Below are 69982 nucleotides of genomic sequence, written 5' to 3' on the forward strand. Positions count from 1 at the left end.
TCTAATAGCAAAATGGTTCAACTGATGGTTCTTAAACTTTCATTTTCAGACTGCTCAGAAACAACATCTTATCCTCTGATTAGATATACGTTTTAATAAATACATTCATAGGACACTTCTATATGAAGAACCATGTACATGTGGGTGGTGGTGACCCCAACCATTATACATCCTTTTGGAGGCCACTGCAGGTTTCCCTCCAAAAGGTTTAAAGGCTTCATCCAATCAACAAACCTTCAGTCTGTTTCTGGGATTGGATCAGAGACACAACATAAAACTGACTTTGTAAATTCAGCCAGACATTTCAAGGCCAGCCTTAGATGGGTGGAGAATGCCTGTCATCAGGTCCATGGAGCCTCTGCTGCTCTGAAGTCTATAGGGCTGGTTCCAGCAGCCGATCATGACAGCTTCTATTTCAAGGGTCTCTGAGCTGGTCCCACTGGGAGAAGAACCATCCAGTAGAAGCAGAACTCACAGATCATGGAACCAGTCAGCTTCAAGCTGGGTCAGACTGTATGGATCAATGTGACGTTAATGTGGACGTCTTCAGTAGAGAGTAGACAACTTGTGGCTCTGGTTTTGCTTGTCGTTCTGCAAAGAAATGGTTTATAACTGTTTAGATCATTATTTAACTGATCATATTGTGTTAGCCAAGTAGAAGAAAGTCTGAATGAGCGAGGGAGGGTCTAACCAGAACATTAGCCTTAGCAGGCAGTAGCAGATGGGTACTGATCCGCATGACAACTTCTGAGGTGGAAACACCTCGGATTTGTAATTTAAGGTGGAAATGTTCATATGAAGGAAAACAGGTGGTTGGATGACCTGTAAACCTCCTCTGTCTGTGCTCTGACTGGACTTTCATAGAATATGTTCTGGATCTGGTTCAATGAATAGCCTATGTATTTACATACACCCTCTCTAATATCAGGTATATGTCTAAAAGCAGGTGGCAGAGATGTCTGGCGTCAGCCGTCCCCAACCAGTATAGGTAGATATCCCTAAGAGTTCTCAGACATTGGACCTTTGTAGACCTCTGTCTAACATTAAACCAGTTTGGATGTGTGTCATGTGGGAACAATATCCATCTGATCCAGATGTTTAATATCAACACTGGCACCGTTCCAAACAACAGCCTAGAAGTTACTGTCAGATTTATTCTGTTTGAGAATCTTATGGTCAGATGACAAAGACTGAGCAGTTTGGTCACAATGTGAAGAAGTATGTATGGATCATTCAAAGTGAGGCTTTCAAAACCAGAAAACTCTGAGCCTACTATGAGGCAGGGTGATGGTAGCATCACTTTCTTCAAATTTTTCAACCATTCCACTAATCGGTTGAAACCAGGAATCAACCAGATGCTCGAACAGATCAGTGATTTCTAATATTGAACTTGGTGTTAATAGTGGATGATATCAGGGACCTGAGGTCAGTTAGAACAACACTGGGGCTTTACCTGTCCTGTTTATCCTGATGGCAACGGTTCCATATATGACATCATCTTGTTTCCTCACTGATGAATAAACGGGACCTGGAGATGTTCCTGCAACAGAAAGACAATCAGTTTGCTAGTTAACCTGAGCTGTTTTTGGTTGCCAAAGGACCGTGGTGGTGTAAAGGCTGGTTTATGCTCAGAAACCAGGTGGTCTGCGTGTCTGTCTCAGTGATGCCAAATATGCCCCCGCCCCTTCCACAGACACTCTGCTGCACCTCTCAGTACCGCAGGCAGGAGGCCTCTGATTGGTCAGATCTACATCCGCTCTCCTCTGTGCGTATTTGGAACCTAAATTGTTTAGTTTTGTATGACCGCCATCGTGGAAAACCACTCGTGAAGAGAAGTTGGACCAGCTAGAAGAGCGAGGTGCGCGAGAACGCTGGGACCCTTTTTCCAACTGGATCCCCGCTCTTTTTTGGCCCTCATGTCCCTCCGTTGTCGCACAAACTTGCCCCCACTTCCTCACCGCCTCGGCCGTATCTAGTCCCACAGATAGTTCGTGATTGTCCCTCTTGTGTTGTGGTGTGGAATAACATAGCGCAGACCACGCTTCAAAATTGGGCATAAATCAAAAATACCTGTGACAAGCTCACTGCGACACACTTCTGCTGGGGGATAACCAGCCATTAACCCCCCTACCTGCCCCCATTGTACAAATAAATTGACTTCAAAAGTTCCCAGCTTGCGATGTACGTCCGGCAACTTTATACGAATCAACACTCGGATCCGATCTGACTACTCTGACTGTATGTCCTCAAAGACAAGTTGGGTCCTGACATACAATGCAATACATTCAGTTATCTAGTAATAGAAGAAGAAGAGAAAGAAGTTTTGCACAGGTTCAATGTGAAAACCTCAGAGGAAGGAGTTCTCAGTCTGGTCGTGTCACGGCTTCAACATGCAATTCACTGACAAGCCATGAACAAAATATCAAACAGGTTGGATTTTCTCCAACCTACAATTTCTGATCAGGAAGTCGTTGTAAGGTGCCAATCACCTCTCTCAACCCCCTTGTTTAAATGTATAACGCCTGATACAGGATTTAGCCAAGAGTCTGCCTAACCCCAAATCTTGTTCCATGACTGGAAAATCAACTTAAAAACGACCAAAAGACGCTAAGCATATACTAGGCTTCAAGCTGCTGGTAGAGCAACCAAAGCCGAGGTTTCTACACATGAGCCAACACAACTTAACTTGTCTCATTATCCATTGACTTCCATCAATTTCTAAAGCCTTAGCCTAACCCTAAACATTACGGGTTCATACCTAACCCCAACCCCCACCTAAACTAAATTCACATCTTTGTCCTTTATGAGAACCCCTAACCCAAAAACAAGAATTACCCACATGGGGTCCAGGCATTGGGCCCCACAACATGCCCTTTTTCCTGAAAATGGGCCCCACTATGTACACATGTGTTTTCCAACTGTCAGTGAATGCATCCCCTGTCCACGGTTAGAGTTTGCTCTACTTATACTCTGTGTAATTGTTTAATTTGCTAGTTTATTCTTGGAGTGAAATGAAGAAGGTCTCTGTCTTTATTGCCTGGCTTTATTCTTGAGTGACTGACTCATCAGAGGCTTTAATGGGTAGAGAAGGATAGAGTACTTCAAAAGTTTACCCAAGCAAGACTAGCACTACATCAAGATATTTTACTCAAGTAAAAGTAGAAAGTAGCCATCCATTGTGGTTCATAATGGATTTAATGTTTAAAATGCTGACAGTAATATGCATATTCTGGTATTTTAAAATACAAAGTGAAATTTTAAAAAAAAGAAATAAACTTGCAGCATAAACTTATAAAAACAATCTTTACATTCATCAATGGATGAATGAAAGGACAGAGAACCTGCAGCTGCAATATTTTCCCCTGATCCTAGAAAAACTCAAATTACTAGCGGTGGGCAAAGTAACCGGATATTTCACTCCTCTAAGAAAAATTATATTCTCACAAGAAAATTGAAAATATGATAGATTACAATAGTTCTAAAAAGTACCTATTTTTTTCTTGAAGTTAAATAGATAAGTTTAAATCACAAAATGTAGTTAGAAACTATCCACCTCTAGTTCAAAGTGACATAGTCGCAGATACAAATACTTTGTTACCCTAATGAAGTAGAAATTCTGGCTATCTATACTTTACTGGAGTAATTATTTTTAGACAATTTTTTTACTTCTTGTCCTCATAATTATCTTTACTTTCTACTAAAATTATACATCTGTTACTATTGTTTCATTTAAGCTAATTTTCTTATTGCCTGTTGGTATAAAAAAAAAAAAAAATAGTTTCATCCAGACTATTAACTCATTTGTGGTTGGCTGCCCCAACTTGATGTTCACCACATACCAAAATAAATTGTTTTCCAAAATTATTAAATGTGATTCTGTTACCATTAGTTGTAAACATAAGAAATGAAGTCTAAGGAAGTTATCGTCCAGAAATGTAGAAAATGTTCCTTTAATAGGGTAGAGCAGTAAAGCTTCTGGCCTTAACAGTTTATCCTGCATTACTTTTACTTTTATACTTTAAATAGTTTTAAAAATGGTACTTTCACACTTTTACTGAAGTAAAAAGATATACACACACACACACACACACATATATATATATATATATATATATATATATATATATTTTTTTTTTTTTTTTTTTTTTTTTTTTTTTTTTGAGCCTCTTCAGAAAGAATATATTTTTTTACTATTTTTCAAGGCTGCACTTTCAAAAACAAACCAAATTTCTTTTCTTTGTTTTACACTGGTGTAAACAAAATGACAAATAAAATCTGTCTAAGTCTAAGCTGATCCTCTAACTTCTACAAACGTGTTTTTAGACAGTTAGATTTATACTTCTACTGGAGTAATAAACTTGAATACCTTTCAGACCTCTGCTTAGTCGCATAACTCCCTGTTATAAAAAACATTAAAAACCTTCTCCTTTTATTCTCAACAGAAATTGATTTCATCCCCTAACACATAGCAGTGGCACATCAGTCCCATCATTCTAATATATAAATACCCTTTGAAGCAAAAAGGAGAAAGATCTTGTTGTAACATTAAATCATATCAGCATGTTTTGTAGTCAGCCATTGCTTTTCATCTCAGTTTGCCACCTACAGATTGAATGGCCCCATGAAAGGTTTGTGGAGGTGTCGCTTCAGCTGTTGCTGATCACACAAATCAACGTTTTTAGAAACGAGGTGTGGATAAGCGACAACAGAGGTGCTAGTTGCTGTTAAACCTCAGAGGGATCTTAGAGGTTGCATACAAACACCTCAGACAGCCCTTCCTCTGAAGGCGGACTCCATCCTAACAGCCCTCCGCTCTATGTGTCACATAGACCACAGACTGCAACCTGTAGGCCTGTTTGGTTCATTTTAGGACTCCATGTGCTTTGTCTCCTTATAGGGCAAGAACTGCTGTGAATCTCTGCTGAACAGGTTATTTATAACCATAATACAGTGGCCTATAAAAGTAGCTCATCTCAGCAAACCCAGCGTAATCAGTACATCCTGGCTTCTTCCAGGCCAGGCTTAACCCAGCGTGATCAGTACATCCTGGCTTCTTCCAGGCCAGGCTTAACCCAGCGTGATCAGTACATCCTGGCTTCTTCCAGGCCAGGCTTAACCCAGCGTGATCAGTACATCCTGGCTTCTTCCAGGCCAGGCTTAACCCAGCGTGATCAGTACATCCTGGCTTCTTCCAGGCCAGGCTTAACCCAGCGTAATCAGTATACCCTGTTTTCTTCCAGCTCTTTCTTGTTATTACACTGTCACAAGTACAGAGCAAAGAAATGAATTCTCTGCATTTGAGCCATCCCCTTGGGGAGTGGTGGGCTGCCATTATGATGCGCTCGGGGAGCAGTGTGTCGCATTTTTTTCATGTTCATTTTTTGTAATGTTTTAACTTATAATTAAATTTTTATATGCTTTGCATATGTCTTAATCAAGGTCATTGGGTGAGCGGGGCGGTGCCCTCATACTTTCTATTGGCCAGCCGCCACTTTTTCGAATGACTGAAAATATGCAGCTTATCGTTGCTAATAGCTGCTTTGGCCACATCCTAAACCTTACCTACTTTATACTTTTCACAGACTGATCTACTCTCATTCTTTTTATCTGCTTTAATTCCAGTGAATTCCACAGGTTTCCGTCAGACAGATATAATGTAGCCTTTAAAAACAACAGAATATGAGATTTTTTAGGAGGGGTTCTTCAATATGAGCAAAATACCAACTAACTTACAATAGACAAAGAACTACTGAAATTCTGTTCAGATTACACTTAGATAGATTAATTAATTCTGCAGATAGAAAAGGAATGACCTTTAGGTCAGGATTAGGATTCACTCGGTGATAACCTACTGAACAATCTGAAGCAATTCTTCGGGACTGATAAGCATTTATTGGGATGAAAACATCAGAAGGAGCTGGTTTTCAGGGATCTAGGGAGGAAAAGGTTTGGAAGTGGTAACCTAGTTCTCATAGTACATGTATTTATCTAACAAGCCTAACCAGAACTCACCAAGAAAATCGTTTCTGTTTATAATCAAATACACACCTCTGATGAAATAGTGTTTTTGGCAAAACAGGAACAAAACATTAGAAGAAGCCAAAAACAGATCAAAAGATAAAATCCTGACTTAATCCCTTATCTGGGTGTAGTAAAATAGCCCACCCCTAACCTAAAACACAGACAAGGGTCTCTCAGCCAATGAGGTTAGAGGTGAAGCTGTAACGGTTTCGTTCTTTCTACCAGTAAACAGGAAACCATCGAGCAGCAGAGACACAGTTCGCACATTGACCACAGGCCGAGTGCATGAGGACAAACTTCTGGTGATGGGTTCAAACTACATAGAGACCACCAGTCTGAAGCTTAAGAACAAAACCGTTCAGAGCTCCTGACGTCGCCTAAAACCTCCTGTCAGGTGTAGCTGCACAGTAATTCAGCTGCTGAGAGGACGAGGACGGTTGCTAGGGGTAATGCTGTCTTCTAAGAGCTATGATTGTGAAGTAAAAGCAAATGTTCCCATATCAATGGAGAAAAATAAACCCATCGGACTTTATCTCAGAGCCAACAGATATGATTATATTTTCCCCAAAGCTTTTATATTTTTATCAGAGAGAGCATTTTAATGCCTGCCAATATAACTTCCATTATTTTTTTTAAGTTTGTTAGATTTTCTGCCTTTTATTAAAGTTTTTTTTTAAATATTTCTCTTACTATTTATTTGTATTTGAAAAATCTGTCACCAGAGGTGAACCTTCAACCTGTTCGTCCGCTGAACTCGATTATCACTCTATGCAGATGATAGTTGATCTTATCTTTAGGGCTGCAACTAACGAATATTTTGCAAATCAATTAATCTTTCGATTATTTTTTCGATTTATAATCAGATAGCCAAAGGTTCCTTAAAGAATATTTCTTACGAAATGAAACTAAACTTTTTTACTTGAGGAGGTCTAGACCATATTGACAGACTTGATATAATTAATGCTTTAAGTGTGCACCACTATGTCAATTAAAGCCATGTTTTAGAGTCTCTATACTCCAGTTAACAATTAATGGATTACTAATTAGTTGATGATTAATCACAATTAATCCAGTTAACTGTTTCAGCCCTTCTTATCTCCATATTTATAGTTGTATGATTGCCAATGAAGTTTAGGAGCTCTTTCAGGGTGGATCAGCCAGTCATCTCTCCATCTTTTTTTCTTCAGACCCACTAAGGCTCATCTAAAGTCCTCCTCGCTACTCTTGACATTTGCACTTTACTTGTTTCCTAAAAATGTGTGTAAAATCTGAGGATCTAAAGATGCTTTCTGTTGTTACCTTCAGGTGTCCTGCAGAGGTGCCATCCCACCAGAAGGACGAGTGGGAGCAGAAAAACTAAAACACCAACACATGCAAGAGGAAGGATGGTGTGGAGAGGAGATGTGGGGTCAGGAGGAGGTGGAGGAGTTGTGGAGGGTTTCTCTGACATAAACAAAACAGACATATTCAGTTTTTGCCTCATAATAAAGGTTGAAGCAGAGAGAGAAGCTGCTGACCTTCAACAGAGATCCAGCTGTGTGGAGACTCTCCATGACCACTGATGTTACACCTGTAGCGGCCTTCATCAGAGCTGGTCACATGGTGGAGGGTCATGTGACCTTTGGGCTCAGTCCTGATGAGGGAGCCATCTTTATAGAAAGCAGCTGGGAGGTTGGAGGGAGTGGTCTTTGTTAGACAGCTCAGAGTGACGTCATCTCCCTCCATCACAGGGAGGACAGGACTCTGCAGGATCACTGATCCACCTCAACACAGAGACAAACTACAGCATTTCATCCATTTCCACACAGCTTCATCAACACTAACTCCACAGTCTGATCTTACCAGTGACAGTGAGCTGGATGATGATGCTGGCTGCTCCCTCTCTGGACGACCAACACCAGTAAACTCCACTGTCGGATGGGACGATGTAGCTGAGGGTGCAGGTAGATCCAGCTGGTTCCCCCCATTCGTCACATCCAGCCCTGACTCCTCTGGTTGTGTTCCTCCATACAGTCCATCCAGCAGAGCTGCTGTCCTCCTCACAGCTCAGAGACACAGAGTCTCCTTCAAAGAACTGAGATCTGCTGGGACTCACAGTCAGAGCACCTGAGCACAAATGAACTTTTACAGACAATATGGAAAGCTCTGTGTTTCCACCTTGAAGCTTTCAGTCTGGTTTATTTTCCTGAAAAGAGGTGAACTCAGACAAACTCTTTAAATAACACTTCTTAAGGCATTAAATATTAAGTATTAAATAAGCATGAGACATAAAAACAGATTCAGATAGAAATCTTACTCAGATCAGAGAAGTTGCTTAGAGTTACTGAAGGCAGCTGCTTACCAATCAGGCTCACATCTCGTTGAAGTGGCCCACGATTCACAGTTAAAGACGCATCATAGGCTACGTTCACACTGCACGCCTTGATGCTCAATTCTGATTTTTTTTTTTGTGAAATCAGATTTTTTTGCATTTCCAAATATATGTGACTTGTATGTGATCTCCTGTGGGAACTGCATTCATACAGCTTAAGTGTCCTACATGCACAGTAGAGGACGCCATGACATCACAAGGGACCGTGCTCTGTGTTTACGGAAGTAAACATGGATGGTAGCGCTGGACCTTATCTAATGACCTCTCTCAACATTAAAAACTCAATCATGGTTGTTGTTTTTTCTTTTTGGTTCTGCGTAGCAAGACCCAGAATGGCGCCTTTTGTCGGCTACTAATGGTGTTGAGGTCGGATGAATGCGATCTGGCTCTTCAGACACAGGTCGCATTTGAAAAGATCAGATATGCATCGGATTCAGGACCACAGAGCCAAGTGTCATGATCTTGGCACCATAGGGTGGGTTTGACTCCTCCTCCTCTCATCTGGTTGGCTCCACCCCAGCCTAATTATCTCTTATATGATCCACCTGTTTCTTCTGCTATTTATTCCACCGGTTCCAGCCCATTGTGCCAGACTAATCAAGCTTTCATCGAGTTTAATTCTAGCGTTTAGTTCTGCCTGATCCTGACCTGTTTCTGCCCCCGAGGTTTTGCCCGCCCCTGTTCTGCTCTGTTTTGTCTGTCCTGTGTTTCCGGGCTGTTACCTGGATTTCATCTGTTGCTGACCTCAGACCCATCTTGTGACAACGGCTTTGATAATCCCTTCTGGATCCCTTGTTGCTTCTGCATGCTCTAGCTGTTGCTGATTGCTGCTCTTTTTCTCTCCTGAATCACTGGGACCGTCTCAGTTTCAAGCTTTTCCAGGTTGGTGCATCCCAGCAGATGAGCAGCTGCATGCAGCCTTTTCAATAAACATTGTCTCGTCTGAATTCTGGGTCCTACGTTCTGAGTTTCTGACACCAAGTGTCCTGGGTTGCATTGGAAAAAAAATCAGATCCGTGTTGTTCAGCATGTCATGAAAAGATCCAGGTCGCATGTGGGCAAAAAAACTCTGATTTGGGTCACTTCAGGCTGCTGTGTGAGCGTAGCCTATACAGCTCCATAATGCCATGACATCCATGGCTCCAAGCTTATCAAAATATGACACTGTTTTTAGATCAAGCACACAGCTCTCATTCTATTCCCAAATCTTTGCCACGTGCAGAAGATGAATTTTATCCTAATTAGATAAACCATTTGGGAAAACATTAGTTCTGACTCGCAGCAGGCAGGTATTATGAGGGATTAACAGACAGCATCAATAAGAATAAGTCTAACAATTATTAATTGTTTTATTTCCTGCATCTGCAGGTTTCTCAGGGTGTTTTTCTCTCTAGCTGTGGCTTAGGTCAGGAAGTCTAATACTCAAATAGTACATCCTGTCTTTCTAAAGTACGTTTCAATTTTTGCATTCAAACATACTGACCTTGTTCAGTTGTGACCCGTAGTAGTGAGGTCCAAACTGTAAGAATATTAGAAGTGGAGTCATTAGTTATGCTAGATTAGCTGCATTTCTGCACAACTTTTAACACATGTTTCAGGTGGTTTTATTGACCTAATTAAATGGAGAAACATATTTGCTTTAAATAAAAAAAACAAGCTGATTGCTTAAATTATAGTCAGCATTGATCAGAAAACAAAAGGTATGTTTTATGCTTATTAGTATGCAGTTATTGCAGTCTCTGCAACATTATCCATCACCCTTCTCATCCATCTGCAGTTTAACAGATGTTTCCTTAAAAATAACTGGAAAAAAGCATTTATTTTTTGCCAAATATTTTCAATTAACTGTTACAAAAAGTTTGTTTCATGAAAAGCTGTCAAAACTCTGCAAAAAAAAAAAAAAAAACCTGATCTAAAAGTCGGTAAGAAATTCTTAAAATGCATGTATTTGTGGTTAATCTGAGCAGCTAAACAAGTTGCTGAGTATTTTTGCCCTTAAGATTAGATAGCTGGATGTTATTCACTTGAAAAAGTAGTTGTTTTCTTTTTTTTTATGCACATCATTTTACATTTTGCCAAAATCAAGGTAAATACGCTATATTTGCATTGAAAATAATAGAAGTCTTGTTTCTATTTTGTCGGTCTGATTTTAATCAAATAAATGGATATTAAAGGTGGTACTCACAGAGCAGCCACAGAGACCATGTAGGTCTCATCGTTCCACAAAGTCCTCTGAGGTGGAAATGTTTAGTTCTGTTGCCTCGCAGCAGATAAAACCTCTTCCTTCCTGCCGTGAGACTATATTGACTCTCAGGTCGAAGGGGTTCTGGCTGAATTATGTCATGTTTGGGATTTATCTTCAGGGTTACTATGGCGACTGGTAGCAGATTGGGTCTGTCAAACAGGTCACATTAATCCATCTTTCCTTTCATCTGAACCAGAACAATTCTGTTCCACCATAGACCAATGCCAGGGTTCCCACATGAGGTCCAGACCCCCCTGGGTGCACCGAAGTGATACTTATAGGTTTAACATAGACTTTTAAAAAAAGTATCAGTGAGCTTTTCAATCAAAAATTCACCCACTCACTGGTTTAGAGGTGTTGTTCCTATGTAGGAGTTCAGCGCTCTGTTTTCCACAGACTCCATGTAGTGATTGGCAGCAATGACTGACACTGGGGATCCCCATTATTCACAGCAATGCACTTTTTTCACACTTGACTTTCACTATAGCTGTACCTCAAACGGCACTAAATGAATCCCTTTCTGCACACAAAACCCCATGATGACAATATGAAAAGTATATAAGTATTAGAAGCCTTTGCTTAATTCAATGTTAATCCTCAAGTCTTTTAAAATCAGACAACGCCAACACACTGTATCGATTTTTATAGCACTTTGAAAAAAATGGTTAATCAAAGTGCTGCACTACCATCAAGGCAAGGCAAGGCAAATTTATTTGTATAGCACAATTCAGTACAAAGACAATGCAAAGTGCTTTACATGATTAAAATACAGGAAGATAAAACAGAATCAAAGTAAGTAGGAAAAAAAAAAAAACATGAGTTACACATCCTACAGTACTACGGTATGTTCGCACATTATAAATGTGAGGTACACTGGAAATTTCCTACACATGTCTAAACAGAACATTAACTGACCTTAAATCAACCATAATTAACGTCAATTGGACCCTGCTACTCTGACCTGGTTCTCCTCTCTTCTGAACCGCACCATCGTCTCTGCTTATACCTTCATGTCTGAAAGACAAGATGGCCTCCAATGGACTCTCCCATAAACAGATTTGAGTAATCAGTTTACTCTTTAACTTGCTTATGTTACATTCAATAACCTTAGGCAACATCTTCAAAACCATCACCATGACCAAACCGCATCCCTGTGACCTTAGCTCTACACAGGAGGTCATAATGGCAGGAAACACAGGTAAGGTAAGTTCAACAAAATAAAATAGGTAAAAAGTTAGATAATCAAATAAAAACCAAGAAAAATAATCTGCAGAAATGCAAAACCTAAACAAACCCAGGACAGTATATGCAAAGTACAGAAGTGATGGTTAAATCAAGCAAACAAGAAAAATAACAGAAATGTATTAACTGAGACAAGTGTTGTTCTCACCCAATTTTTTAGAGAAAGACATAGTGTGTTATAAGATAAAGAGTAAATATGCTTTAAAACGATATTTAAAGACATAAAATGAAAGAGTTTGGCTTATAGGCAGAAGCAAATTGGTCCAGAGGTTCTAGGAACCACTGGCAGCATCTGGTCTGTGGACCTATAGGATGAGAACATTGGCTCTATGCATGACTCCACTACTTCCTGAACTTAAGGCCGCTCTTTTGTTTCCTGTCATTTTCTATTGGATTATCTGATTAATCCAGGTGTGCTTGACCTCAATACCCATTGGCCATACACACCTGGATTAATCAGTTAATCAATTAATCAATCAGTTAAACAATCGTCAACCATTGCAAGTAGGCCAATACCAGAGTGATGTGTTTTTGTAGCTGTTGGAAATCACGCTCCTGCAATGTTATACAGGCTGAACCTGTGACAAAGTGCTCCGGCAAATTCCTGTTAAAAGACTTAGAATAGGCGGGCAGGGAGTTTATAAACCCATTGGATTTCTTATGCCACATCATTCTAGAGCAGAGGGGACCTAATCTCTAAGATAAGTCTAAAGAATCATGATTTTATCACATATTTAAGGTATTTAACTTTAGGGCACGGTGCATTTTAATCTTTGAAATGGTGAAAAAGGCTTCAAATGCAGAATCATGGTCAGCAATATGTTTATTACAATTCAAGAAATACAATTCAATGGAAAAATAGTTCCAAACGGTAGAGAGAGCAGGAGAAAAGAAGGAGCCCGAGAATAAAGCCTTGTGGTACACCCACAATAGGCGGTAAAAAATGAGATAGAGGGACTACTCCAAACACAAAATTTATTTTAGAGAGATATGACATGGTTGTATAATAGCGCAATCTACCACGAGTAGTAGGACTTGGTGTAAAGACAGTTCTCGTACCTGTACTAGTCGCCTTCCTCCTTATCCAGGACCGAGTTGCGGGGCAGCCGTCTCAGCAGAGACTCCCAGACTTCCCTCTCTGAAAACTCCACCTCCAACTGTGCTTGGGGAAGCCTGGTGCTCCCAGGCCACCATAGAGATGTAGTCCTTCCAGAGTCCTGGGTCTTGCCCCAGGCCTCCCACTGGCGGGATCTGCCTGGAACACCTGATAGGGAGGGCATCAGAAAAAGAAGTCTGAGCCAAATCAGACTCCTCTCGATGTGGAGGAGAAGCCTCTCCTGAATGACCAAGCTCCTCTCCCTTTCTCTAAGGGAGAACCCAGCCACCCTCCAGAGAAAGCCAATTTAAGCTGCTTGTATGTGGGAGCATGTTCAATTTAGCTTCTACCTCAGAGGCGTGGAGTTTATTCAGAGCTAAAGTAGAGAATTTCTCCTCTGCTTCTATGGTAACTTATTGATAATCCCCTAAAAGTATCGGTTAACTACCCATCAGTTCCTTATAAGGTTATCTTTGTTTTCCATGATAACTACTCATTGGTTCCTGATAAGTTATTCTGTATTTTCCAGATAACTAAACAGTAATCCCCAAACCAGGCTGGGCTGAGTAATTCCCAGTTAGTGCTGGATAACTAACCTTTAGTTCATGCCTTGTTCCTTGTGTGTTCTTTATTCACATTCTTTATACCTTAATGTAAAGTGTCACAAAGATAATGTGTCAAAACATCAGAAAATATTAAGAAACTGCAGTCATGGTTATGGAAACTCAGATGTTTGGAATTTCTTCATTGCTCCTTTCTGCCGGGGTTATATTTGTTATGAACCTCATTGTCCAAAAAGTCTGAACCAAGACAACGAGTTTAAGATAATGTAATTAAACACCTGCTCTTTCCCTGCTCTCACCAAATGAACACATGTTGTCCATAGCATTCCTTTACCTAGCATCTTTCAGTATCTGTAGTCATATTCTGGAGGAGTCAAACTAAGCTTAACCAGAAACAATCCACCATATTCTGTGTCTGAAGAAACAAGGTTAGGTTTGACGTTTTCATAGCCTAGTTAATTTTTAGGACATGACTAGCTTTAGCTAAGTTTGTGGCTATAGCGCTGTTTCGTTTGGGTTATAGTTTCTATGTTTTTGTGGTTCACCGTTATAACTCATTTTTATATTTAATAGCCGGATTTTTTTATATAGGTGATATTTAGAAAAGGTAGATGAGCACCAGTAACTCTTGTCTTCTTTTTTTCTATGCACTTGTTAATTATTTAATAAATAAACAAACAAGGGGGTCACAAGGGGTGACCCCAGCTAGAATAAGCGTGATGGAAAATGGATGGATCTATCCATCTTCTCCCACGTATGCGTCATACCCATAGTCAATACGCATGCGCAAGACATCAGATTTGCATTTCCCTTTAGTTTTGTACAAAAAAAAATTGACTAAACTATCTCGAGGGGCGTGTATCCACTTAGTGATGTACAAAAAAAAAAAAATTAAGTTCAGATCACCATACGCTTCAAAAAACACCAAAGCGTAAGTGATTAAATAGTTTTTTTGTACATGACTAAAGGGATACAATTGTGTTGATGTAGTTTAAGGTCTATTTTTCATACAAAACTAAAGGGATAAACAGTTATTGACTACATGTTTGATGGTCTGACAGGGTATGCTCATCTGACACAACACTGGAGCACCCAGAGAGAACCCACGCCTGCACAGGGAGAACATGCAAACTCCATGCAAGACCCCAAGCCAGGAATCGAACCCAGAACCTTATTGCTGCATGGCAACAGTGCTACCCGCTGCTATATGTCATGCAACACTTGATAAATGCAATGAAACAAAAACATGTTTTGTTTCTACACTGCAGGTTAAAAGTCACCAGAATCTGGTCACATTATGATTCTTGTCACGTCTTTCTACATAACTGAACCATTTGCTTCATGCCTACCTTTGTTGCAGCTGGTGATGTTTTTCTAGCCACCAGTCAGCTGATTTTTATGGTATTACACCAATTGCTCCATCTTAACCAAAACATACCACCACTGTATGTACCTGCCTCAAAGTTAGAACCATTAAAGGTGAGGTCTGGTTCAGTTACATGGGCCAGTTTAATAGGGGAAGCAGTAAAAATATTGAACTCACCTGCATTAAACCACTAAATGGAAAGTAGCTCTAAATGTACCAGCAGTGGTCTCCACAGTCATTTGCTTAAAAAGCAACCAAAAGAGCAGCTTCTGTGCTTAGGGGTAAATTAACACCAAACTGAGACAATTCCAAGATTTAATGGTATTCTGAGAAGTCTTTTGGTTGGGAAAGAATAACCTTTTCCTGGATGTAGATAAGTTAATAAAATTAAAAGTAAGACATTTGTTCTCATCAGCTAAAGCAACTAGTCAAAAAGGGTCCAACAACTCATTCCACTGGGATGCACACTTGCTGAATGTTTTCAGAAAGATGTTCTACTACAGAGGATGGGGCCAGAAGACTGAAATACCACCATTATTTTAGTGTTTATTAAGGAATCACCAGGTTATATCTTTGGAAAACTGCTGCCTGGGTGCAGGGTATGACCCATCAGAGGCACTAGATGGCGCCATTATACAATTTTGATCAAGACAAAAAAAAAATCTACAACCTAAATGTTAATCAGAGTCAGTTAAACATTGGAGTCTATAGTTCAGGGGTGTGTGCGGATAAAACAGGCTATAAATAATGAGTTATTTCAGGTTTAAAGTTCTGATTTAACAGCATGGAGGTAACCAGCAGTAGATGGCTCCTCCTTCCTTAGAACCAGGAAGAGGCTGCAGGTTGAAACTGGAGAAATGCAACTGGAAATCAGGACAACTGTTGCTAAATGACTGGGTTAGTTTACAGGGTCATGGTCAAGATCATACTACAAAAGAAGCACTGCAGCCGTGTTGGGAAAGGGAGAGGAGACAAACAGGAAGGTTTGGATGGTTAGTAGGGAAAAAACTAAGGGAACTTAAATTAGATCAAATTAATTGTAGTCCAACTGTACCGTTAGCAGTAATCCCTCCCTGGATCATACCTGAAACTACAGTGGATTTGACATGGTTAGAAAGGAAAAAGGAAGGCAATATTTAACATAAACTGATACATGAATATGTTAATAGTTATTATGGTTATATTCAAATATATACAGATACATCTCAAGTGTGAGTAATAGGCCTGGTATTGCATTTTATGTTCCAGAGTTCAATATCAAAGTAAATAGGAGAATAAATAATGAATTATGAGTTTAAACAGAATAATTATTAGCAACATAATTAGCATTACAATGGATGGAGGAAGTAAGATCACTAATATGTTCAGATTCGAGTTCAGCTTTAATCAGTATACAAAATCATAAACTCAGATGATGGGTATTAGTGTTATGTTTATTTGGGTTTATTTGGGTTTCAGCACATATAGGGATTAAAGGAAAGGAAATTGACGATAACATTGCTAAGTAAGCATCACAAAATAAAGCCATTGATATGATGATTAACTTAAGTGAGACAGAAATGAAAATTATCATTAAACAAAGGATGAAGGAAAGGTGGCAAAAACAAAGGAAAGAAGAAAGGAGAGGAAGATTGTTTTATAGGATTAAATGGAAAGTCTGAGAAATGAGGAGAGCAGAAGGAAGCAGAACAGAGGAAACAGTTGTTTCAAGACTTAGCTTTGGGCATAAAGGATTAAATAATACATTATTCAAAATAGGGAAACATATATCAGGTAGATGGGAATTTTGTGGATGAGACGAGACAGTAGAACATGTAGTGATGCATTGTAAGAAGTATGAAGAAGAAAGAAAGAATTTTTTTAGAGACCTAAATAAGGAGAAAGTTACATTGAATTTGATAGATATTCTGCAGAAAATGTAAAAAAAAAAAACTGTTATCAATATTTATTTAAATATTTGATATTAACAGAAATAATTAGGAGGATTTAGTATATTTATAGCAGTAATATAGATAGAGCTATATAGGTAAATAAATATAAGTAGCTTTATGAATAGGGCCATTCTGATCCACCCTCCTCACCAGTAGGTGGCGGTAAAAGTTTTTGCCAACCGCCATTAAACCCAACAAGACAAACAGGAAGAGGCGGAGAAAGAAGTTTTCCGTCAACCGGCTGCTCGGTGGTCGCTTCTAACCGGACTTTAACTGGATTAAATCTGATCTACTTGGATTTTTCTTCCACTGTTCGCCTGCAGCTCTGGAAACGGAACCAGTTATTGTTTAGAGCCTAAAAAGACCAAAGATGAAGACTTGGACCGAGTGAGTGATCAGCACGTGGTTTTTAAACGCTGGAGACTTTAGTTCTTTTCTCTCAGCTTTGCTGTCTAACTCAGTTTTTTTATTTATTGTGTTTATTCAGTGTTAATCCAGCAGGATGGGACTCATCTTTGATGTTCTGCTCTTTTTTTTAAACATTTCAATAGTCGGAACAGGTGGAAATTATTGGAGTTTTTTTTTGTTGATTTTGTTATGAAAAGATTCAATCTCAGGGTGGCTGAGAGGATCTAAAGAATTCTGATTTAAAAAATCATTTATGACAGTTTTTAGAAATGAATTAACTGTGCTGTGTGGGGTCAGAAAAAAAAGGAAGAGCTGTATTTTTGCACCCGGCACTAGTGTTTTTCTTTTGCGCGGCGCTGCTGCAGTGCCGTGTGCAAAACGTAAACAGTAGTCGTCCTGTCCTTCAAAAACAGCTGCTTTAGGACCGAAACTTACCGTAGATATGGAATTACAGGCCTATTTCTTCACTCTTTTTATATAAGTTACATATTACTTATTGATTTGGACGCATTTTGGGCTCCTGGCAGCTGCCGGAAGTATGACTTTGGTTTTTGTTTTATTGATCCTGCAGCTGGTTGAGGTGAACTCTGCACTCAGAGGTAAGAATGATGCATTTAGAGGCAGATAAACATGTTTAAAATGTTAATGTTCGGTTTCGGTTTTAGAGCAGAAACTGTTAAATCTATGATCTTTATTTCTAGACCAACGTGCATCATAACAAAGTTGGTTTCCTGCTGTGGTCGATAATTTACCATAATAGGTGCGTTTCTGGGGGGTTGCAGTTTAAATATATTTATTTTTATTAATGCTTCCTGACGCGCCCATCTTTATAAACAAATGTCACGTGACACAGCTGTTTTTTATTTTCTGTTCGGAAACTTTCATTATGACGTTGCTTAAAGCAGTTTGCTCAGCTTTAGGTTTCACTTTCTGACAGAACAGAACCAGAACCTGAACCAGAACCTGTGGATCAGTGCCTGCATGACTTCTGGATAACAGCAGATCCCAGGAGACCAGAAACATGCTGATTAAAACATGAAAATATAGTTGTTTTATTCTGGTGGATCATATATGATTGCATTTTAGATGTGAATTATATTTAATGTTTTAGTGTTAAAAGTTACACAGAAAGTTTCAGGTGTGCAAAGAAATCTTCACACCTTGAAAAAGTAATTTGAGGTTGTTTCTAAACTTTCCACCTGAATTAACAGTAAATTCATTAAATATCTGGATTTTGTATAAAGGTCCAACAAACAGAAGTTCTGTAAGCCGCCTTTAACAGCTTTCTCCTATGGAACAACATGAAGTTCAAAACTAAATAAATGAGTCATTGTGAAATAAATACCTGCTGGAATAAATGATACACGGATGTATGCAATAAAATTTCTGAAAATCCTGAGCTCATTTTAGGAAATATGTTGGATAATAATAAAAAGAATGATTGACTGTTTATCCCAATAATATAAATTACTGTCGAGGCATTTTTAAATATGTAACTTATAAAAACTCAGCTTTTATTTAATGATGTTTTCCTCCATTGCTTTTTATTTCATAGAGACACTTCTCCACTTCTCAATCAGCTTCAGCGGGTTGGATATATACATGTAGTAGGGCTGAAATAATTACTCAGATTTATTGGGATTAATCAATTATTGAAATAATCAACTGGTTTATTAATCAAGTATTCATTAAATGGAGTATAGAGACTCTGAAACAGGCCTTTAGCTGGCAGATTGACCATTTTTCCATTAAATTAAAAATATTTTTTTCTTGTCGAAAGCGGTTGTATTTGGACACACTGTCTATACTGTATATATGCCATGCACATTTTTCTTCTTCTCCTTTAAGTATTTGAGCTGATGTAACTAGGACATTTCTCCACTGTGAGATTAATAAAATCAATAAATCTGCTCTATCCAGAACTCCTAAAGTGGAAAAGTTTTAGTTTCAGCTGGTTTCATTTAATTAAAATCTTTAAGGAACCTTTGCCTATCTGATCATTAAGCGATTAATTGAAAATGGGTTAGGGTTAGGGTTAAATCAGTCGATTTGCAAAATAATCATTAGTTGCAGCCAGAACCCGTAGCCATAGGAACACATTTTCAGCAGGGACTGCTTCCGTTACAGATATGCATCAGTTAGATCAGCTGTATCCAACCGAACCAGAGGAAATAACGAAAAACATGAATAAAAGCATTAATTACAAAAGCAACATGGACTATTTCACCACTTTCTGAGGAAGGACTGCGCACAGCATGTATGGAGGAGAGCAGAATCAGCTGACCTTTACTGAACCCCGGCATACGTGACCGTTAGCGGCACTTGAACGAGGGTTAAGCCATGTGGCAAACATTTCAAAGTTAGGTCTTATTGTTGAGCTTTTAGCCCTTTCTGGGTTTTTTCCTGGCGTTTCAGGTAAGCAGCTTATAGTTTTGGGTTTTTTTTTTTTTGGTCCAGGCACGCTTGTAATTCTGTTGTACTCCCAGCAGGGGGAGCTGCATTCCCCCAGCTCCAGAGGTACTACCTGTGGCTAATAGCGTCTAGTCTTCCTTCTGCCGCCTGCTAGTTAAGCTAGCGACAGCTATCTTCATGGGATTCCTGAGCAGAAGGCTGTCATTGGCTGAGTCTCTGTCAGAAGAGGCTTTTTAATTATGGCGTTTTAGAAACGAGTCTTTATTGTCTTTGGGGCTCATTAAAAAAACATCAAACACACAACAGGCTTCAACCAGAGTAATTTAAATTGCATAAAGTGCAGCGTTTCCTGTATCTCTGTTAAAGCAACAGAGTGATGTCATCTGCAAACATTTGATTCCAGACATTTAGTCACAGATAAAAAAACAGGATTATAGTTCATATCCAGGAAGGTTCTGACTCCTACCTGTTTCCTCTTCTCTGGATCTTTCAGATCGGCAGGAAGTGAGAGGAAAACTGGGACAGAACGTGTCCCTGGGCTGCATTGGACCCAGAGACGCAGAAATCAAACTCTTCACCTGGACCAAAAATGGCAGCCAACAGGACTACGTGTTCTTCTACCGTAAAAACCGTCCGTACCCGTCCTACCAGGACGACTCTGTCAGAGGACGGGTCTATCTGAGGGAGGCCTCGGGCGTGAGGGACGGAGACTTCTCCGTGGTTCTGCTGAACCTCAGCATGACGGATGCAGGAACCTACGTGTGTCGGATCGTTACCCAGAACCCAGGAGGAGCTGATGGAGAGTTTCAGAGCTTCGTCCACCTCAGAGTCTCAGGTGAGGGTCGCAGTCGGACCGATGGGTCCACTGCCTCCTGATTTACTGTGATAAACGTCTGAGATGAATATCAGATCGGTTCACCTGGATGGAAACTAAAGTCTGATGCTATGGTTGTTCTGATGCAGATTTCTCTTGTTTCTGTTCTGCAGGAACCGAAGAGGAAGAAGAACCCAAGAACACAGAAGACGATGGAACAACGGATGCGGCTAAAACATTAATGTTCGCTCTAGTTGGGATCAGTGTGCCGCTACTTTTTCTGATTATCGTCTGTTTTGTTCTTATCAAAAACAGCGCTTTGTCAAAGTGTAGATTAAGTTCCCTCCAAACGGAACAGGAACTAAAGAACGGAACAGGACTGATTTGATCCGAATCATACTGAATGTGGGAACATTTGTTATTTTTCTGAAATATTCTATGTTATCAGAAATATATGAGACTAATAAGCTGCTTTGCACCTTTTGCACTTTTCCTGCTATGTGGCATCCTGTCCTTCAGCAGCATCAGGCACCTTGGTTGGTCTCAGGCAAAAAGTCAGTGTCATGGGAAAAATTTTTTATTAAAAAAGTATAAATGAAAAATTATTTTATGAAATTATTTTATAATTTAGCACCTTATATAATGAGCTATTTGTAATGACATGAAATGTTAAAGTTCTTTCCAGCCTAATAAAGCATTCATTCAATCTGTTATAACAGCTTTTGTCTTCATGAAGCCCCAGATCAGAGAAAGCTGCTGGTTTCAACCCCGTTTATAACAGCTGATGTCACTTCCTGTGGAGATAGGAGGAAGCGCTCCGTCGCCGCAGCCTGTTAGCAGCAACCTGTTTCAGAGAGAAATCTTCCCTAGTTTCAGAGCAGCTCATACACTTATACCTAAAAGTATTCACTCCCCGATCCAATGAACTAGACCAAGGAGTTCAATCACTTTTATGGCTGCAGGTGTATAAAATTACCTGGGCCTGCAGACTTATTACTGACTTTAGTGAAAGGATGGGTCGCTGCAGGAGCTCAGTGGATTCCAGGGTTGGACTGTGATGTATCATTAAAAAATGGAAATGTTTGGGAACGACAGCAGCTCGTCCAGGCAGTGGTCGCCTCAGCTGACGGAGCGAGGCCAGCGATGCTGATGATCATAGTGAGAAAAGGTGGATCACAAAACATCAGATCTGCTCCTGATCAGCTGCATCCAAACCATTCGTCACCAACAGCAACGCCTCAGAATCAGGGGGTTATGGTGTGTTTTTTTTTTTTTTTTTTTTCTAGCTGCTGGGCTGGCCCCTTTTTCCAGTAACAGGAACTGAATGATAAACACTGTTTACCTGGACTAAAATCATGGCAACACATTCCTCCATGAAAGCAGCCTGCTTGGTTGCAGGGCTGTTTCTGTTTTCCTCAACTCTTTCAAATAGTCTGCATATTCAGGCATTAGTGGGTCTGATGGGTCTGTGAAATGTTGTCAGGCTTCAGTTTCCATGGTTACCTGTGAGTCCAGCCAGTGACATGCCCCATTACCAGTCCACATGCATGTTAAAATGCCCTGTACAAGCAAGTCTCCTGGGCGACTATAGCAGGAAACCCAATAAAAACCTTTAAGACGCAAAATCAAACCCTGATCCTTTTATGCTTCGCTGAAGAGACATGAAATCCACAGACTATTGCTGTGGATGAATTCAGCAAAGCATCTGAGAAAACATGAGGCTGCAGCTCCTTAAAGTTCCTGCAATTTCACTGATGTAACCCAGAGACATTCAGGGGCTCTGGCTGAAGCTGATGAAAAACACAGGAAATCATCAACGTGGGCTCACTGATCTGTTAATTCACTGATTGCTTGTTGGTAGTACGGGGTTGAAGTGAAGCCACCGGCCGCCATATTGGTACTCCCTAGTTAGACCGGTCTAAATGTAAACAATCTGTGCGCTACAGCATTGAACAACGAGGTTTTCATTTTCAGGGGAACTTAAGACTTTCAAAATAAAGATAAATTCATCACTTTGAGACACAGACTGGCTGTTTCATAGCATCAGTAGATTAACTTTAACTTAGAATAAAAAAAATGGGACCATCACTTTGCATAGCTATTATGAAAACAATGAAATCTATAAATCATGCAATATAACATAATATACAAACCATCACAATAAAATGAATGTGTTAATGGAGCAGAATAATACAGATGAGCCAAAAGAGGTAACTTGATGTACATGTGATATACATGTATTGGTTACATTATTATGGTAATTACATATTGCATATGTTTTCAAGATTTTACATCAAGGCTGAATTACAAGTAAATGTCTGTTAATGCTGTAGTATTTTTCTATTAGCAAATTGTGCATGAATGATGCCGTCTGCTTTAATCCTGTGTCTGTGCATTAGACTTTAAAAATGTTTGAGTTGCTTTTTTTCCCATCAATAAAACATGCAAAATATTTCAGCTCACGACTTTTAAAATGAGAAATAAAACAAATGCAACAGGAACAACAGAATAATCCACTTAATAAAGAATTACTACATTAACATTTCAAAGTGAATTACTTTCCATTTCCTCTACTTTCTATTTTCTAACGTTAGACCCCATGTCAGTGTCTAATGTCTTCCAGTCAGTCTGAGATAGCCAGACTAATGTTAGTCTGCAGACTAAACTATAGGATCCATCGGCTATAGATGGATTTATTGCTTAGTTCATCCACTGACTGGGAAATTAGTGTGGAACATTTCAGAGCCAGAAAACTGCTGGTTTTAGGAGCTAAATGCTGCACAGGGAGGCATTTTTACTGCGCGTCTCTGTTGGAGTGGGGAGTACCAAGATGGCGGCCAGTGTCTTCACTTTTGTGGAGCAATATGCAATCCAGTGAATAAATATAGATCAGTGCGTGGGCCGCAGACCTCACCACAATTATCCCATCATTGGTAATCTGATCCCTACCAACACATCTGCTGCTCTGCATCCATGATAGAAATATAGACCTGACATGTCAAAGTAAAACCAAAATGGAGGAAAGCAAATAAAAACATAGATCAACTTATAATAATCAAAAAAATCTTTGTTTACATCAGGAAATCTGAATAAAGATTTATTCAGTCCTCTGGCTCAGAACACAACAATAACAAGCAGACAGAAAACATTAAACCTGCTAGAAATAAAACACGTTATGAAGGATAAACCCCCAACAAATATTAAACACAATTAGACAGAAAAATAAAAGAAAATTATAAACATTAAGAGAAACAATAAAATCATGTACAGACATGAAGCCTGTAGGTGTAGCTAGCTGCATTAGCACAGCTAGCACCATTCAAAGAAGTAGTGGTTTAAAAAACTGTGCAAACAAAGTTTGTTAATGCATGAAAACACCATCAGAGGTATGGAGGAGGCCACTGCTGATTTTAATGCGATTTATAGAACAAACAAAAAAACCCAAAAGATCTGAAGTTATCCTCTTAATTTTCCACGTCTTCAGCTTCACTTCTGATGGAACCTTAATGTAGATTTCAGTTTAATTTGTCAGAGCAGAGGGCCCTGCAGAGGATGGTGAGGGGAGCTATAGCCTCTGTGTTAATGGCAGGAAATGGTCAGAACTTAATAAATGTTTCTATGAGTTATGATGCTAGAACCAAACCATTTTCCTCCTCCCTGTTTAGTGTCTTTATCAGCAGACAGTTTCCTGGTAGTAATTGTGGTTTAATGTGTTAGTCTGAATCAACGCTCCCTGCCTACTGAGTTAATCTGTCCATTCAGAGGAGGAGTCACAGCTTTGTCCGGCTTTTTATCCAAACAAATTCATATTTAGCTTTGTTTTATGTCTGTATTTCCTGCAGGACTCGCTGATGATTTCGCATTTTGTTTCTCCTATGTACAAAAAACCCAACACCTCCGATAACAGCGACCAAAGCTACAGAAAGCACTCCAGCCAGTACAGGAACGTTTGGACCAGTTCCCTCTTCGGTACCTACTCTCTCTGGTTCCTGGGGGGCTCCTGCAGGTCAGAAACAACAGTTAGTCTCAGTTTTCTGGAAGGAGACTGAACTAAATAAAGAATAATACCTGAAGGGATCTGGTTCATCAGATGTACGACCTCAGAGTGTTCCTCCATCTTACCCCCGCTGCTGGTCATTAGAACTCGACACCTATACGTCCCCATGTCCTCCCCAGACACTTTTTTCAGGACCACAGAAACATCTCCGCTGTCAGCGAAGGACGAGCTCCTCAGTTCAACTCGACCTCTGAAAGAAGGGTGCTGGTACTTTTCATATGAGCGGCCATTACGGTAGAGGAAGAGATAGTCATCCGGTGAATGGTCGTCTTTGGTCCACTCCACTACTGTAACCTTGGCACTGCTGGGAGCCTGGCACTGCAGGACGGCGTCCTCTCCTGGAATCACTTCCACTGAACAGAACAACACAAGACCTGATCACCATCATACTATTACTACTATAGAACAACATCGACCTCATTGCCCACAACAGGAAAAGTCATGTTTGTCTGCAGCAATGCAAATATAAAAAGGTAACATGACAAAATACAAAACATAAAAATATTAATGACAGGAAGAATTTATTAGAATTGCCTGTCATGTAAAAGAAAGAAACATAAAAAATAGAAATACTGTTAATCTACCATAAAGGCATAATCCGATTAAATTAGATGTATATTTTTTAAAGTGTTGGATGATTGGGAACCAGATTGTTCATGTCAAACCTTTTTTTTTTAAAGCTTATTATTCTCTGGTATGATATCATCCAGGAGCTGCTCTAAGCTCTCACCTGCACACGATATTCATGTAATCTGCAAAATAAAATACATTTCCATGTCATTTTTTATAGAGAACTAAATAGTATGGGTCCTAACATTGACCCCTGGGGGGCGCCACATGCAAAGTCCAAGCACGGCGGTTGAGAATAACCCTTTCACATATTGTTTATTACTACTTTCCACTTAAACAGCTCTTCCTTCACTCTGGACACAGACATGTGCACCATAGCGCTCTAATTTCCTTGTTATTGTGATCAATTGTGTCAAATGCTTTTTTTAGATCAACAAACATACCAACTGTAAACTTGTTTTTATCTACGGAGCTGCTGACTTCCTTTAGTACTGCCAGAGCTGTGGATCTCTGCGATCTAAATCCTCTCAGAAACTAGGTTGTGTCCATCAATAAAGTTTCAAAGTCTGTTTTTCTAAAATCTTAAAAAGTAGTGGAAGTAACGAAATAGGCCTATAGTTTGTGAACTTGTGTCAATCTCCAGTTTTGTATAATGTATCTCATTGCAGCCCTCTGTTGTCCCAGAATCAAGAGCATTTTTTCACCCTCTACATAGACTTTTTTTGTTCAATAATTATATCATTGCTCATAAAACATTGTGTATAATTAATTTTTTTAAGGTCTTTCCAAATAACATTGCTTGACATATTTTAGAGGCTTTCAGTTCTTCGTTTAATCTCATCTGATACCTCACTGTAATATTCCTTTTTAGATGTCCCGAAAATTTTTTTTTTTTTTTTTCCTTATGTGAAACATGGGCTTTCAGAATATTTACATTTTTCATATATATTTTAATATTGGACAGTGTTTATCATCTGTATGCTAAAATCTAGTCTGATGCTTAGATTTTTTTTAATCTAAGGCTCAAACTTGATCATCAGTGAGCTAGATGAAAGTTCACAGCGGTGTCCACAACAGGAAACCAAAATATCAAATAATCAATGTCAGGTGACCAACAAAAACGATTAGCTTAATTTGCCTTTGGTGTGAATGCATCTTAATGGTGGGTATAGACTGAAAGCTTCTTGGATGTCAGTACGACACCCAATGCCTCAACTTTGACAAATGCTGAAGTACACTTACTTCTTCAGATTTAGCTAGTGATGGTTAGTGAGGCATCATGAAGCCAAACTGTGTTGATGCTGCCTTGATTCTGTCTCACAGAATACTGACACCTGCTGGACATTTAAAGACACTACAGGCAGCTGATTGGACAGAATAAACTGAATTGATTTGATGACCCCAAAACATGACTGTTAGGTTCATTGGCTTCTCTAAATTCTCCTTAGGAGTGAATGGTTGTATGTCCTGTTTGTCTCTGTGTTGCCCTGCGATGGACTGGCAACCTGTCCAGGGTGGACGCCGCCTCTCGCCCATTGGCTGCTGGAGATAGGCACCAGCGCGACCCCACTCGGGACAAGTGTGTCAGATAATGGATGGATGGATGTCGCGAGGGGTGCTGGTGCCTATCTCCAGCAGTCAATGGGTGAGAGGCGGCGTCCACCCTGGACAGGTCGCCAGTCCATCGCAGGGCAACACAGAGACAAACAACCATTCACACAAACACTCAACTAAGGAGAATTTAGAGAAACCAATGAACCTAACAGTCATATTTTTGGACTGTGGGAGGAAGCCGGAGTACCCAGAAAGAACCCACATATGCTCAGGGAGAACATACAAACTCCATGCAGGGAATCAAACCCAGAACCTTCTTGCTGCAAGGTTGCAGTGCTACCCACTGCCGCACTGAGCAGCCCGTAATATTTCATATCTATGTTTAATTTGAATGAGGATGCTTTTGGACAAGGATTTTAAATCATAATTTTAAAACAATAAGTGCAGTAAAAACAGTAAATAAACTAATATTCAATTTGAAATTAACTTTAATTCAGATAATTTGAGTGATAACTGAGAGGAAAATTACCACACAATGAGAAAATTAAAATAAAAACGCAGCAGCTGAAACGTTACTGTTCCTTTTAGGCTCCTAAATTCTTGATCATTTTAATGATAAACTGCATAAGATGGGATGTTTTTTTTAGCAGATGCTAGCAGAACTCCTGTGTCGGTCACATTACTTTCTTTAAATGACAAGCGCACTGAATCAGTGTTTTACTCAAAGGCATCAGCGTTGCTGGACCCATCATTAGATTTAGGTATTAGTCCTATGAAGTTAGGGTTAGTAGGTAGAAGATTGGTGAGGAAAATGTATAACAGCAATCCCTGGGGTCAGAATATATGCTGAGTCACAGAATGTGGTAGATCACCAGACGGAGTGTAAACTGCAGGTAAGAGTCTGCCATGTTGAAAGAAATCCACTGTCAATAAGAGAAACTGGTCAAACAGAAGCAGCATTATCCCTTCAGAATGTCCCAGAATATAAACAGACCTAATGAGCCACCAGCTGAGCCGGTTTAATATCATTTAAACTCAACCAGTCCTGACTGGCTCCACCCTGAACCTTTGTCCCTTCCTACTGGGCTTGTTGTGACATGAAGATGAAATTAAAGTGCTGCTGGTGCAATAAGATCATTGCAAGTCACGCAATGTCTGTGTCAACCATAAATAGAGGAAGATTGAAGTTTGTTATTGAAAGAAAATGAGGTTGAAGGGGTGTGGGACGTTAACGATCACAGGGAGAGAAAGCAGCTGTTCCTCTGCAGGATGTTTCCCTGTGCAACTGTGAGGCAACTGTGAGGCTCTAAAAACATTTCCTCCCTCTAAGACCAAAGTTCAACACTGTCTGCAGATTAAACTTATCTCTGCTTCCTTTTTCATTATTATTAGGAAATCTGCTCTGAATGGCGAAACAAGGCAAAGAAAAACCTGAATTTGACACTATGCATGAAACAATGAGGCCCCCTCAGCACAGTCAGCACTGCTGTTTTGTTTCGAAGTCATATCTTATTTTTCACGCTCTAGGAGAGTATGAGGAAATAAAACAAGACATTTTATCAGTTTCCAAACCACAAAGAACAAGGAAGCATTAAACCCTCCTTTAGTTTTACTTTTAGTTGCTTATTTTCATCCAAAAATGACTTTTTTTAATCATCAAAGATATGTTACTATAACTGAATGATTTGTAAAACCATTTTAAGAGAAACAAAATAAACAGAATGATCTTTTTTTTTAAATCAACACGTGATCAAAGAAACCATTAGTCACCCCCAACAAATGTATGTCTGCCTTTAATGTGGTGAATCTAGTCAGATGGTTACTGAATACAGGATGCATCACCACATGTATAATTAGGGGGTTTCTCGTATGTCTAATAGATTTATTTCAAAATCAAACATTTTATTCTACTCATTTTATAAAGCTTTTAAAATAAACCAAGAATCTTTTTTTATTGATATTGGAAACAGATCATAATAAGCATATCAAGTCATTGGGAAACATTTAGCTGAAGTTATGAAGCATAAAACTATTTGCTGATGTTTGGTAAATCCTCCTGGAAGGCGAGGTTGTTTTTGTCTGCAGAGTTTAGATCCCAGCCTTAATCAGGCAGAGTGGAAACTTTCTACCTAAAAACTCACCGTCAGACGCAGAAACCTGCAGGATTACCAGCAAACAGGCCAGGAGATGCAGACAAGTCATATCTGCTGCAGAAAGCGTCCTTCTTCTGGAGGATATTTACGAAATTTAAAATCGAAACCAAACGAACAAAAATGTACTGATAAGTAACTGCATCGCCACGTCTTCTAACTGTGGGATAACAGCGCCATCTGGTGAAAGATGAGAAGAGCAGAATTCATTTGATTCCTTCTTGCTGATTTCCATGCAAAGCTCCTGTTTTATATGAACCACATTTAACCTTTTATAGGGCACCCAGTGAAATACTTTGTAACATTAAAAATTATGGATATTTTGAGGGCAAAAATAGATTAAGAAACGCCAACATGCCCGAATATATGAAGAAAAATAACAAAAGTGCTTCTATAAGAAATTCATAAAAACACTGAGAGTGAAAGAGACATTTTTTTTTGGTCTAACATAACCTTAGAGGCATTAATGCTGATACTGGCACTGACAGTTTATAAACCTAAATATAATTGTTAACGAGGCTTATTAACTTTTTTAATTTTCAATTAGCTTTTTACCTTTTTTTCTTGACTTAACTTTTTTTTCCCAACCAAATTTCCAGTAAGTAATCTATCATTCATAGGCTTATCTAATTGGTCAAATGCCAAAATAAGATGTTCAGCCATTTTGGGTTTTCATGAGGTGTATGGCAAAATGGATCTAAATCATATCAATGTTCAAGTTTTATCATTACATTATGGAAAATAATTAACTTTATCACAATATGCTATTATTTTGAGAAGGACCTGTATATAGTGATTTAGGGATCTAGAGGTCAAGGCAGACATTTAGACACAGCTGTCTCCCACATGCTACGTTCACATCTTAGCTTTAAAGCTACAGTGTGTAATAATTACAGGGATATACAGTCAGAAATGTAATATATTATACATAACTATGTTATTTATCATCATCTACGAGCTCAGCCTCTTAACCTTAATATTTGCGTTGCCTTAGAATTCGTTATTTATAATTACATAGGAGCGGGTCTCGCAGCCATGGAGGCAGACATCTTTGCGCTACGGCAGTGCAGAGCCAACAAACTAGCGATTGCGAGATCGCCAAAATGTCACAACAATGTAGAAAAAATAACGGGTATATTTATTATCTTAAGTCTACATGAAATCTATACCCTACACAGACGAATGAAATACTATCTGTAAAATTATCTATGTCGTGGAAGACATTTTGTCCCGTAACACTCGCCGTACTGTTCGGGGGGAGAAGCGGCGGGGGGGAGATGTTCATGTTGCTGCAGTCTGCAGTCTGACCGCTAGATGTCGCTAAAAGTTACACACTGTAGCTTTAATTTGCCCAATCCTGAATCAAACGTAAATCCAAAGAAGTCTATGGTGAAATATATATGGTACCCCCTTGAGTCTCAGTATATAATGGGACTTGAGATGGCAAACAGCTGTTTTACTAATAAAGTATTCTATTGATTATTCTGATGATTATTCAGAAACAGAAAAAAAACGTTAATAATGAGAAGTACTTTACAATTAATATACAACTTTTTTATGTGGAATAAATGAAAGCAAAATGTATAGGAAGAGCACCATAGAAGATGCTAGAAACAAACAAGCCAAGGAAAAAACAGTATGGGATTAGATTAAGGAGTATTTAAACATGATAAGGTTTGTGTTTGTTCTCTTCCAATGGGAAAAGTGTCAGTCAGGGATCCGCACCTTCTTAATGAGGGTCAGCTGAGATGTTGCATCCTTGCCTCTGGGTCCTGGAGGTATACAGTTCCTGAAGGGAAGTTCACAGTGGCTGTGCTGTTTGTTTCAGAGAGTTGAGCTTCAGATTGTTCTGCAGCAGCAGGTCACCAGAAGAACAATCTGCCACATGTAGGCAGAATTACCTCCTCAGAGATGAACCCAGTTAGGTCGCTTCATCTGCAATTCAGGAGCCTGAAAGACTGGTGACTGAAGGTATAGCTGTTGGTGTACAGAGACGGCTCGTCCTGGAATCAGACAGCTGATGTCTCAGTTTCACAGTTTGTTTCCTGTCTGTCAGGAAGTCTGTGGTCCCCTTGCAGGTGGAGTCAGCCAGTAAGCTCAGAGTTCGTCATGCAGCACAGCTGGGGTGATGGTGTTGGGAGTAGAGCTGGAGTCAACAAACAGTTAATCTATGGATCTGTTTCTAAGAGATTGAAACTCCTGGGAGACAAAGGGTGAGATTCAGAAAACCACAAGCAAGAACTTTAGATACAGGAGTGTGAAGTGACATGGAGACCAGGTGGGTCTGAGCAGAGAGATGGAGAACAGCTGAGGAAAACTAAAAAAAATGGAGACTTTGGGAGATAGTGATTAACACAGAGGGAGCTGGAGTAAATGCAAATAATCTATAACAATCTTTAATCTTGTATGACACACTCCTGCTGCCCTCGTTCAAATTAGAAGGACTCATACTGCTTTCACGACGCACCCCCAGCTGGTCCGACAGAACACAGCCATGTTGAGCCTAGTTCTCCCACAGATTTCATCCTAAGGGTTTTTTTTTCTCTCCACTGTCTCTACCCTGTCGTCATTCAGCAGCTCATGCATGTAATCACAGTAAATTTCAGTGCTGATGTTTCCCACAGAGGTCTGAGCACCAAAGACTTTAAATGTGGTAAATAGCATGTACTTTTATAGCACCTTTATTTAAGTTAGGAGACTTGACCAAAGCGCTTTACACTACATTCATTCACCCATTCAAACACACACTCACACACTGATGGTGGCAAGCTACATTGTAGCCACAGCGGCCCTGGGGCTCACTGACAGAAGCGGGGCTGCCGTACACAGGCGCCACCGGGCCCTCTGACCACCATCTATAGACAATGCAGGTGAAGTGTCTTGCCCAAGGACACAACGACACTGAGAGTCAGAGTCGGGGCTTGAACCGTCAACCCTTCGATTTCAGGGCAAACTCCTACATCCAACGCCACTGTCGCCCCCTATATATATTATATATGTTATGAATAAAACTCCTCTGATTGCCTTCTTTCTATGGTCTTCCCAGGGACCAGTTGATTGGCCCACACAGATACCTTTAAGTTCCCACAAAGTATACTTTACAACTGGTATTGATTTTCCAGCGAGGCTCCCCCCAGGCGAACGCAACGAATCACCATGTCTACTGCGATAGAGAGCCCTTTTCCTCTTTCTTGCCTGCTCCGACATGGGCTTTTGCTGTTTTCTCGCTGGTTCCACCATGATAACTGCACAAATATCGCCACTGCGCTAGCAACGAGCATGCCTTTCACTAGGGGCATGTAGCAGTTCTCGCGGGCGCGGGCCGAGGGCTCCTGCAATTGCAAGTATGGTATTTCCCCTACAGACCACCAGGGCGGCCGAGAAAACCTTTGTTCGACCTGAAATGACTCATTTAATCATCCAAAACATTATGGAACACATTATTTAACTGAAAAATGTTGCATAGTGTGCCTTTAAAAGGGAACATAGAAGTACTGATCTATGTTAGAATAGGAAACAGTAAATAGGCTCCGTAAGTGCCTCAGTCTGGGAAAGAAAGAGCAGAGCAGATGAGCTATGAGTGGGTTTCATGTCAAAAAGGAGACATATGAGAGGGTACATGGCTATGTCTAGGAGAGACCCACCCCCAGAAGCCTCCTCCACCTCTAGGGAAAGCCAGAGTTGTTCAAGGGCCAGCAGAGACATAGTCCCTCCAGAGTGTCATCGGCCATCCCCGGTCAAGGACAATGAAAACTATAAATTATGACAAATCATCTTTCATTAAAGGCGTTGATGGAATATTTCATCCAGAACGGACACAGAGAAAACCAGGAACAGACCAGATGATGATGACAATAGGCAGATAAAACATTTGGCAAATGTTGAACAAATAAATACTTGAGAATTAGAGATTAGATAGAATGAAGCAGAATGATGAAAAGTGTCCTTCATGTCCTCCAGCAGTCTAAGCCTATAGCAGCAGAACTATAGAGATAGCTCAGAATAACCTGAGCCACTCTAACTAGAAGCTTTATCAAAAAGGAAAGTTTTAAGCCTAGCCTTAAAAGTAGACAGGGTGTCTGCCTCACGGACTAAAACTGGTAGTTGGTTCCACAGGAGAGGAGCCTGATAACTAGTGTTGCACCGATATTGATACCAGTATCGGACGGGGGCCTGATACTGCCCTAAAATGGTGGTATCGGTATCGGCGAGTACCAACAAATAGGGCACCGATACCATTTTGAGAGCCATAAGTTTATTCAACTATTGTCACCCAGTCCTAGTAGGCAATAAAAACGTTTTATTTTTTATTATCTAGTGGAACTTTTCAATAAAAAGTTCTACTGGATTCACTTTGTATTAGATGTTTTTCCTGCTTCACAAAGGTAGGCAGCAGCTTGACAAAGCCATGATGGCAATTATTTTACATTATTATGGTATCGGTATCGGCCGATACTGCACAGCCAGGTATCGGTATCAGGGCCAAAAAATGGCATCGGCGCAACACTACTGATAACTAAAAGATCTGCCTCCCATTCTACTTTTAGAAATTCTAGGAACCACTAGTAAACCTGCAGATTGAGAGCGAAGTGCTCTGTTAGGAACATAAGGAACAATCAGATCTCTGATATCAGATGGAGCTTGGCCATTTAAGGCTTTATATGTGAGAAGGAGGATTTTAAATTCTATTCTGGATTTAACAGGAAGCCAATGAAGGAAACCAGGATAGGAGAGATATGATCTCTCTTTTTCATTTTCATCAGAACTCTGGCTGCAGCATTTTGGATCAGCTGAAGGCTTTTAACTACAGTTTGTGGACTTCCTGATAGTAAAGAATTACAATAGTCCAGCCTTGTAGTAACAAAAGCATGGACTAGTTTCTCAGAATGGAGATGAGTCAGGTGTTTGCCACATTTTGAAGAAATGTGGAGAACCAGAATCAACTGACTTCTGCTCTGTGCTGGTTGTTACGTCGAATCTCAATAAAAGAAGCTGAAGTTTTGGGTTTGTTGGACAGAATTCCTTTTTCTGGTCTCTGTAAGGTCTGACCTTGGTCTCTGTAGAGGATTTAGGAAATGTCAGAGATTTGCTCTGATTATCTGGAGCTGCAGGATGGCGGAGCAGAAAGCAGCCAGCTGTCGCTGGGTGAGGAGGGCAGAGCAATGGGCTGCAGCTGAACGTAGATCTGTGTCTGTTTCAGGTGAAGCTGCACGTTATGGAAACTCTACTCATCATTTTCTGTTTCACTAAGTTCTAGTTTTCACTTTTCTCTCAGATTTAGCAGCATTTAGAGCCGCTGCATCAGAAACATTAAGAATGTTTCAGTGTTATTCTGTTATTCAGTACTGTTGTTATTAGGCCAGCAGGGGGAGCACCAGATGAAGTAATGATTAGTTCTTGTTTTATGCTTCCCTCCAACATTGTCTATATTTTCTGAAGTGTAATAAAACATCTATTTTAATTTAAATCGAACTGGACCCACTTCCTGCTTTCCTACCACTCTTCTCTTTCATATTTCATCTGTTTCTTCTTTTTCATGTTTGCATAGTTCTGGAAGTTCCTTTGATGAATCAAAGGAGCATCATCAGTGCCCTGAAATCTCCAAGAACGTTTAAAGGAATCTAAAACAGTTCAAAGTGGTTAATAGAAATACATTTAAAGTGAAGTTTGTTTCCTTGATGAATTTCAGGTGTTTCTCTCAGATCTTTATCTAAGATCTGCACTTCTGTCAATCTGAGCTGAAGAAGCAAACAGGCAAGGATCTTATTTCCTGCAAACTGAGCAAAAACACAGAGCAATAAAAAAAAAACTTGATGTAACCACAGGAAGGGGAGGGTTCACCTCTGTGATAAAAGACTCATCTGAATTCACAGAAAGTGTCAGGAACAATGAGATCAACATCCTCCACATGGCTGCTCTGTGAGTAAGAAATGTCATATTTACACTATTTCATTTAAAGCAGGCTGTCAGATATGAGAAACGATGGAGAATATTCATCGATACATATTTATCTATTATCTGATGTTTTCCAAAACACATTATAAGCCGGAGCGAGATCCGACCTTTAGGGTCCAGGAGACTCAGAGATCAAAGAAAGACGGAACAAAGATAGCAGAAGGGAAGAGTCACACCTGTATCATTCAGCATTTAGTGTTTTTCTATTCAACATGATGTATTTATTGTTGTAAAAAGCCAGATTTAGGCCAGTCAGTCAGTGGGACATGATGAAGGTCTGATGTGAAATGATAACATCTCCAACCTGCCATCAAGCAGAGATCACGTCACATGATTAGCATTTTGCATACGGTGCAGAGCTGCACTTTTGAGGATGTTTCCGTGCAAGTAGAGGGTTCTGGGTGCAAATCCAGGCCTGAAGTCCTTCTGCATCAATCTGGCTTAGCTTGGTCATCCCTATGGTTTCTCTCTGGATACTCTGGGTTCATCCTACAGCCCTGAAACAGACTTTAAGGTTGATTAGTCTTTTTGTAATGTTCTTCTGTATCACTGCATCAGCAAAGCCTTCTTACTTCGGACAATTTACAGCTGTGTGTTCACTTTGTGATCACAGGTGGAGTCGCTCTTTAATATCTACGGGTCTCTCTGGCATGTCTGGGTTTTAAATGGGGATATTTGCGGGAAACAGGTCCGGTCTCAGTTCTGAACTCTACGGGTCCACGTCACAGCCGGGTTTAAATGGGGATACTTGCAGGTAATGGGTTGGGTCTTAGTTCTGAACTCTACGGATGCGGGCGGTGTCAGGTTTTAATAGGGATGATTACAGGTCAGGTCTTGGTTCTACGGGTGCAGGCGGATATCGTTTTAATAAATCCAACCTGTGCAGGAGTGTGGTCTAAGTGTGGACCGGTCCTGGGTGGAGCTTGTTTTGCTTAATAGAAGGAAATCAGTGTGCACATTTCTAAAAAAGAAAGAAAAAAAGGGTTCTGGTGTTGTTTGTGAAAGTAATGTGGTTAAGAACATGTTTATATGCTGAGGGCAGCATGTTTTCTAGACCCTGGCCTCTCCGAGTAACCAATAACGACAGACCACAACCCCTCAGCAACCCTGCACAAACAGAATATATATTCACATTTATAGCTATCTTTTTAGTTCTGTTTAAAAAACGTTATATTTCCTTTAAGGTGGACACATGCAGCCCAGTCTGACCCTTCTAGTCATTCCTGAGAAGCTTTTTCCATGTTTACTGGTATTGAGAAGATTCATTTTTAATGATGTGAATCACATCTTTAGGGATGGAAGGCCTCCCTACCATCACCATAATCTGTAGCTCCCTCCATCAAACTCTCTGTCATGTTGGCTTTATTTCCAGCTGTCACTGTCACATCTTTACATACATGTAGAATATGTGGGTGTTTTTTTTTTCTCGGCTTAAGTTTATAGTTATTATGTTTTAAAGGCTATTTAAGCATTGTTTCATTTTACTGATGTCACATTGGGCAGCAGCTGTTTTATATAAACTTTATCGATCATTTTAGTGCTGACATCAGAACTTCTCTGGACAACAAACCCAGGTTAGTAAATTCATCATGGATCATTTCCCTTAGATCTCACACGGTCGTCCAGTTCTTATCACAATCATTTCAGTTTAAGAACAGCCAGAGGTTTGTGGTTAAAATATGAGGTCCTTTACCAACACACTGTAATGGTTCACATGGAATAATCTAAATGATATATTTTTCTGCTCTTTTAAACTCTGTTAGCTGCTCTGACTGTGAGTCCCAGCAGATCTCAGTTCTTTCAATATGACTCTGTGTCTCTGAGCTGTGAGGAGAACAACAGCTCTGCTGGATGGACTGTGAGGAGGAACACAACCAAAGAGACCAGAGCTGGATGCAATGAATGGGGTCAATCCAATTACTCTTCATGTACCTTAAATCACATCCTCCTGATAGACAGTGGAGTTTACTGGTGTTCGTCCAGAGAGGGAGCAGCCAGCAGCAGCATCCAGCTCACTGTCACTGGTAAGATCAGACTGTGGAGTTAGTGTTGATGAAGCTGTGTGGAAATGGATGAAATGCTGTAGTTTGTCTCTGTGTTGAGGTGGATCAGTGATCCTGCAGAGTCCTGTCCTCCCTGTGATGGAGGGAGATGACGTCACTCTGAGCTGTCTAACAAAGACCACTCCCTCCAACCTCCCAGCTGCTTTCTATAAAGATGGCTCCCTCATCAGGACTGAGCCCAAAGGTCACATGACCCTCCACCATGTGAACCGCTCTGATCAAGGCCTCTACAGGTGTAACATCAGGGGTCATGGAGAGTCTCCATCCAGCTGGATCTCTGTTGAAGGTCAGGAGCTTCTCTCTTTGCTTCAACCTTCATTATGAGGAAAGAAGTTAATAATAACTCTCTGATCATTTCAGGAAAACCCAGCAGTACTCCTCCAGCCCCTACCATCATTCCTCCCCTGGACCCCCTCTTTCCTTTCTACAAGGTCATTCTTGTTGCATGTATTGGTGTTCTGGTGATTTTTCTCCTTCTAATTCTTTCAGTGAGCTGCTCCTTCTGCGGGAAACCTAGAGGTAATCGATTCTCTGCATGTTTTGCTCTGCAGCTTTTATTTATTTTGTCTGATTCTATCTATGTATAGCCCACCTCTGCCGTGCTGCATGTTTGTTTTATGTGGTTTTGTATTTCTAGTCAGGTGGGTTGGCACTCATTTGAAGCTTTTCTGGTGGCTGGGTGTTTGATCATGTGTCTGAGGTCAAAGTATGCAAAGTTTTGCTGTTATTCGGTTTCCTGTTCTCTGCACTAGTTTCAGTCTTCACCTCCGAGAGCTGTGCTTCGCTCTCAGCATGTTTGCTGTGTTGAACAACTCCTCCCACATTAAACCGCTTGTTTATTGATATCGGAAGTTAAAGTACTTTTTTTTTTTATTATTCAGACTCAGTTACAGGGATTTTTCTGCCTGTTTGTAACATCGGGGGTAAAACAAAAGGCTGCTATGTCTTTATTTTGGGGTGTCAGGGTGGTGGGGGGACTAAATAACGTGCCCTCAAATTATTCAAGAAAGTCATTTTCTCTCCATTTTCCCACTGTGTGTTACTTGGTGTTGCTCTGGTTCATAAAATCCACAAACTATTGTAAATATTTTGCTTGAGGTTGCTTTGAAGACCAGAAAAAGTGCCTCAGCTTTTATTTGGGTGCTTTATCATTTATATTCTCTTTGTCTTTCATCTGCAGACGGTGACCCAACAGAACTTTATTTATCAATGAGAAGAGCACCAGATGCTAATGGAACACCAGGTACATTTAACATTAGTCATATAGGCCTAGGCTGCAAATTGTCATGATGTTACAAAGTTCAGACCCAAATGCAGAAAACCGAACTGAGAGACCAGGGAAAAGGTTTAATGGGTTTTATTGAAGAAGTTAAACAGAGGGAGAAGTGCTGCTCTGAACACTGCTCAACCGGAACTGTAAAGTTCGGTTGTGTCTAGCTTGGTTAAGTTCGGTTTGCTTTCCATTTACACATGTTATCTCAAGTTATCTCAGTTACTGAGCTCCGACCGGTCTCGGCCGGGTTTTTCAAGGGTAGTGTAAATGGGGTATAAGCCTCTGACTGATTATGCTTCCAGACCACTTGGCCACAGGGCTATCCCTTTGACTGACTGCGCGACATCTCCGTCTGGCTGCACATCCCGATTCACACTCCATTCCAGTAGTTGGCGGTAATGCCCCTCCGGAAGTTGCGTGCCAACCAACACCAAACAGAAGAAGAACAACAACTATAAACAACAATAAACATCCACAAAAGGTTGCCTTCTTCGCCTGACCCTCCGCAAACACCGAAATACAGCAATAATAATCAAGCATAATGTGATGGGCGGCGCCATTTTGATTTGCTTGATTACCTCCTTCTTCGTCTTCTTCTTCTTGTGTTTTATGGCGGTTGGCAAACAACTTTTGGTGCATTACCGCCACCAACTGCTTGATTTCCTCCTTCAATACTGGCAGTAATACCGCAGATCGTCACTAGGAGGCGAGGAACCGAGATAGCGTTATGTGTAAACGGTCGTCAGAACCGAGCTCGGCCTGATTAACTGATCTGAGCTCGGACCAGTCTTGGCATGGATCGGTTTTTCAAGGGTAGTGTAAATGGGGTATCAGTCTGTACCTTGCAACATTCTGGGATTGCTGGCAGGATAGACACCAGTGCAATACCAGTAAACAATTCATATATTCATAAAGGGCTGTGGTAGCCTCTGTGGAGCACGAGGACATGCTGGTGGAAAGAGTGGGAGATGTAACAGTGTGGTCTTGTCACTATGCCTCTGATTGATCATGTGTCCTGGCTACTTTGCCAAGGAGATATGCCTTTGGTTGACTGGTCAGCACACGTTGCTTCCCTGTGGGATCAGATCCTGCCTGGGCATTCTGTTATGTACTTTGCCCCCCAAAACAATTTTGAAGGAATGGCTCATTCTCAGGAGCTCAGAGCATTCTTGCCTGGTTCTGTGATATGATGCTACCTGGAGATTATGTCCATTCAGGACATTTCTTCACAACTAAATATAGTCAGATTATTAAGTGATTATTAGGTCTTTGCCATTGAATCAACTGTTGGCTCAAAATTGGGGTAATTCTTGAAAGAATGATACAAGTACCTGAAATGACCTGCCTCCACTGGGAGACTGAAGAAAGACCGAAATTGGCTTGAAGTAGAGCTGAAAGCTACTTTTAACTCGCCCAACTCTCCCGACTCTTTCCTACACTGGATTTTCCCAAGGAAAGTGTTGTGGTGGAGAGGTTTTAACTGTCTTCTGTGCTTATGGACCCAACAGCCGTTTGGATGGTGTCATAAAAGGGATGTCATCTATGGATTCTTTGGAGAAAAAAGCTGACTTTAATGAGTGTATAAGCAAGAGTAGTTACCTGAAGGGGAGGCATTAAGAAGAGAGCTTCAAGGAGAAGCAGCTCATTATTTCGTATTTCTCTCTGCTTTAAGCTGAACTTGTGATCATGTTTACAATGTGCAGATATTTTATTCTTGGTGTTTATTCCCTTAACTTGTCTTCAATTTGCAGACAGTGATCCAGCAGCACTTTATTCATCAATACGAAGAACAACAGACATCAGTAAAGCAACAAACTGTAAAACAGGTACATTAACTATTCAGCATGGGTTTTATAACTAATGCCTAACTTTGCTGAGTAAAGATGAGAATACATGGTAAAAATGCATTTGTCCATTAACATTGCTGGATTATCTGATTTGTGTAAAATTTATTCAATTCTGTTCAATTCAGTTTATTTCTATAGCTCCAATTCACAACACATTTCATCTCAAGGCACTCTACAGTTCACCAGATCATACAGTCAAATTCATTCAAAGTTTTCTATCTAAGGAAAACCAGTTGATTTTTGATGCAATCCCTCACCTTAAGGATGGTTGTAGTGACATTGGAGAGGAAAAACTCCCTTTTAACAGGAAGAAACCTCCAGCAGAACCAGGCTCAGTGTGAGCGGCCATCTATGAGGCCGACTGGGGTTCAAGGAGACAGAAGCAGACATAGAAAAAACAGCTGTAAAACAGGCAAATCTCGAACATCTATAAACAAAGGTGTTGATGGCAGCAGCACAGCTGATATTTCTCTCCAGGATGGAGTCACAGCCAAACAGGAACAGACCAGATGAAGCTACTATGAGAAAAAGCAGAGAGAGCAGAACGTTAGAGATTGAACTAATAGAGTGGAAGAATAGAGATAGAATGAAGCAGAATGATGAAATGGGGGTCCATATGTCCTCCAGCAGTCTGTGCCTATAGCAGCAGAACTATAGAGATAGCTCAGGATAACCTGAGCCTTTCTGATTTGTTGGATTGTTATATCCAACAAACATCTCATCTCTTGCTTTTATTTTTGAAGCAATCAAACAGAATCCATTCACACTAAAATTCTCAGCTCGACTGCAGTAAGACACTAACATCTTAATCCTATAATGATGTTTATGCTTGTGAATGGAAAGGTGTTTCGTAATGTTCTATTGATAATGAGACTGGGAATAAAACATCTGTTTGTGAATGATTTATCAAATTATGCACCATATAAAAAGCAAATCAGAGATCTCAAAGATGAATGTTTGGTTAAGGTTGGTCCCTTTCAGCCCAAAGGTCCAAGATCAGGATCCTAGATTGGGCCCATCTGTGTGAAACATGGTGGTCCATTTAATGCGTCTTTCAATTTCCACTTAGGTATGAATATGTGTTTAATCTCTTCATTTTTCTTCCATTTGCAGAAAGTGACCCAGAGGCGATTTATTCATCAATACAAAGAAAAACAACAGACATTCCTGAAGCACCAAACTGCTTAAAAGGTACATTTACAGCCATTGTGTGTTTTATAATACCTAGGTGGAGTCAGTGTATTATGGCTTGGGGGGAGATTTGTCCATTAACTTTGAAATCAAAAGACAAAGGCCCATGTGGAGTAAATACCCATAAAAAGGAACTTTATTTGATACAAAAATACACAACCTATACAGTGATTATCTACTACTTTTAAGGAAAATCAGCTTCTTGAGAATGCACTGTATCATCCCTAAATGTGGCTAGCAATGTTAGCAAAGTATCTTCCGGCTAACATCTGTTCTAAGAAAGAGTTAGAAACTGGTTGGGCAAAGTCATCAATAAATAACTTGGTTTAATCAAGTCATGGTTGCATTAAAACAGCTGTAGACATATGCTTGAAACCTACAACAAGCAATGTTAAATTTGGAACTTGGTATGTGCTAAGCTAATGTTTGCTTCACTATGAATATTTGTGAAAGAACACAGATTTCTTAACAGTTGACATTTATTGTAACTTATTTACTTTTTTGTGTTCACTCTGTTTATCAAATTGTCAATTGATCACAGAATATGATATGAAGTCAAAATTCTGCTTGTGCAGAAAACAGTGATTAGTCTGAAGGTGCTTTTCTAACATCCTAGCCACAGCAAGGAAGAACACACTACTGTCTTATGAGGCAGGACTTTCTCAAAATGAGGTAATCACAAGCAGTTTACTTTTTTTCGCATCCTCACAGTGGTACAAATGAGCAGAAAAAGATCCACGCACAAGCAGGAGAGAGGCTACGGTGGGGTGAATAGCTCACCATTAGAGCCGAGAAGCTGAACGCAGTCATGTATGTGTATGCTCACCGGGACTTGATGATCTGGCCCCAATAGCTGGGCTGAACCGTATATATAGCAGAGGTCTTCAGACCAATTAGGGCTGTCCATCCTTCAATGATAGATATTGCCATGGCATAAAGAGTAGAGGAGACCGATCAAACTATTTCTGGTGTTGACGTGAATTAAATCAAACATTTTAGATCATAAAATGGTGCTATGTGGAGTACCTACCTCCATATATGTTTTATTTGATTATTCAGTACCTACCTTATTTTAACCCAGAGTAAGGGTGCATTTCAATTGGGCAGTGAAAACACTTTTGGTTTCAGAAGATAAACACATTATGGAAACAGACCAGAACTCTAAGCTGGCTTCTTGTTCCTTAGAAATCTCTCAACCAGATACTAATACAGAAATGGTGTTAATAAGCCTTTGGATGGTACTCATCATTTGGATCTAGACAGAATAATCAAAATACAGTTCTTAAGCACCATGGGGTCTGATCCTTGGAGGTTCTTCAGGTTCAAACACCTCCTCTCTTGGCTGGGATTGAAGGACGGTTGGAGCTTTATCTGCAGTAATACGACTTATGTATCCATCTTCCAACCCTCCCCTATGGATATGAGATATGGGTAATGAGGAGGAATGAGACCCTGAGATGGGTTTGGCTGAGCTGCACCATTCAGAACAAACAGTAGTAGAGCTGTTTGTATTAAGCAGGGCATACACTGCACAATTTCTTGGTCTTTTCAGTCCAAATCTCTAGTCGTCTGAGAATTTATTCGATGGAGCCGACTTTCAGCCTAATCGTGCGTCATGTAGTATACAGGGGGTAACGAGGGGCGATCAGCCTCTCACAACCACCTCCCGATCAGGAGTCGTTAGGACGGGATGAAATCATACATGTGTAAAATTCAGTCGGCTGTCGTGAGGCAGTGTGCACCTCCAGAAATCTTTCATGGGGGGGCTGGCAGATGGGGCCACTTAAAATCTTGTGGTGGCACACTGAAACTAAAAGCCATCATTTCAGGGTTTGAAACTACTACTGTGGTAAACCTACAGGTAGAAATCTTAAATACTTAAGTAAACACATATTCATATCTTAGTTTATTGTGTGATTCTGACAGTTACATCATTGGCTGTGCATAATGGGATAAAATGCTCAACTGATGCTACTACAATTTACACCGGCGAGTGGGTTGGCCACCCAATGCCGCCACCCCCTGGTGGTGCCACTGTCGTAAGGTGGTCATGGGCAAATCGTTTAGTGCGCAAACAAGGACTCTTCTTCTCCTTCTTCTTCCTCTCAGATGTAAGCCCAGAACCATGGCGGGGTGCGAATGAAATGCAGTTCTGTCTGTAAAATTGACAGACTGTAGTAGCCACGTTTGCTCAGCCATGTTTTTGTCCAAATACGTCGTCTCCTTTTCTTTTTAGGGCTTTCAGAACAAAATTGCACAAATTTCCAAAGCAGTGCGTTTCACTCTAGTGAGCTTCATATTCCTCTGCTACTTGTTTGGCTTCTGGATAGACGAGTCCTTGTAGCGCCATCTCACTGCGAATTGTGATTTTTAGATGTACAGTGTAAGCAGGTAGATGGCATCAGAGCATCAGGCCGCACAGGGTGGGAACAAACATCATGAGCTGTTCACTTTTAAATCCTATGATTTCCTCATACAGTGTGAGCTGTAGCTGTGTGCAATGATTGAAAATATTATACAATGTAAGCCACAGCTTTAGATGGAGCCTCCTCAGAAGGATCATCTGACTGGAAGCAACACTTCTACATCTGGCATTCAATATTTAAACATTTCTCTGAGCTTTTTACACCTTGATTCAGTGTGTGAAACACTTTCATGTTTCTAACAGACAGAAGCTTTCCGATCCTCTAGTTTCCTGTGTTATTTCTGACAGTAACTTCTTAATGCCTTGCTGTTCAACAGCAGCAGCTGAGGTGTCAAACAGACAAAATATGATCTGATTTCACAGGAAACCTCATTGGTTTTAGTGACTAACTGTTTTCTTTTGCAGAAACGGATTCAGGTACAGTTTGTCCTTCGATGAGGAGGCAAAGTGAAGTCACGTATGGGTCAGTCAGCATCAGGAAGAACAGCAGGAGAGGTAAGAACCAGAAGATCCACCTCAGCTAGCATCACCTCACTCTAAAGAACACTTCAGCAGGAAGCCATGCCATGTTTGACCCATTTATATTCTGTTTCTATTCCAGAACCTTCATTAGAAACAGAAACACACGTCATCTACTCTTTACTGAAGGCGACCATGACACCACCACAGCAGGAGCACCCGCCCAGCTGCTAACTAGACCTCCTCAGAGCCCAGCAGACCTACTTTGTGTCCTGGATTGGACCAGATCATTTAAATGTCTCTAACTTGTTCTTTTTTAATAGTTTTTTCTCCTGCTGATGAAGAACATCCCATCAGATTTCGTCCATTCAAGCTTGTCTTTAGTTTGTCTATTAATCTGAGCGTCTACTGAACAGCAGAAATCAGAGCAAAATTATGGATTATGTGGATTTATGGAACTTCCTGTTGGAACTTCCTGTTCCGTTGTTCTGTAATGAAATAAAAAGTTCCAGAAAAAAATGATATTTTAAAATGATCAATAAATGTGTTTTTGCTCTGCAATAGTTATAAATGATATGAAGTATATTGATAACATGATTGCATGAACCTTTTAGAAAAAAAAAGGACAGCATAGTTGCTGTGCGGCTGTGTGTGGGAGGAGCCCGTTGCTGCAGATGTTTATTTCTGTGTCTTTTCACGCTGTTTACATGGATGGAGTTCCATGCATCCATTTTCTTATTGGCTTTATTGTTGAAAACTGAGGAGGGACCAAATATCTCTGTGTGTTCCAGACTGGAGCTCTGTGCAGAGCTACTGCTGCCACCTGCTGGTTAAAGGAGCTAACTACAGACAATCGTCCTCAGATTCCATCCATGTTTGAACATTTCAGTAAAAGAGGCTGTCAGAAGTGTTCAGATCCTAATAACGTTCACAATGTACCTAAATAAAGCTAATTTAAGTATTTGATTCATATGTTTTTATGATGAATATGATCGGATGTTTTCCCCTCATGGATGAAAACAGACGATTTTCAGCAGACAATGGAAAAAGTTTATCTACAACCAAGTAAAGAATGTCCTGAAATGTAAATAAATGTCACTCAGGAGCCCAGGTGTCCAGAGTTAGTCTCTTTAAGATTATTATTTTAAGTGTTTTCACAAATATGAGAATTTGTCATTATTTTAAAGCTGTTGCACAATTCTGTTCTAATTTTTATACTATTTGTGATTCATGACTGAGTTTTTATATTTCTTACACCATTCTTTATTGGATATTTAGCTCTACCTCCAGTAGCTCTACATTCAGTCAGTTTAGCTCTCTTCTGATTTTGCGGCCTAGTGTTTAACTTTTAACCAGAAATCTTAGCAGGAAGCAGCAACATGTTCAGAAACGAAAGCAGCTGAAGATGAAGGTGAAACTACAGCAGATCGATGCTCCAGCATCCAGAGAAAAGGCTGTAAGTGCTGGGTCCTCTTCTATTTCCCCTTCAAAGCAGAGACAGATGTAATGACTGTCCAAGAGTTTTTTTTTTCCTTTCATATTGAGCTACTTTTAGCAGAGTTTAAACCGTCTGATTATTTTCCATTATTTGCCACCTCAGGAGATGGACCCGTTTAGGTAAAGAGCCTGTTTGGATCTTTGGGTTGTTTCCTTGAAAGCATCAGATCTCTGATACCCAAACATCCTCTTTTGCCTCATGGATGATTAATCCTCTACCATTTCTGAGTTTTTACTTTCCTTCTCTCTCTGTTGTGTTCTCCCTGCAGATTTAGCTCAGCTTTGACCCAGTTACCGCCTCACTAGAACCTCTTTTCTTACCTGTCTTTATCTAGACCTTCTAACCCAGCAGCTCTGCTGTTTGAGGCTCCTCCCTATTTTTTGTTTAGGACTTCCTGATTCCACTGAGGGGCGGATCGGTAGAGAGCCGGCAGCTTCCTCAAACTAAAGAGAGTTTTATCTCTAACATGACGCAGTTACTGAAGAGTCCTGAGGAGAACCGGAATAACAATCCTGGCGGGTCCTCCTGACTGTTTCTGACTGCTTCTGCTACTATGAAGGTTGCTACCGTCTTCCTCCTTATCATCTGTGGGATCTCTGCAGAACAAGGTGAGCTATCAGAACCAGTTTGTGGGCTCCGGGTGGAGCTGAATACCAGCTTATTCCTCACGTAATGTTTGGTTTTACAGTAAAATGAGAAGAATTTAGGTTAAACTGCAGCTTTAGATCTGATCCTCCTTCCTGCTGGGATGGACAGGAAGCTGGATGTGATCCCTTTTTGTTTCCATCAGAGCAACAGGAGGTGAAGGCGAGACCAGGACAGAACGTGTCCCTACCGTGTCCGGGTCCTCAAGATGCCTCCATCATCGTATTCTTTTGGAAGAGATCTGATCTCCCCGATGGCTACCTGCTCTTCTTCAGAGAGAACCGCTTCCATGAGCACTACCAGCATGCCACCTTCAGAGGGCGGGTGGAGGTGACTCCATCTCCTATGAGGGACGGAGACTTCTCTGTGGTTCTACAGAACGTCAGCACAGAAGATGAAGGAACGTATGACTGCCTGGTGAAAACCAGGAACCCAGGAGGAGACTCCTCTGAGTGCAGACATTCCATCCTCCTCACAGTTTTAGGTACAGCAAACACAGAGGGTCAAAGGTCAGAGAAGCATTCACTGAACCTGTTTTTGCTCCGCAGGTAAGGAAGAACCTGAGGAGGCAGGAGGCGAGCTGGAAGCAGGAGGCGAGCTGGAACCTCCCAAGGACAGAGGAGATGAGAACAGAGAAGACGAGAACAGAGGAGACAAGAACAGAGAAGACGAGGACAGAGGAGACAAGAACAGAGAAGACGAGGACAGAGAAGAGAGGGATAAAGAGGAGAAAATTGCCAGAGGGATTTTGGGCGTGTCCATCTCTACTGTGATTTTCTTATATGGAGTCTTCTGCATTCAAATTTTTGTGATGAATCGTAGAAGACCTGCATGAGTCGTCAGCGGGTCGGAACCAAGTCCTGATCCAGGACCTCCTGAAGGCTACCACTGAGATGGAAACACAGAACAAGTCTGATCCATCCCCAAACTCATCAGAAGGAGGAACTGGGATATTACTTTGTTTTTATTTGTTTATTTTTTTCATAAATAACCTGAAAGATTAGAATCATGAGATCTGGACCACGACCCAAAGAACCTGGTCCAGGATTCCAGCGGCAGAGCTGAGCCTCCTCTGGAACCACAGGCTGAGGAGCTGGAAGAAGAGCCTCCGCCTCTCTGCATCAAAGCAGTCAGCTGATCCGGTTGGCCCCTGATCCGGAATCATCTCTTATCTGTAGCGTATGTAGCCAAAGTTTGACTCTGGGGCCATTTTTGGCCCCTGAACTGATTTTGGGACTGCTTTAACTATTGTACATATCTTAGTTGCTTTTTAGCACTGTTTGCTGATGAAGGATTTTTTTATTTACTATCTATTTTTATGTTTAAAAAGCTAATATTTTGGATATTGGGCTGCATGGTGGATCAGTGGCACAGTGGGTAATGCTGTTGCCTCGCAGCAATAAGGTTCCAGGTTCCATTCTCTTCCCGGGGTCTTTCTGCATGGAGTTGGTATGTTCTCCCTGTGCATGCGTGGGTTCTCCCCAGGTACCTAAATAGTCCTTAGATGTGACTGTGTGTGCGTGGTTGTGTGTCTCTGTGTTGCCCTGCGGCAGACTGGCGACTTGTCCACGGTGGGCCCCGCCTTAGACACATGGACTGCTTTATTTAACTAATTTCATTTATTTAACTGGACTGTATAGTCGAATACCTTTTTCCCAGAACAGTAGCAAAACTTTTAGGATTAGTTTTATTGCCCTATGCTTTTTACTTTGGCAACATTATGAGCGACTGCAACTCTTACTTGAGTAAAACTTAAACTCAAACTCAGTGAAGAACGAACAGAGATACAGTTATATTTAATACATTCTAATGCTTTTGAGAAGTTATATACATACTGAAGTACAGTACATGTTTAAAGATTGTTATTTACAAAAGGTATTTTTTTGTATATATATATTTATTTAGAACATATGTCCAAATGAAATCTACATCCAATGTACAATGGTTTTCTTTCTTTCTTATTTTTGGAACCTTAAAAAAACAAAAAGAGACAACAAAAACAAACCCACCCACTCTCTCCATGTACCAACACATGTACACTGTAGTAGTACTATACTAAGCATTAACTATTTATTTGAAAGGTCAGAATCAAGAGAAAAAAGCACAACACAAATATTGGAATAACTGAAACACAGTAAAGATCAATATTGATCAGTCTCTCAGCTCTAATCTGGTTAGAATGTCCAGGAGGGGACACCATATCCGGTCAAATTTAGCCAATGTCCCACGTAACAAATGGAGAATGTTTTCATGAGTACAGTATGACATTCAAAAGGTATTTTTAATCCAATTAGCCAGCCTCCTTAAAAAGTATACTCCAATTTACTAAATATTACTTTATTCTAAACAATCAAATGAGACACAGACACATCTACAGACTTTTTGTTTTTACACCAGCTTTGTTCTTCTGTCTGTTCGGAGAACAATAAGATAAAGTAAACACTACTGTTAGTGGAGGACATTCCTCTCCTCTGACATAGAGGTTACCAACATGAAGTTTAATGTTGGAAAGCAAACAGACTTTAAGAATTCTTTACCTCAATGTCTTATTCAGAGATTTTTTTATTTAGGCCTGTTTGCTAAACATGTTGCTGTTTGATGACATGATTTTAAGATATTAAATCATATTTTTCTATCAATAATTGACTATTTGACTACTTTTTACTGTTATTTGTGTAAAACAAAGCTGAAACAGAACTACTCTCGGGTACAGTTCTCTACCCGCCTCTGCCTGTTTTCCTTCCCTTTGCTGAGTAGTCAATGCCAGGAATAAACCCAGTCCTCTTTCATTTCTTTGCAGAAGTTTTGCCCTTCTCATATTCAAAATTAAGTTTTATTGTCACAATAGAAGGTCAGGGAGAAGACATTAGACCAGAGGCCCCTACCTGGACGATGCAGGTAAGTAAATTTTATTGGTGGCAAACATTTCAGCAGTGAGGCAGTTTAAAGTTTTTCACATTAATGAAATACACAGCAAAAAGCATCAAACAAATGTACTTCAAAAATATTAACCAATGATCAGAACCAGAAGACCACCTGATGGGTCTGAAAGGGTTGCTATGACAACAGGTCTTTAAGTCATTCAGTGATTTATAAAACAGCAGAAGTATTTTCTCAGTTAAACCAAAGTATTTTTGCCTCTATAGCTACTATAAGCAGAATAAAGTTCCTCTTGCAAACGGCTTATTTCTCACACATTGATTTCACATTCAGAGAAATAGACTTCAGAGATAGGAGACATTAGATTGGTTGATTTCTTCTTGTCAAAGGGGAGTTTTTTTTCCTTTCTGCAGCTGCTGCATGCATGCTGGGTATGAAGGTTGGTGGTGAAGTCAGCAACACAAGTGATGTCAGCGACTCAATGCTCTGCTGGCTTTCATTAAGCTTAATAATAAATGAAGCTAAATGCACTGACTGATGACGATTGATTGGAATCTTTGTGACTGAACTGAAATGATTGTTTTTGGAAAGTGCGTGGTACTATGGGAAGAAAATCCTTAGAAAAACTGAATAGACGTTCCACTTTAATCATATCTATAGGATTAGAGCAGATTAAAAGTTTTTTTTTTTTTGTGGATTAATGACTGATGACTGTTGTCCTTCAGGAAATTACACTGGAAGGAAATCTATGATGTCTGAGCATATGCAGCACTCCAACCCGCTCCTCCCAGCCTGGTTCGGCCTCTTTCCTCTCTCCTTCAATAATCAGATTCACATACTCTCTCACTGAGAGGGGATCTGGCTTCAGGGAGATTTCCTTCAATTTGTTTAAACACTCTGAAGACGTCTTCATCCATTGGATCACCTCATCGAAGACGTCCCAGGAGATTATTGATATGTGGATGTCTTCTGCCTTCTCGTAGCGCCATCTGTAGTCCTGGATGAAATGGACACTGCGGTAACATCTGCCAGGACACTCGGTGCAGAATCCGTTTTCTGCCAATATTGCCCACCTTGATGTTTGACAGGTCATGTGACACTGCTGACAATTCACAAAGATCTTACGAAATGATTGCATTTTAGAAGCTCTGGTCCCCACCAGCGCTCCTATTCTGCCTTTAATCCGCTCCTGGAGGTTTTCCACTTGCTCTTCCAGCTCTGTTCTTTCTCTGATTATCTCTTTCACTGGACACAAATCTTTGCTCTTCATTACTTTCAGATCATCAAAGAATCTCTTCATGCTTTTTGTGTTCATGTTCCAGAATATCTGGTCAAAGCTTTCAGCTTCCCCTGGGTCCTCTGCCCACTGGGTTCCTTCAGCAGCAGCGTTGTTGTCTGCAAACAGAGCCGACTCATTGAACTTGAAGTGGATCGGCAGCCGGTCTTTATTTTTAGGACATGGGACACCTGAAGCTATGATGGACTTCAGAACTGGAGGCAACCGACCATCTGCACCTGTAACCAGAACCCTGATGTTTTCTAACATGTCTTTGCCAAAGACAGAGAGAAGGGAGTCCGTTCTGTGTCTTTGTTCTGGTGTTAGTTCAGCAGAATCAGCTCCGACTGTTAGACACACAGCAGCAGCTTCACTCACACCTTCTGGACAACAGAAGAGACGACCCAGAAGCTCAGAGATCCGTCTGTCACTTCGTATTTCTGCACTTCTTCTAAAGAAAAAGAAAAAATCATTCTCAAAGGAAAGCTCCTTAGGGGTATCAACGACAGTCAGAGAGTAATCGGTTCTGAAACCTTCCTGGTGAAAGATTTGGTACACAGTGACCTCAGAGGTCACACACTCCTCCTCAGCCAGCTTAAACCTGAAGCTGTTCTCCCACTCCACACCAACCATGTAGTTGATCATTCCATTGATGAAGTTTGATGCTCCATATCTGGACAGTCCTAAAAGAACTATGGTCCGATTCTGCTTCTCATTGGCTTCTCCACATGCAAACTTCCTGCAGCCATTGATGTTGATGTGTTCTTCTGTAAGAGGAAGCTTGAAAACGGAAGGAGTTCCAGGCCTGATCAGTTCGCTCCTGCTTCTTAGCAGTTCTGCAGGACGTATAGATCTTGTTGTAGAAAAATGAGCCGTGATGCTTTCTCTGCTCATTCCAGCTTCTCCACAATCACAACTGACCCTGATGGCATATTGTGTGTCAGACTGAAGATCTGAGATGGTCACTCTTTGGGTTTTTGGCATTAACTGGTTCCACTGGGCTGGACTGGTATCTCCCATCTCTGCATACTCCAAGATGTAGTTTAAAATCTGAACATCTGGTCCGATCTCAGACGGTTTCTTCCAGGTAATAGAAGCATCCAATAAGTTTGGTTCTACATGAAGTTCTTGGGGAGGGCTGCAGGGTAAAGTTCTGATTGGGTCCCTGACTTCATAGGCCGGTCCAACACCAGCTGAGGTCACTGCTCGGCATCTGAAGACATACTCTGTGTTTGGTTTCAGGTCTTCAACTGTGACTTCTCCGTCTTCTGGTCCAGTAATCTGCTTCCATCCATCTTCTCTGTACACACAGACCTCCACAGAGTAGGAGGTGATGCTCTCTGCTCCAGACCTGGGAGGAGAAACCTTCAGAGTCACACTGTTGTGGGTAACGTCACCTGTTGTCACAGTTTCAGGCTTTGAAGGAGGCTCAAAGTTCTCATTGACAAGAACACTATCCTTATAGAGGTAGATGGTTGAACCTTCACAGCTTTCGACTGTTAAACTCAATGCCAGGAACATAATCTGTTGGTTCTCCTTGTTAGCTTCTGCAAAATCCCTGAATAGTTCTGCTTTAAGTCTGATTCCACACAGAACCTTCTTTGAGGCGAACCATGGCTCCTTGTCTACATCATGAAGATCTTCTGGTTGAGTTCCTCCCAGGTAGGCTGATAAAGCTGAGAGTAATCTGTCATCAGTCCCCAGTGAGGTGAAGACAAAACACAGAACCTGACCTGCAGTGTTAATAATCTCACTAAACAGATTCTGAGGAGAGATCATCTCAATGTTTGGCATCATGTTGGTCAGAGATTCCAGAAAATGTATCTCCTTCTCCTTCCAGAGCATCCACCTGTTCAGGTTGTTCTTGCTGAAGGGAGTCAAATTTCTCATTTCCCTCCTATTCATAATAACCTGCAGGTTTTCCTTCTTGTCCAGCACAGATGGAACTTCTTCTTTCAAATTGTTTAGGATCACCTGCTTATACACTGTGTGGAGCATTTTGAAAGTTCTCAGTTTGTCTTGAATCTCTTTGAACCTCTGAGCTGTAATGGAGTACAGAGCTTTTCCCCACCTGGCTTCCAACTCTAGAAGGTCATGTAGAATTACCGACAATTGAAGCTGATATGGTTGTAATGTTCTCCAGACAATAGTTTCACTTTCTCTGCTTCTTCCAGCTTCTCCACAATCACAACTGACCCGGATGGCATATTGTGTGTCAGACTGAAGCTCTGAGATTGTAACTCCTTGGGTTTCTGGCATTAACTGGTTCCGCTGGACTGGACTGGTATCTCCCATCTCTGCATACTCCAAGATGTAGTTTAAAATCTGAACATCTGCTCCGATCTCACATGGTTTCTTCCATGTAACTGAAGCATCAAATAAGTTTGGTTCTACATGAAGTTCTTGGGGAGGGCAGCAGGGTAAAGTTCTGATTACGTCTCTGACTTGATAGGCCGGTCCAACACCGGCTGAGGTCACTGCTCTGCATCTGAAGACATACTCTGTGTTTGGTTTCAGGTCTTCAACTGTGACTTCTCCGTCTTCTGGTCCAGTAATCTGCTTCCATCCATCTTCTCCATGGACACAGACCTCCACAGAGTAGGAGGTGATGCTCTCTGCTCCAGACCTGGGAGGAGAAACCTTCAGAGTCACACTGTTGTGGGTAACGTCAGCTGCTGTCACATTTTCAGGCTTTGAAGGAGGCTCAAAGTTCTCATTGACAAGAACACTATCCTTATAGAGGTAAATGGTTGAACCTTCACAGCTTTCGACTGTTAAACTCAATACCTGGAACTTAATCTGTTGGTTCTCCTTGTTAGCTTCTGCAAAATCACTGAAGAGTTTTGCTTTAAGTCTGATTTCACACAGAACCTTCTTTGAAGTGAATCATGGCTCCTTGTCTACATCATGAAGATCTTCTGGTTGAGTTCCTCCCAGGTAGGCTGATAAAGCTGAGAGTAATCTGTCATCAGTCCCCAGTGAGGTGAAGACAAAACACAGAACCTGACCTGGAGTGTTAATAATCTCACTAAACAGATTCTGAGGAGAGATCATCTCAATGTTTGGCATCATGTTGGTCAGAGATTCCAGAAAATGTATCTCCTTCTCCTTCCAGAGCATCCACCTGTTCAGGTTGTTCTTGCTGAAGGGAGTCAAATTTCTCATTTCCCTCCTATTCATAATAACCTGCAGGTTTTCCTTCTTGTCCAGCACAGATGGAACTTCTTCTTTCAAATTGTTTAGGATCACCTGCTTATACACTGTGTGGAGCTTTTTGAAATATCTCAGTTTTTCTTGAATCTCCTGGAACCTCTGAGCTTGGATGGACTCCTTGGCTTTTTCCCGCCTGGCTTCCAGGTCTGGAAAATCCTGCAGAATATCCTGCAGTTGCAGTTGATATGGTTGTAATGTTCTGCAGACAACAGTTTCACTTTCTCTGCTTCTTCCAGTTTTTCCACAAGCACAACAGACCCGGATGGCATATTGTGTGTCAGACTGAAGCTCTGAGATGGTAACTCCTTGGGTTTCTGGCATTAACTGGTTCCACTGGACTGGACTGGTATCTCCCATCTCTGCATAATCCAAGATGTAGTTTAAAATCTGAACATCTGCTCCGATCTCAGACGGTTTCTTCCATGTAACTGAAGCATCAAATATGTTTGGTTCTACATGAAGTTCTCCAGGAGGGCTGCAGGGTAAAGTTCTGATTCTGTCCCTGACTTCATAGGCCGGTCCAACACCGGCTGGGATATTAGCCCTGCATCTGAACACGTATTCTGTGTTTGGTTTCAGGTCTTCAACCAGAACTTCTCCATCTTTTGCTCCAGTAATCTGCTTCCATCCATCTTCTCCATGGACACAGATCTCCACAGCGTAGGAGGTGATGCTCTCTGCTCCAGAACTGGGAGGAGAAACCTTCAGAGTCACACTGCTGTGGGTAACGTCAGCTGCTGTCACAGTTTCAGGCTTTGAAGGAGGCTCAAAGTTCTCATTGACAAGAACACTATCCTCATAGAGGTAGATGGTTGAACCTTCATGCTTATCATCTCTTAAGCCAACCGTAAGGAACTTTGTCTGCTGGTTGTCCTTGCTGGCTTCTGCAAAATCCCTGAAGAGTTTTGCCTTTGTCCACATAGTCTTTCCTGCTTCTGGTGAGGAGAACCATGGTTCCTTGGTTATTTCACAGATACCTGGATTTTCTGCGTGGTTTGTCTTTAAGTAATGTGATAAAGCTTGGATGTCTCCCGGTGAGGTGCAGATAAAGCAGACATGATATTTAATGGATTCACTCGCACTGCTTCCAGTTTCCTGGCACAAGTCACTCTTCGATCGAAGAGACTTGATGTTTTTTCCTGTGTTTTTAAAAAATTTGAGGACAGAGATTTCTTGCTCTTTAAAATCAATCAACTTGTTGATCGTGAAGACAATTGAAGTCCTGCCCTTCAAGGTCTCTGCTAGCTCTGCTTCCTTTGCTCTACCTCTGCGGATACATATAAGTGCTTCAGCAAATGATTTTTTGCATTCATTTTTCAGGGTTAAAAACATTTTTTGCAGACATTGAAGGTTTTCCTTCATCTGTGGAAACATGTCACCAGTATTTGTGAGTAAAACCTTGCACCTCATTTCCAGCTCATTGAAATCAACCATTACATCATCGATCAACTGAAGGAACCATCCACTGACTGGACGGAAGATTTGAGCAGGAACATTTAAACTGCTCAGCGGCAATAACCAGACTTTCAATGGTACAGCGTTCTCTCCATTGGGTCCCAGAAGGCTTGGCAGACTGTGATAAACTTGCATGGCATCCTGGAAAGTTCTGGGTGTTTCCTCAAGTTTAAAGTCTCCATAGAAGCTGCAGAAAAACTTCTCAGCACTTCTGATAGCTTTATTTGCACTTTTCAGTGAAGCTGCACATCTAAAACCAAACAGTTTTGCCTTTCCTTCTCCCTGAATATCTTGAAGACTTTCATTTTCTGAAACCTCCCTTTCAAACACAAAGAATGCCTGGGCTCCGTAAAGAATAGCTGTGACTACATGTGTTGCTAAGGTCTTATCAGATTGGTCTTTATGCCTAATGTTGTTTTGTCCAAGATGTTCCATCGACAGCTCCTGAACTTTGGTTGTCACCTTATAGACCAGGGTTAACCTGCATTGATTGTTGTTGGGCTTTTCGTGATCCAGGTATTTGGCAGAACCTTCGGCTGTTACCAGACCCGACCAGAAACTTGCTTTTAGTGATCCGTTAACATCCAGTGCTGAAAATTGGCTTTCAGTTAAATCAGATGCATCAATTGCAAAGGTGTTAAATCTCTGTGGTCTTTCACGTATGTGTCTCTTCAGATCATCCCCGTCCCACAGTGTGATTCCTGGAAGATAACAAAACAAGGTCAGTGTTTTGGAAATAAGAGAAACTTCATATTTAGGTTTCAATTTGAATGAATCTGGTAATAATATAGAAGTCGTCCACAGGCCCCTCCCTCTCGGTTCCACTGCCCTAGCTGCATGTTCTGGATGTTAACAGAACCACAGAACCATTCACATCGGGTAAACAGTTATCTATAAGGATTCATTATTGCCTGTTTATGGCAGAACTGTGATATCTAAAGTGGAAAGGTTCATACATGAATCACAGCAACAGAGAACTTTGCTCCGTTTCTCAAGGTTGCAGAAACAAAAAAACCTTTATTCTAGATTTGTGTTTCTCTATTTCAATCCTCATGGACTACTGCTTTGATACTGCCACATTTGGCTGGAATAAGTAAGTGATTATGATGCTCCTGCAGGACTTCAGGGCATTTAGAAGAGGTCATGCAATCATTTGAATAAGGTGTTCTAGACTAGAAACTCATTTCTTATATGGAGGGCTATGATCCCAGAGTATCTAATCTGAGAGGGTTCTAGAAGGAACATTTCCAAATTCTGATTAAACCCAAATGCAGCGCTCCTGGGAAGTACCCTCAGGGCCACAGCATTATATGTCATTATGTTGGATGCCTGGTGTTTACAAGAGTTGGTGACACTGCAACCTACAAATACCTTTCTAGATGTCTCAAACAGACCATCTTTAGATCATCCAGTGCCTTCGCTCCCTCTGGAAGCAGTAAACCACTGAGATAAGCTATCAAAGTTAGGTAACCAATAAATGACTTATTTCTCTGCCCTTGCAACCAGACATATATTAATCATGGGACCCAAAGGAAAAACTTAAAACTACAGAAAATTAAAGCCAAATCCAGTAATGATTGGATGAGTTTGAATCCTAAAATCCTGGATGAGTTGCATTCCACATCTTTAAATGTTAGTTCTTACCGGATACTATGGAGTCTGTAGTGCAGTCATAGAGTGTCCCCAGGGTGAACGGTCGACCAAGCGCAGACATCTCCAATGTTCTGAGATCTTCATGGTTCGTTGCACATTCTGAATTAGACACAAGGGAGATAAGCTTGCTTTAACAATCACAGATAGCTTTTAACATTTAGTCATTGCATTTAAGATGTAGTTGTGATTCGTCAACTGGAGTTTGATAGATAGATAGATAGATAGATAGATAGATAGATAGATAGATAGATAGATAGATAGATAGATAGACAGACAGACAGACAGACAGACAGACAGACAGACAGACAGACAGACAGACAGACAGACAGACAGACAGACAGACAGACAGACAGACAGACAGACAGACAGACAGACAGACAGACGGACAAAACAATACATGTAGAAAAGTACAATACAAGTACAACTTACAATTAGGCAATTTAAGAAGACAGGAATACCACTGTCCCCACAGTCTTTTGCACTACATTTGGTGATAGTAAATGATAAAATAATAATTACTAAATGCATCTGGCAATAAATTATCTTTGCCAGATGCATTTATCCTACAGATAAAATATACATTGACTTCCATAAAACAGCATGTAAGGTATTGACTCTTGCTGTGACAAATATCTCACTCACACTAGTCCATCTTGGCCATTTTAAAAGTAGCCGCAAACATCATTATAGGCCACCTGTAGCCTTTGCAGGCTGGATTTTTGTTAATCATAGACCACAGGGGAGCAGTGTACAGAAAGGTACTATATGAATCAAAAAGTTCCACCGTTGTCGTATCAGTAGATGCACCAAATTTATGAGCAAGGGTATTAGCTTTAGCATGCAACATTCTACATTGTCTACAGATATCATCTGACTGATTCTCTGTGATGATGTGGCCAAGATACTTCACTTAACTGCACTTAGCTGTGTACAATTTTAAAGTGCATAGCACTGACCTCACTTGAAGAAGGAAAACTGAGGGCTTACAAAAAGGTTGTGTTTTCTGTCTTAACTTTGTCTAAATTTCTCCTGCCCTTGGTTGTATATATACTTTAAAATTAATTTGACCTTCAAGTTTTACCAAAATATAAAAAAAATGTCATTCCAACTGCATATGCCTTGTTTTACTTTTTACCTATACTTTTCATTCCATTACTTGAGTACATCTATTTTTACAGTAATTTTCATACTTAAGTACAAGACATTTCAGATACTTTAAGACTTTAACTTAAGTAACATTTCAGTGACTTGGACTTTTACCAAAGAGGTACCTATACTTTTACCTGACTCTGAGATTTCAGTACTTTATACACGACTGCACATGCTCTCCTCAGCCAAACTTTTCTGACTGCCTATTACCATATTTGCTTGTTGTCAGGCGCCAAGCCTTAATTAGTGTTATATTAAGAAATGTTGTTTTGGAATGTATATATTAGTGCATAAAGATTAGATTTTCCTGCCAAACCTGCCTCAACCAAACCAGAACCTGCTTGCAGGAAAACAGACTGTTTGCAACATTCCTCTTTGAGTTTTAGGACCTTTTCAGATGCTTGAAGAGAAAGGAGGTGGAGAGCTCCCATGATGTGTGGCTGGAACAAAGGTAGAGCCATGCTGTGAGAGAAGTCTGCAGCATTTTAAGGACTGTTACCCAACATGTAGATTGCTGTGCTATTGCTGCTTTGCTGCATTATCACTCCTCTGGATATTTTTCTAAAGTTAAACTCTGATCTCCAAACTTGCTGCAGCAGGAAATTTAAACCTGACTGTAGGAATGCGATTAACGTAGATATGCTGGTATAGAAGAGATGTGTTGAACATTTATGAAATTCAATGAAAATTGAATTTCATAAATGAAATGAAAAAAAAGTTTTCAAAAGAGAAATAATAGTGAAAGAAGAAGAAGAAATATATAGAAATACGATGAAAAGTCAGAGGTAAAGATTGAGTCCACTGCATCTAAATGCTCATTTATCACCTGATCTGGTTTCATTGTTCTAACTAAACCTTTGATGGGAGGTGAGGTCATCTTTACAGGTGAAAGTAAAACAAAGTATTATTAGATTCTGTTTGGGTTTCCTCTTCCCCTTCTTTGCCACCTGTGTCTCATATTTAAAATAAAATAATTGCCATCATGGCTTTGTCAAGCTGCTGCCTACCTTTGTGAAGCAGGAAAAAGACTAATGCAAAATTAATCCAGTAGAACTTTTTATTGCCTACCTGGAATAGGTGACAATAGTTGAAGAAACTATGCCCTGTTTGTTGGTACTCGCCGATACCGATACCACCATTTTAGTGCTGGATCGAGGGTGAGCCCACTACTGGTATTTGTATCCAGTGTAATGCTACTTAGTATCAACCAGAGGACTGTCCATGAAAAAACAGCATAATACTGTACTGTACAGTGTTTTGGTAATATAAATACTGTGTACCTGGAGAATAAATAATCAGTATACAGCTATGGACATTTTTACATTAATGGTTATGTGGAAAATGCAGCAACAACAGAGATATGCAAAATGACAGCAGTTTGTTGGGAACAGTGGTGGTTCTAGAGTCTTCCAGCTGCTGGGAGGAAGGATCTGTGATAACGCTCCCTGGTGCATTTAGGGTGCAGCAGTCTGTCACTGAAGGAGCTCTCCAGTTCAGCACCAGCTTCATGCATGGGGAGGAGACATTATCCAACAGAGATGTTCATTTAGTTAGAATCCGTCTGTTTCCCACCTCCTGCACTGAGTCCAGAGGCCATCCAATCACAGAGTTGGCGTTCCTGATCAGCTGATCCAGTTGTTTCCTCTCAGCTACAGATAAGCCATTGCTCCAACAGAGCAGTTTTATATTTGCAGTGGTTCATATTGTATGAAACTGCACTTAAAATATTTACCACTTGACTTTTGCAAGGAGCAGCCGACTTGCTTGGACTCGCAATGAATCATGGGATACCATTGGATACCCCTCAAAATGGGCAAAAACAATAGTGCATTTTTTGGCCGCCTAAGAAGGAGTCTTCCAATCCGAACAGGCCTCGGCGCCACGCTATGATATAACTGGCTTATGAATCTAGCCTTTAGAGGACAAAGTCCCCTGATCCAAACACAGTGTGCAGTCCTCGGCAGTCATCTGAATTTCATCCCTTAAACTAGGAGAGCCGCTGTGCAATGAGGAGAGGCGCAGAGGCGAGAGGTGTGGTGAATGAAACTTTCATCAAAGTGAGCTGTTAATAGTAAGTTTGTTTATGATGATAGGATTCACAATGTGTGTGCGGATATCCAAGATCAGATTATATTAAATTCCATTTATTTCAGTTGATTTCTATAGCACAAATTCACAACACTAGTCATAAAAACTCCCTTTGAACAGGAAGAAACCTCCAGCAGAACCAGGCTCAGTGTGAGCGGCCATCTGCTGAGGCCCACTGGGGTTCAAGGAGACAGAAGCAGAGATAGAATGGACAGCTGTAAAAGGCGGCCCCGTCCAGGAAACACACAGCCAGGCAGACGAGCTCTGACTCAGCTCCCATGTCAGAGGATGAAGAGAGCACATCCAGTTAGTCACAGTCAGAGAAACAGGACTGCACTGGAAAACAGGTCGATCTCAAACATCTGATCATCTGGTGAAAATTTCAATATCCTGTTAATTGAAGCTCAGATTTATTATTTCTGAGCTTCATTCATTCAGGCCTCAGAGTTGTAAGGCTAAAAGGTGTCTAAGGGAGAGGGTTGTTTTATCCTATTAAGGAGTGTTTGGGATAAAAATAAATAGCTCTCATAACAAGCTAGACTGCTTCTCAGGGATTATTTCAAATTATGTTATTTGCAACTGTTGGGTGATAATATGTTTAGACCTTCACAGCTTTTCTGCAGGGTTTTAATGAGGGAGAGACAGACGCTGTCTAGTTCAGAACAGGCGAGAACATCATGCAGTGAGGATTGTTATGAATGTTCTCTTTTTACTTTGCAAATTAAAACTAAATGTGACTCAGTTAAATCTTCCAATCTCTGTTTAGTAATCTGGAGTGAATATTTGAGTAACTTTTTCCAACAAATATGTGTCATAATATGGAATCAAGGCAGAAGTCCCAATCTAACCCTCTCTTCTGTTGAGAGGCTAATCTTGATTCTTCAGCTCCTAACAGTTACTCTGCAGAGATAAACTTGGGAAGAATCCTCAACAGGTCTCTACAGGTGAATAAGCCCATTTGTTCTGTTGAAATTCCACCACTTAAAGCTAAGAGTTGTTTCTAAAGTTAACCCCTATCTAAACCATCACATTTATTTAAAAATGCCTGCAAGCAAAATAAACACCACATAATAGTTTCTATTACTGGCCACCAAATACCGATGGCTTACAAAGTAAATTGAAACTTACGATCAGGTAAATTATAAAACTAAACTAAAGTTAAATATAAATAAGAGTTTAGTTAAGAAGACTGGCTTGCTGCCTTCTAGGTTTGGTTTTCTGTTACATACCAAATAATAAACCGCATTTTACCAGATAATAACACATTAATTTATTAATGTCTGCAAAATGAATATGAGTTACCTGGTAATAGCGGTTTGACATCAAATAAGTCTGACTTTACCTTGTCTGCCTAAAATTAAAAGCACGCAGATAAAAAAATTCTCCATAAAGTTTTTCTTGTTACCTAGTAATGTGTGTAACTTGCTATGTTATTGCTATGTATTATCATGTTATTACATGGTTATTGATGTACTGTAAAAGAATGCGTAATCTTTTCACTATCATCACATGTTCATTGGAAAATGTGCCAGCAGCTCTTGTTAAACAGACAGAATGCAGTTTTCTAATGATACTGCCACCTGTGGTCAAAACACAGAACTGCAGCACCTTTTATTGTCCTTGTAGCTCATCTTCATACTTGACAAGGTTTATCTTTTTACATTTTTCATCTCACCAGTACCATTCCCATTTGTGTCTGAGTTGAGCAGGATGCTGGTCACTTCTAAATATCCACAAAATCCGTCTTGAATATAAAGCTTTGAGGGTTTGCTAAGTCGAACCCTTTCAATGTGGTCACATCCCCAGAAACAATGCGGGAACTTCCCAATATATATATGGTTGCATTGCTGAACTACTGATGTATCAGTCTGTCAATCAAAAAATGTTTTAGTCATAAAAGGTAGAAGAAAATGGCTATTTTAGAGATATTTTTCCCTAAATACGTACATAATCACTCTTTAAGTGAAAACAAATGTATTGTGACATTGATTTCCCCCTGCCTTTTCAGTCTAGGTGTACATCCATGTCTTGATATATCCACAGGTTGGCCTTCCTCTCAATGTCCGGATGATGGATTGATAAGAACTCTGAAGATGTTCAAAGCTTGTATGTTGTTCTAGAACCCAACCCTACTTTAACGTTCTCCACAATGTTTTCCTGACCTGCTGCTGGGTTCGTTGGTCTCCATGATGCTGGTTGTTCTAGACTTTCATAATAAAAGGGATCTGGAAACAAAACCTGCTTCACATATTGATTGGTTAAATGTAAAATCTATAAATCGTCTTCCTTCCATCCCAGATCTGCACTAACTTTTGTCATCTATCTTAGCTTTTGATAGCACAAGTATTTTTGGACACCATAGAACTGACATAAAACAGAACATGAAGCATTTACAACCACTAATTTAAATGTATTTATTTTTCACAAGCATTTTTCTGAGACATTCTGATAATCTGATCTGATCTGATAAAAATGCATAAAATAGCAAACATCATAGATACAGAATAAACAAGAATGCTAGAATCAACTGTTTGCTTTTATTACACGAAGTGATCAAGTAGCTGGTTCTGAAGTCAGTTTCAGTCTCATTTTAAAATATCCAACATAGCAATGTGAGCGAAGCATAATCTGATTATTTAGTTATTATTTCATTACTACAATGTTCTTTAGCAGTGGTTCATATATGCATGATATTTATGCAGTACGAGACCCACATTTCTCCAACAGCTTAGCATGTTTGTTAGATTCTCCCAATCAGTAGACCTATTATTGGCTGGATGAAGTTCTGATTGGGTCCCTGACTTCGTAGGCCGGTCCAACCCCAGCTGAGGTCACTCCTCTGCATCTGAACACGTACTCTGTGTTTGGCTTCAGGTCTTCAACTTTGACTTCTCCTTCTTTTGGTCCATTTATCTGCTTCCATTCATTCTCTCCACAGACACAGACCTCCACAGAGTAGGAGGTGATGCTCTCTGCTCCTGACCTGGGAGGAGAAACCTTCAGAGTCACACTGCTGGAGGTAATGTCAGATGATGTCAGGGTTTCAGGCTTTGAAGGAGGCTTAAAGTCCTCTTTGACAAGTTCACCATCTTTGTAGAGGTAGATGGTTGAACCTTCATGCTTATCATCTCTTAAGCCAACTGACAGGAAATTAATCTGCTGGTTGCCCTTGTTGGCCTCTGCAAAATCACTGAAGAGTTTTGCTTTTTTCCACATATTTTCTATTATCTGTCTTGAGGAGAACCATTGTTGCTTCTCTATATCATAGGTTTGTTGATGATCAGCCTCATTCTCCAGGTTTGGTTTTCGGCTTTTAAAGAAATCAGACAGAAATGCTTCATCATTTCCCAGTGAAGTAAAGACAAAACAAGCGGTATGATCTGTCCCCAAGTCATCGTAAATATGACTGTAAGATGTAAGGAGCTTTGTATTTTTCATCTTGCTGCTCAAAGCCTTTAGGATGTAGATTTCTTTCTCTTTCCACTCCATCCACTGGTTCAAGCTTTTGTTGTTGAAAGGAGAAGAATGAATCTTCTTCATGATCTCTGCCAGACCAGCTTCTGTTTCCTTTCCTCCTCGGATTGAAGGAAGTTTCTTTGCCAGCTCCTTTTGAAATTCCAACTTGACCTCTGAGCACATTTCTTTGAAGAGCTTCAGTTTTTGACCAATCTGTGGAAACTTTTCAGCAATAGCTCTTAGTGCATCATTGCACCTGACTTCCAGCTGTTTGAAGTCCTCCAGCAGCCGCTGGGCTTCTTGAACTAACCCTACACTTATCTCACTGACCAGTTTAGCAGCTTCGGGATTAAACGCCGTAAGAGGCAACATCCACACTTTCATTGGGACTGCATTTTCTCCGTTTTCTCCCAGTAATTTTGGCAGGTTTTGATAGACCTGAATGGCATCTTGAAAGGTTGTAGGAGTTTCTTTAAGGACAAAGTCTCCATAAAACTTGCAGGTGAATTTTTCAGCACTTTTTATTTCTTTGTTTGTCCTTTTACCAGATCCTTCAGCCTCTCCTTGAACTTTTGGTACATTTGAAAGAGCAAGTTTAAACTCGCCCTGAACTTCGTTAATGTTTTCCTCTTTAGAAACATCACGTTCGAAAACAAAAAAAGCCTGGCCTCCATAAAGAATAGCCGTGACCACATGCGTTGCTAGATCCTTCCTAAAAATGTCTGAATGCTTCAAATTTTCTCCACCAAGATGATCCATAGAAAGCTCTCGGATTTCTGTTGTTGCGAGATACGACAGCGTTACTCTGGCCTGTTGTTTGGAGGTCATGTTATCGTTTAGATATTTGGCAGCGCCTGCGATTTCAAGGGTTCCAGACATGACACTTAACTTCACTGATCCTTTAATTTCTAGAGATGAATATTTTGCCTCAGTTGATTCAGAGGTGCTTATGGAAAAGTTGTTGAAGTTTTGTGGCCTTTGTTTTATGTGCTGTTGAAGGTCGTCATGGTTCCACATTGTTATCCCTGGAAGCAAAGCAAAAATGTAAGTTCAGCTCACTGAGCTTAGCCTAATACTTTTAAATAGAATAAAAATGCTGTTAAACGCTAAATGAAGAAGGAAATAATTCACCCTTCTTGACTCATTAGTTGTGAAGATACGTCTGTTATATACAGTTTATGCTAGAGATGCTCTGATCAGGATTTTTGCCGTTAATCCCAATACAATCACCCAGAGGGCCGATCACGACTGGCTGTTAATTTTTTGATTTAGGTATAAATGCTACAACTAGCTATTAGATCTGGCTAAATTGAATCATAAAATCCTCTAATTGAGACAAAACTCCTGAAAAAGGATGTATTATAAACCTGCTGACAGTTTCATTTTAACAGATTGAAAACAGTTATATGGGTAAAACTGATTCCATATGAGTTACAACACAGATTTTCTGCATCAATTTAGGACACAGCAAAAGTTTCAAACCAACATTATGTAACTTTTCAAACTTCATGAAATATCTTAACTTTTTAATTACATGTTAACTTACAACGAGTTGAATGACCCCCTGTCTTGGCCCAACAGGGTCTTTATCGCTTTCATCTGTGCCAATCAAGGGGAGTTAGGGGAGTGCGGCGGTAATACTGCCATACAAAACTACAAATCTGCTTTACGGCAGATGTCCCTTCCCCCTTTCCCTGTTCTTTATAAAGATGGAAGTCTATGCGAGCGCTTATGCATCACTACTGCTAACATGGTAGAAGCTCCAAAACAAAGAAAGAAACAACTTTTTTTTTTTGTCTGAAGAGAGAAAACAAAAAGACAACTGGAAGATACCCAGAGAAAAGGACATTCAAGCATCAACATTGGCCTGGCTTTTACTCGTTGGCATGTCGGGCGGGGTGGTGTGGGTGTAGAAATGTGGTACAAAATTAAAGGTATACCTTTGTTATTTTCAACATTATTAAAGACATGGTTTTGCCACAATTAGATTAATTACCTCATCGCTACTCATCTTTCACAAAGCCACTGGAAACAGACATGTAGTTCAATCCAACTGCAGGAGACCAGGAGATCAGGATTTTATAACGCTGTTATGGACTGGTCCTCATGGGAAATGTGGCCTTCCTTCAGGATAAAGAATAAATGCCTTTGTCCATAGGGCAGAGCCAAAATCGACAAAAATGGAAAGTTTTGCAGAAATGCAAAAAAGTAAAAAAAAACATTGGACTTTGTTTCCAAGTTTAAAGACGTGTTGCTTTCCATCCAGGAAGCTTTTTAAATTCAAAACGTAAGGAATAGCGCTGAGTTCAAAGCTGAAAACATGCAAACTGAGTTGGAGGAACGGGTCCACCCCTAACGAATGGGGGCCGTTTGGCTTCTTTTGGTGGCTTGATTTTGATGTTCGGCTGATCAGGTCCAAATGGTTTCACCTCCAGCTTCTCTTGGTAAGTTTGCTTTAAGGGATTTCACTTCCTGTCCTTTAGCCGCACCATGACTGTGATGACCGTTCCTGACACTTCAGGGTGCAGCTCTCCTGTGCCCAGAGCTCTCCTATCCTTTTGCATTGCGGATGAGCTACTGCACGCGGACAACTTTTAATGAGGCTATGGCCAAAGTTTTTTGCTCCCCAAGGCGGACATTCGTCACCAATCCGACGACAAACGAAACAGCTTTACTCGTCAAATAACATTAAATATTTATCTGGCACATCTAAAAATATATCACTATATTTCAAAATATTTCCATTCTATTTTTATTTGTTTTTTTTATGTCTTATGTAAAGTGCATTGGGTGGGTGGGCAGTGCCCTAGCACGCTCTATTGGCCAGTTGCCAGTGCACCAGTCGTTTCTGATCTAACAACCTGAAACAAATTAGTTTACATTCCATAAATGTGGAGCAGCATTGGTGAGACGGATTCAGATAAAAGTCTGAAACAATAAAACACACTTACTACGTCTGGCTTCATTCCATGTTGCTCTTCATTGTTTACTTTCTTGATTTCTGTCAAATTGGTGACATCTTCAATACTAACCCAGTGTGATGGTGTCAACAGATACACAGCGGTCAGGGGGTCTCTGATTTAAAGTTGCCTACTGACACATAGAAGTCCCTGTCCTTCGAGAAGGATTTAAACCAGTCCAGTGCAGAACCAGAAAGGCCAACCCAGTTTTCCAGATACTCTTATAAAATCATGGGATTAACCATGTCAAACGCTGCACTGCAGTCCGACGATACCAGCACTGTGGTTCTTCTGCAGTCTGAATTTATGCAATGTCATTGAAACACCTTAATCAAGGCAGTCTCTGTACTGAGGTTGGCACAGAAACCTGACAGGAAGACATCAAAGCAGCTGGTCATTGTTAAAGGTACTGTATTGTGGAGGATGTTCTTTTTCCTGGTGGATCATCAAAATAAGTGGTCCTCCTAATTGTCAAACATTCCTTTGATGTGTTTACGTAGGGCCGCCCTATGTTCTCATTTTCATAGTAGTAGCTAGTACAGAAGCAGCCATTCAAAATGGCCCTTTCCAGTCAAACTCAAGCCGAATGGAAGTCCACTTTCTTGAAACTCCAAGTATAATCCCCTCCAACTTCCAGCACCTGGAATGAACTCCTCCTTCTCCTGGGCGTGCATATTTTTTTAACTCTGACTCCATCCTTTTACTGAATTACAGGGTCTGACCAGGAGATGACGCTTTTCTTTAGAATTCAATGTCCACAATTCATGACAGAATATTTTAGTACAAAGATTGATGTTTAAATAGGAATTGTAGGGGACCAGCCAAGGGCCCATAAAGGAAAGTGGGGAAATTTTGAATGGCTACTACTGTATGAGTGATTAGCCACCAGCTGTTAGGGTTCTGCTTGTGGGGAATGTTTTAGTGTTTTCTTTTTAGTTTCTCCTTCCACCCATTAGATGGTGCCCTTTCCCCTGTTTGGCCTGGAGGGCCTCTTCCGGTTTCCCACAACACCTGCGGCTCGTTGGGCCATCACCAGAGGAGTATTTGAGCAGCGGACTGTCACCACCTTGATGCCAGAGTGTTTGCCATTATTGGGTACTCTAGCCTCAGTGAGATTAGCTGAGTCTAACCATTGAGTCTTTGTCTCTCTGAGTCTAAGGGTTTTTTTTCCCTTGTCTCCTTTGTGTTCTCCGGCAGGATAACCCTTTGATCCGCAGGATAAGCTTGGTCCTTCAACCCTTGGGAGGAATTATTCATCTCTCACTGAGCAAGGAGAAACCTTCACCTGATCCGTTCAAGCCCACCTCAAGAAAATCTGTGACAGTCCGCTCCGCTGTTCCTCTGCACCCACCATTAGTCTGGTTGTCCGCCCTCCAACTAGTAACCACCATCTCTGGATAATTCCCCCACAAACTGGACCCAAGGAACAACCAAGAAACTTTCTATGTGAGTCAAAACTGTACCATTCACCTCCTTTGATCAATTTCCCTACGTACCTTGAACTCATTACTGTGATCTCCCCCCTAGAGTTTCCAGTTCCGGTTCACCAGACCGCTGGATATCCCCAACTGAGAATTACCTGTTTTCTCTATCTTTCTCTGAGTTTTTGTACCTAACCATAGTTTTTGTACCTAACCATAAACTGTTAACTTTTTCCGTGTCACAGAGTGGTTTTCTGCATGTGGGTTAGATCTTTGAAACCCATCATGACAGATGCAAACAGGCTGCAGAAACGGAGCGTGCACGAGGAGAACTGGGCTCATGCACGCTCTTGCATATTTAATAGGGGTTACCTCTCGGGAGCGGGTACAGGTTTCAGCATGTGCAATTTGTTTTTTAAGTGGAGAGGGTGCATCTCTTCAAAAATTCTCCACTATACCTTTAAGAAATCATTTTACTGTTGAAATACAACTTTTTCAAAAAATTTACAGAAAGATGGGAGGTTTAAAATGGGTCTGTAGTTCTGCAGGATTAATATGTCCAAAGTTCTCTTCTTCAACATTAATTGGATCATTTTTGTTTTTAAGGCCTGGAGGGAAAAATTCAAAATAAGGGATGTTTTTATGATTTGTCTCAAATTGGCATCCAAAACAGGCAAAACCTTCTTAATATAACCCGTGGGTAAAACATCAAGATAGCAGGGAGAGGAGCATAGCTGCTGAACAGTTTCTTTTAAACTTTGCATTTTGTTTGGTAGAATTGGGAGATTTTAAGTTGACAGACATACTGATTTTCGGAGCCTTTTTATTTTCTCAGTAAAAAAAAACTTAGCAGTCATTGCAGGCTGTTTGAGATTGTATTTCATTGGCCTCAGGGATAGGAGGGTTAGTTGACCTGTGTAGTGTGGCAAATAAGGTGCAGGCATTGTTTATGTCTTTGTAGATAATCTCAGAGAAGAAAGATTCTCTTCCATGTTTAAGTTGTAATTATCTGTGAAATTTCTCTTCATATTTCTTTCGTCACGTTCAATCAGATTTTTGGCACTCCCTCTTTTCTTTTCTCCCTCTTTTCTTCATGGAGATTTTTTTTTTTCCAAAGACAACCTTAACTTTAACGGGAGGAATGGAATCATTGATGCCTGCAACTTTGGTATGGAAACTATTAACCAGCTCATCTACTGAGTCACAGGTTAAGGTGGAAGGAGTGGGATAAACCTGGGTAAAGGTTTAAATTGTCCCATCTATGAAAATGAGTTTTCTAATAACATCTCTTTAGGTTATTGGATCAGCGGTAAAATGGTTTCAAAGTAAACAAAATAGCTGTTTTATAGCTCAACACCAGTTACAGAAACATTAAAAAATATTAAGACCTTTACTGATGACTAAGTCCCAAATATTTCCTCGATTGTGAGTTGACTCTTTAACATGTTAAGTCAAACTAATTTATGTCATGATTCTGCACTTGGTTCTGTTTAAGTTTTCTTTTTATGTTTTCAGTTGCACTTTCATTCATGTTGTTCTGTGTTTTCTAGTGTTATTGGTTTAATCCACATTTTGTGGTGTTTTCTGGTTGTATTTGAGTTCATATTTATTTCTTGTTTGCCCTCTGTTGCCCTCTTGTGTCAGTTCCCTAGCTCCCTTCTAGATTCTTCTGTCCACACCTGCTCCCAATCTGCTAACTAGCCTGGTCTTTGTTCAGTCTCCCATTTATACTCCTCCTCTTCTGTTACTGTTTGCTGGTTCCTCATCATTTTGTGATGCTCATGTGTGTTTTCCCTGATGTCTTGTAGTTTTTTTTTTTTTTCTGTATTTTGTTATTTTTTTTCTCAGTTGCCACCTTTGGAATTATTAAACTTGCAAGAAACCACTTCAACTTCCATCTTTGCATTTGACTCCTTCAAACCTCCACTCAGCCTCACAATTCAAGTATGTCCCATAGTTCTTTTGCACCTCTGTCTTCAGTGTTGTTAACATGTACATTACAGCCCACCACAAGAATTAAGAATTAATACATATCACAGATAAAATTGAAATTATTAAAAAGTTTGTGCTGGACTTTTGAGGCCTTTAAACTTTCAGAAACATGGCTCAAACATGGCCTTGTATTTGGATATCATTAAACATAGTAACCAGTCATCCTACTTTTTAAACAGTCTGTTCTGATGGAGAAAATTGTTGGTTTTGGTTTTATTCCACTGCAGCCATTGATATAACTATAGGCTGATGTAGTGTATTATTTGTCATCAATGATTAGAAT

The 69982-nt window shown here is 40.4% G+C and overlaps 5 protein-coding genes across 5 annotated transcripts; 2 read left to right on the forward strand and 3 right to left on the reverse strand.

The window, feature by feature from the left end:
* Positions 1-201: 201 nt before the first annotated feature.
* LOC119794057 (protein turtle-like) lies at positions 202-10623 on the reverse strand. Its single transcript, XM_038301392.1, has 7 exons — positions 10578-10623; positions 9876-9911; positions 7864-8127; positions 7539-7784; positions 7321-7464; positions 1454-1540; positions 202-591 (listed from the first exon to the last, which is right to left on the reverse strand). The coding sequence occupies exons 1-7, from the start codon at positions 10606-10608 to the stop codon at positions 521-523; spliced, it is 879 nt and encodes a 292-aa protein (XP_038157320.1). The 5' UTR covers positions 10609-10623; the 3' UTR covers positions 202-520.
* A 13169-nt stretch (positions 10624-23792) lies between these two features.
* LOC119794068 (myelin-oligodendrocyte glycoprotein-like) lies at positions 23793-28948 on the reverse strand. The gene is made up of 3 exons (XM_038301418.1): positions 28792-28948; positions 24538-24879; positions 23793-24469 (listed from the first exon to the last, which is right to left on the reverse strand). Exons 1-3 carry the CDS (start codon positions 28850-28852, stop codon positions 24291-24293), a joined length of 582 nt encoding a protein of 193 aa, XP_038157346.1. The 5' UTR covers positions 28853-28948; the 3' UTR covers positions 23793-24290.
* A 4927-nt stretch (positions 28949-33875) lies between these two features.
* On the forward strand, positions 33876-44455 carry LOC119793849. The gene is made up of 9 exons (XM_038301124.1): positions 33876-33945; positions 36519-36779; positions 36859-37104; positions 37179-37337; positions 37999-38061; positions 39843-39917; positions 41052-41129; positions 43960-44049; positions 44156-44455. The coding sequence occupies exons 1-9, from the start codon at positions 33876-33878 to the stop codon at positions 44245-44247; spliced, it is 1134 nt and encodes a 377-aa protein (XP_038157052.1). The 3' UTR covers positions 44248-44455.
* A 1441-nt stretch (positions 44456-45896) lies between these two features.
* Positions 45897-46736, forward strand: LOC119794077 (ICOS ligand-like). The gene is made up of 2 exons (XM_038301427.1): positions 45897-46119; positions 46302-46736. Exons 1-2 carry the CDS (start codon positions 46065-46067, stop codon positions 46706-46708), a joined length of 462 nt encoding a protein of 153 aa, XP_038157355.1. The 5' UTR covers positions 45897-46064; the 3' UTR covers positions 46709-46736.
* Positions 46737-62382: 15646 nt separating this feature from the next.
* On the reverse strand, positions 62383-64355 carry LOC119793730 (stonustoxin subunit alpha-like). Its single transcript, XM_038300968.1, has one exon. It carries the CDS (start codon positions 64341-64343, stop codon positions 62637-62639), a length of 1707 nt encoding a protein of 568 aa, XP_038156896.1. The 5' UTR covers positions 64344-64355; the 3' UTR covers positions 62383-62636.
* Between the last annotated feature and the right edge of the window lie 5627 nt (positions 64356-69982).

The sequence above is a fragment of the Cyprinodon tularosa genome, unplaced genomic scaffold (genome assembly GCF_016077235.1).
Source record: "Cyprinodon tularosa strain WSP-4 unplaced genomic scaffold, ASM1607723v1 ctg1124, whole genome shotgun sequence".
Lineage (NCBI taxonomy): Eukaryota > Metazoa > Chordata > Actinopteri > Cyprinodontiformes > Cyprinodontidae > Cyprinodon > Cyprinodon tularosa.

Coding starts and splice junctions, on each gene's coding strand:
- LOC119794057 (XM_038301392.1), bottom strand. CDS start 10,608: ATGAGACCTACATGGTCTCTGTGGCTGCTCT. Junction 7,465..7,538: donor CAGCTGGATCTCTGTTGAAG/GTCAGCAGCTTC, acceptor TGTTTATGTCAG/AGAAACCCTCCACAACTCCT. Junction 592..1,453: donor CATCAGGATAAACAGGACAG/GTAAAGCCCCAG, acceptor ATTTCTTTGCAG/AACGACAAGCAAAACCAGAG.
- LOC119794068 (XM_038301418.1), bottom strand. CDS start 28,852: ATGACTTGTCTGCATCTCCTGGCCTGTTTGCTGGTAATCCTGCAGGTT. Junction 24,880..28,791: donor GCAGGTTTCTGCGTCTGACG/GTGAGTTTTTAG, acceptor TGTTCTGTTCAG/TGGAAGTGATTCCAGGAGAG. Junction 24,470..24,537: donor GATGAACCAGATCCCTTCAG/GTATTATTCTTT, acceptor TCTGACCTGCAG/GAGCCCCCCAGGAACCAGAG.
- LOC119793849 (XM_038301124.1), top strand. CDS start 33,876: ATGTCAGAGATTTGCTCTGATTATCTGGAGCTGCAGGATGGCGGAGCA. Junction 37,105..37,178: donor CAGCTGGATCTCTGTTGAAG/GTCAGGAGCTTC, acceptor TGATCATTTCAG/GAAAACCCAGCAGTACTCCT. Junction 37,338..37,998: donor CTTCTGCGGGAAACCTAGAG/GTAATCGATTCT, acceptor TTTCATCTGCAG/ACGGTGACCCAACAGAACTT.
- LOC119794077 (XM_038301427.1), top strand. CDS start 46,065: ATGAAGGTTGCTACCGTCTTCCTCCTTATCATCTGTGGGATCTCTGCA. Junction 46,120..46,301: donor TGGGATCTCTGCAGAACAAG/GTGAGCTATCAG, acceptor TGTTTCCATCAG/AGCAACAGGAGGTGAAGGCG.
- LOC119793730 (XM_038300968.1), bottom strand. CDS start 64,343: ATGTGGAACCATGACGACCTTCAACAGCACATAAAACAAAGGCCACAA.